Source organism: Rana temporaria, chromosome 3 (assembly GCF_905171775.1).
Source record: "Rana temporaria chromosome 3, aRanTem1.1, whole genome shotgun sequence".
NCBI classification, from domain to species: domain Eukaryota; kingdom Metazoa; phylum Chordata; class Amphibia; order Anura; family Ranidae; genus Rana; species Rana temporaria.
The window spans coordinates 323,588,671-323,660,759 of record NC_053491.1 but is presented as its reverse complement, the minus strand read 5'-3'; positions in this window follow the sequence as shown (position 1 = coordinate 323,660,759).

The window sequence follows — 72,089 nt, the reverse complement described above, 5'->3', positions numbered from 1 at the left end:
ACAAGTTTTAGTAGCTTTAATACCTTATTTGAAAGTTTCATTCATTATTAAAGTATCACATTTTACGCTTCGATTTTAACACCCGAGTTACACAGATTTTTCACAAGGTTAAGAAGCTAATTTTGGAAGTCAAGATTACTTTGGCTTTTCATCTGTCAGTAGCAGATGTAAAGCTAGTTATTGCATGGGCTATAATACTTTTGTTTGAATACACACACACATAAATGCAAGCACAGGGGCACGCGGAAGGACTCTGGCAGTGCAAGCAGTAACTGATGCATGAGACAGCAACACCCAGGAATAGTCTAAGTAGGTTTGTGCAGCATTTTTTGCATATTTAGCAAGGCAGAAAACAAGCACAAAGAGTCTTAGGCAGCAGGCCTATAGAATAAAACAAACAAAACATCTGCTCATTCAGGCAACCAACTAAATGTGGGTCAGTTCCGGACTAAAGCAAAATAAATACATAGCAAAGGTAGCACATATACTGTTTTAGTGCTCACACAGCAGCAGGCCCACACAGCAAACAGAGCATGGGTAAGGCTAATAATTAAATCTAGATTCCAGATAAGATATGGCCCTAGAAATGGAGGCTCATTCTCACCTAAAGCTCTATAGAGTCTCCAGGCTTCAGGACCTAGAACAGGACTCAGGATTCAGAGAAAACAACAAGTTTGTTGTGTTCATATCAATCATGAAACATAGCGCCATGGTGGGTGTGTGTAAGCATGTGTTCCTAACTTCTGTAGTATGTTTTATATTTTTGCAAATTTTCTGGAAGAATACTGGTTTCAGAGACTTTCTGTATTGATTGTTTTTACAGTTACACTGTTAAAAGAGTTCCAAGTGCTTTCAACTTGATGGAATTGGGTTCTGCCTGTCAGCTGGCAAACCCCTAGAGAGTGTGTCATCAGTGATTTGGGCCAGGCTCTGACAAAACCGCTAAGGCCTTTTTTTGGAAGGGTCCTTGCCACATGAAGAGAGAGGGACTTTCCATGTAAGAAGTGTGTGCGTCTGTAGATATGCCTCTTGGAAGCTATGGAAGCCCATAGGTCATGTTGGATATCCCACCTTATTCTATCTACCTTTTACAAAGGATGGGGAGATGGCGAAGGTTTTGAATTTATTCCTCTCCTCTAAATCACCGGGACCGGATGGCTTGCACCTGAGCGTACTTAGGGAACTCAGTCAAGTAATTGCCAGACCATTGGGCCAGATTCACAAAGCACTTACGCCGACTTATCTCGAGATGCGCGGCGTAATTGAAAAATGCATATCTTTGCGCCGTATCCTCAAAACGAGATACGCCTGAAATCCAGTTTTTTCCGTCCTACCTAAAAAAATTACACCGGCGCTTCTTCGAGCGCAAAATACGCTAGACACACCGCTGTTTTGATAGGCAAAGATGCAAATGAGGGAGATAAGGCGATCCACAAAATTAAGTGTGTGCGGCGTAGATTACGCCCTGTGCGCATCTGCTAGTTTCATGGTGTAAAATTACACTTTATAAAAGGTGCCCTAACTTTACACCAGCCGTGTAAATGTCAGCTAAAGCAACACCATTAAGGAAGAGCTGAGCACACACACTTGCAGGACAACAATCTGAATGCCACCATGCCAGGGGCATCCATGCTCATAGCTATACTAGTAAATTTAGTAACCCAGGGTAACCCCTCTTCTGAGGGCACAGCAGCCAGGAGACGCCTCGCAGAATGCATCTTTGCACAGTAAACACACATATTAATCATGTCACAATGAGAATGCATGCATGCACACCCACTGTGGTCCCTAGCACAGACACATCACATGCACATCTAATTGGATTAGATCCAAGTACCCCCAATGGTACTTGGGAGCAGTAACGCCACGCCATGGCTCCAATTATGTCACTGTGCATTCATACACCTTTCACACGGACCTTGGATCACTTCTCCCTGGTCCTGGGGATCCCTACTCCACCAAAACTGAGGGTGACACCCCTTATTTAATCAGGAATGTCACCCCCACATTCATACATCATTCACAACAAATAATAAGTACAGTATAATAAAAAAAAAAAAAAAAAAGTACCCCAAAACTTAACGGCGGCGGCGTGAGCTACGCCTGGGCCGGCCACGGCCAACCAGGCGAGACTCCTGGGGGGGGGGGGTGAAGCAGGGGAAGGAGGAGCCTCCCCTGGTGACTGTCCTCCTGCTGGCCTGCCCTCCAAGGCCACTGCTATCCTGTTCAGACTCAGTGTGAGGGCAGCCGTATTGGCCTGGACAGCCCGGGTGTTGTCCTGGACAGCCTGGGTCAGGGCACTCACCTCCTGGGCCACGCCTGTTGTGGCGGTCTGCAGGTCACAAATGCATGTGATGACCGCCAAGGAGTTTGTGGCCACATCAGTGAGTGACTCCTTAATTGAACCCAGGCTGTCCTCTATCTGGGTCAGAGTCTGGTTGATCTGACCCAGATGGTGGGTCTGCTGGGCCTGGTCCCTCTGCAGATTGGCCGGCAGACACTCGGCCACCCCCCTGGTCTTATGGGTAGCCTTCCTGCCTGCAGCTGAGTCTTGTGGCCTGGGAGGAGGGGAGAGAGAGACCCTTGTGGGGGGAGGCCTGTTGGGGGAGGAGTGGGAGGGGCTACCCCTGATGGTGGCCTGACTGCTGCCAGCCTCAGGGGGAACCACATCTGTAGCCAAAAGGATTTCCCTGGCAATGTCCATATCTTCATCCTCATCCTCCCCCCTCATCCTCCTCCTGAGGTGAGGTGTGGCCACTCCCCTCCCCTGGGGACTCCTGCCCTTCTTGGGGCTCTTCTGCAGGCTTTTGTCCTGGGGGTGGTGCAGCCTGGCCTGATGACCCAGCAATCTCCTGGCCTGATGGCCCAGCAATCTCCTGGCCATCTGTGGAGGACACAAAACATTCACAGGTTGGAGGATCCACACACATTGCCACATATTCCCTTCCCCCACCCACACATGCTACTCACCAGATAGGAAAACCAAAAAATGACCTGTCCTCACAGGATCATCAGATTCAAAGCCAGGCAGGCCCACCACCTGCTGGCTATGGAAGCACCGGGCCACTGCCCATTCCTCCTCAGTCAGCCTGACGGAGCAGGGTGGTCCTCCTCCAGTGCCCGTGGCATTGGCACTTATCTTGGCCATCTTGTCCCGGACCAGGCTCCTAAGATCGCTGATCTTCTTCTGAATCCCACTGGGGGTCCTCGTCTCCCCCCCCCTCCGCATTGATCTGATCAGTAATTCGCTGAATGATCTCCTTCTTCCTGGCCGGGGTGGTGTCCCGGCTCTCAGGGCCATGCAAATAACGCCCGAAACGGGTGATGGCCCTAGCAAGTATCTGCTTTTCTCTGATTGAAAAATTCAGCTTCCTGCTCTTCGGTGCCATAACACCCAACACTCAGCACCAACAAAAAACAAACACAACAAACAAACACAAATGCTCACAGAACAAACAAACAAACACAAATACTCACTGAACAAACACACACAAATACTCACAGAACAAACAGACACAGCTACTCACAGAACAAACACACACAAAAAGACACAGAAGAAACACACACAAAAAGTCACAGAAGAAACACACACAAAAATCAAACCACACAAGCAGACAGCTAATACAAATTCAAAAACAAACACCCAAAAAACAAACAGAAAAAACACTCAGAAAAAAAACACAGCTACTACACTCTACTACTCCTACAAATCTTTTATCTAACACTAAACTCACCAACACACACCAACAGACGACAGAGCAAAAGCAACTTGCTTGAGGAAGGGGAAAACAGGGATGTACTTTTGCAAAGGAAGTGTGTTTGTCTGGGGCTATATATACACAGGGCGATTCTCAAACTAAGTACGCTTGGCCTTTTACCTATCTCACTGATTGCGCCAAGCCAAGTTATGAGCATGCCTAGTGAGGTGCAGATTTGTGCGCGCATGCGCAGTACGGCCGGCCCTTCATTTGCATGGGGTCACGGCTGATTTCCATGGAGCACGCCCACTTCCTTCCCACTTGCAATAACCCCGCCTTACGCCTCGGGATTTAAGTTACGCTGGCACAAATTTGGGCGCAAATGTGCTGTGGATACGGCACTTACGACACAAAATTAAGGCGCCGTAACTTAAATGACATACGTTTGGAGTAACTTAATTTGCACCGCTCTACGTGAATCTGGCCCATTGTTCCTAATTTTTACTGACAATCTACTGAATGGTACCAGTGGATTGGAGAAAAGCCAATGAAGCACCAATATTTAAAAAGGGTCCAGAATACATCCCTGGGAATTACAGACCAGTTAGTCTAACATCAATAGTATGCAAGCTCTTGGAGGGGATGATGAGGGACTATATACAAGATTGTAGTAATGAAAACTGTATCATTAGCAGTAATCAGCATGGATTCATGAAGAATCGTTCTTGCGAAACCAATCTATTAACCTTCTATGAGGAGGTGAGTTGCCATCTAGATAAAGGAAGGCAGTGACTTGTGTTTGTTAGATAAAGGAAGGCCCGTGGACATGGTGTATCCTGATTTTGCAAAAGCATTTGATACAGTTCCCCATAAACATTTACAGTACAAAATAAGGTCTGTTAGCATGGACCATAGTGTGAGTACATGGATTTAAAACTGGCTACAATGGCGAGTTCAGAGGGTGGTGATGAATGGGGAATACTCGGAATGGTCAGGGGTGGGTAATGGGGTAATGTTGTAAGTAACAGCTGTTTATTTCATATACTTTCATTATAAAAGAGACCACACTCAACCTTTTTTTCAATTGTAAGTAACAGCGTTTAAATAAACGCCGTTACGTAACGATTGGCATCCAAGGGGTAACTAGTAATCTACCTGATTACTTTTACCCTATCGGCAACGCTGTTGTCATTACATTGGCAGCGTTACCGAGTTACATTGAGCGCGCGGGTGGGGGCAGTCCGGGGTCATGTCTGTTCTTGTTCTAACTTCAAGTTCTCAGGGCCGGCTGTGATTGCATTGTGATAGGGTGGGTCACATCACATGATCACTGCACATCATTGTTCCTCACTTGATTGGCCGGCGGCGGGTCATGTGAGTGTCGGACTGACTCGTGGGGGTGGCGCTGGCGCGGCGCATGCACGCGACCCTGGAGTGTCCCACCCACGGCCGCCAGTGCAGACGTGACTCCGACTCGTGTCGTGGTGTGACTGATGACGGACGGTGTCAGTCTGCAGTGTCACTGTGTCAGACTCGGAGCCACCGACATCTCCCCCGTCTCCCGCGGAGGCTTCGCTCCACCACCAGCGGTCCGGACCAAGGCCAGCAAGCCAGCAGCCAATGCCATCAGTCAGACAGTCACACTGACTCACCTCACCAACACCGACTGTGGCCCTGCCCCCTGCGCAAGCCAGCAGACAGCAGCACTGACTGACCGACTGTGGCCCCCTGCGCAGCCAGGTGAGGAGCCGATTGGAGCCGGGGGGGGGGGAGGGAGAGCGGCCTAGGCTAAGGCCTGCCTGGTCTGGTGGTGAATTAACTTTGTGCTACTGGGCTGGCTGAGCTGACCAACTGGCTGCTGTGCTGATCTTGTTGCTTGCTTGTAAAGCTTAAAAGACTCCAATTATCTGTCTATAAATATATAACAGGCTTATAGACAGATAATTGGAGTCCTTTAAGCTTTACAATTACAAGCAATATCAGCAGCGCAGCAGTCACTGTCAGCTCAGCCAGTAGCACAAAGTTCATATTTCGCCACACCAGGCCTAAGGCCTTAGGCCTGGTGTGGCAAAATATGAACTTTGTGCTACTGGCTGAGCTGACACTGTGACTGCTGCTGATATTGCTTGTAATTGTAAAGCATAAAGGACTCCAATTATCTGTCTATAAGCCTGTTATATATTTATAGACAGATAATTGGAGTCTTTTAAGCTTTACAATTAGGCAAAGTAATATTTTTGAGGGGATTCTCAGTTACTTTGCCGAGTAACTAGTTACTTTGCCAATAAAGTAACTGAGTCACTAACTCAATTACTTTTTTGGACAAGTAACTTGTAATTGTAACTAATTACTTTTTTAAAGGAAGATGAACAACACTGGGCTGGATTCAAGAAGCAATTGCGCCTGTGTAACCATAAGTTACACAGCGCAATTGCTTACTTGCCCCGGCATAACGAATGCTCCTGATTCAGGAACCTCGTTACGCCGACTGCAGCCTAAGATATGCGCGGCATAAGGCTCTTATGCCCGCATATCTTAGGCTGCATTCTTGCGATGGCCGCTAGGTGGCGTTCCCGTTGTGCTCAGCGTATAGTATGCAAATTGCATACTAACGCCGATTCACAACGTTGCGCGAGCCCTGCGTACGCAATTTACGTTGTTTCCGTACGGCGGTTTTCGCGTAAGGCTGCCCCTGCTAGTAGCAGGGACAGCCAATGTTACGTATACCCGTCGTTCCCGCGTCGCGAAATTTCAAATTTACGTAATTTGCGTAAGTGATTCGTGAATGGCGCTGGACGCCATTCACGTTCACTTTGAAGCAAATGACGTCCTTGCGGGAACGCGCCTAATTTAAATGATTCCCGCCCCCTACGGGATCATTTAAATTGCGCGCGCTTACGCCGGGCATTTTGCCGGCGCGCCCACGCAATTTACGGAGCTACTGCTCCGTGAATCAAGGGCAGCGCAGTAAATTTGCGGGGGCGCAGGGCAAAAACTTTGCCCTGCGCCTCCGTAAAAATAGCGCAATTCTACCTGAATCCAGCCCACTGGCTATAAGACAGAATAGATCAGTTTAAGAGGGGTAAAGCTGGCCATAGATGGATCAAAATTCAGCCTGTTCAGCAAGGAACAGCTGAATTCCGAGCAATGTGTGGCTGTGCCTGTTTGACAGAAGTCGAATGTTAAATCCACTTTTGTTGAAAAGACTTGATGGAAACATTTTCTCAGAGAGTCCCGCTGTCAGGCCCCGTACACACGGCCGAGGAACTCGACGTGCCAAGCACGTCGAGTTCCTCGTCGAGTTCTGGGATGAAGCCGCCGAGGAGCTCGGCGGGCCGCCTTCTCCCATAGAACAACGAGAAAATAGAGAACATGTTCTCTATTTTCTCGACGAGCTCCTCGGCGGCTCCATCGAGCCAAAAGTGTACAGACGACAGAGTTTCTCGGCAGAATCCGGGTTTTGACCGAGTTTCTCTGTGAATTCTGCCGAGAAACTCTGTCGTGTGTACGAGGCCTCAGAATAGAATGTCCCAGTGGGGGAAATTCCTCTATCTCCTCACTTGTGTCCATGGAGAAATCCATTCGTTTTTTTAGCCCCTGGCCGAACAAAAGAAAAAATCCTCGTCTTTGGCCAGCTTAATTATAAATTCTTTTCTTTGACCACTTAAGCCCCGGACCATTTTGTAGCTAAAGGACCAGGCCACTTTTTGCGATTTGGCACTGCGTCGCTTTAACTGACAATTGCACAGTCGTGCGACATGGCTCCCAAACAAAATTGGCGTCTTTTTTCCCCACAAATGGAGCTTTCTTTTGGTGGTATTTGATCACCTCTGCGGTTTTTATTTTTTGCGCTATAAACAAAAATAGAGCGTAAATTTGGAAAAACAAACAATATTGTTTACTTTTTGCTATAATAAATATCCACCAAAAATATATAAAAAAAAACTTTTTTTTTTTTCTCAGTTTAGGCCGATAGGTATTCTTATATATATTTTTGGTAAAAAAAGCGTTTATTGATTAGTTTGCGCAAAAGTTATAGCGTCTACAAACTAGGGGATAGTTTTATGGCATTTTTAATAATATATTTTTTTACTAGTAATGGCGGCGATTTTTATCATGACTGCGACATTATGGCGGACACATCGGACACTTTTGACACTATTTTGGGACCATTGTCATTTTTACAGCGATCAGTGCTATACAAATGCACTGATTACTGTGAAAATGACACTGGCAGTGAAGGGGTTAACCTGTAGGGGGCACTGCAGGGGTTAAGAGTTTCCTAGGAAGTGATTCTTACTGTAGGGGGGCGGGGCTTGGCGTGTGAAATCTCTGATCGTCGTTCCCTATGACAGGGAACAGACAATTACTGACACTGCAACTAGGAAGAATGGGGAAAGGTTTGTTTACACTTACCTCTCCCCGTTCTTCAGCTCTGTGACCTGATCACGGAACACTGGCAGTGATCGGGTCCATGGGTCCTACGGGCACGGTCACGGAGCTCAGGACTGGGTCGCGGGTGCGACCCACGGCTGGGATCTTAAAGGGGACGTACCTGTATGCCGACGTACATCGGCATGCTACAGTCCTTAAGTGGTTAAACAGGTGCTTTTGAATTTGTCATTTATAAAATGACATAGTCACTTTAAATAAACACCATACAAGTCAATGCTGTAGGCACTCATGGATAAATACAAATTCTTTTTAAAGTCAGAATCACAGAAATTCAGATTCAGCATTAAGTTAGTTATAAATTCTCACTCACTCACTTCTTTACATTTTTCCATCTGGCAACAGAACAGTTGCTCTCTTACTTCTTCACTTCTTCAATAATAAGATATTGAACAGATGATCCAGCCTTTTCTCTACTGCCAAATACTGCTCCTTGGTGAGTTGAATTTGAAATTTTCTATTCCAGTATCCTCAAAACAAAAAATTGTCTTGCAGGGTTGGCGAAACTTCACTCAAGCGTCTTGCAATATTGTCTTTTTTTTTTCCATTGTTGGTGCAAACATAAACAAAACAAAGGGAGCTCAAATGACTCGCAGCTAACTATGTTTTACAAATAACTTTCAAATAGAGTTATCACTGTTTCCCTGCACGAGACTAGATGCAGAGCCGGAGGAATGGAACTGGATGGTGTGGGCTAAAAACCCAAAGTTTACAATTTTAGCTGCTCAGTTTAGTTTGGTCATATTAAAAATATTTGTTTACTTGGTTTGGTGGAGGATTTTTAGGAAATAGCCACTGGGCCAGATCCACGTACATCGGCGCATATATAGGCCGGCGTAAGGCATCTCATTTCCGCTACGCCGGCTCAACGCAGAGAGGCAAGTACCGTATCCACAGAGCATTTCCGTCCAACGTTGCGCCGGCGCAATGTAAATTCATAGGCGTAAGCCGTCGTAATTCAAAGTAGGAAGGAAGTGGGCGTGTTCCATTTAAATGAACCGTGACCCCATGCAAATGAAGGGCCGAACGAACGGCGCATGCGCCGTGACGCTGACTATGTCCCGCGCCCCTCTGCGCATGCTCAGAACTAGGCCCGGCGTAATCCCTAAGATACGCCCAGGGCATAAATACGCCCAGACATGCGCCCGTCGAGCGCAAAAGTACATCCGCTTGTTTCCCCCCCTGAAGCAAGGTACTTGTTGCTGGTGTTTTGAGCCATGTCTGCTCCAGGTTCAGAGAAGAGGAGGAAGCTGAACTATTCTCGCCAGGAGAAGGAGGTGATCATCAGGGCCATGTCCCAGTTTGATGTGTACCTCCATGGTGCAGAGAGTGCCAACACCACAAAGGCCAGGAAGACAGAGATCCTGGTGCAGATTGCGGCAGATGTCAATGCCTTAGGATACGAGGTCAGGACCTCCAATGACATACAAAAAAAAAAATCAACGACCTGCGTCGCCTGGTCAAAGTTAAGATGGCGAAGATGAGGGCTCATGCCAGTGGCACTGGAGGGGGACCAGCAACTACTTTGACGCTCACTCCTGATGAGCAGGTGGTTTCCCAGTGTCTCCACAGGCATCAAGTGGAGGGAGTGGAGGGCTTTGACTCCATTGAGGATGCCGTGAGGACAGGTAAGTGTGTTTTATCTCCTATCTGGTGTGGGGGTGGAAGGGAACATGTGACAAGTGTGTGGGTCCTCCAACATGTGAATGTTTTGTGTCATCCACAGATGTGCAGGAGGGTGCTGGGCCATCTGATGCCGGTGGGCAGTACACACCATCCCCCGGACATCAGTCAGAGTCTGACCCCCTGGCAAGCCATGACTTTTCGGTGGAGGGGAGTGGCCACACCTCTCCTCAGGAGGTGGTTGAGGAGGAGGGGACCAGTGACAACGAGGTCTGCCTCTACTTGGAGGAGTCTCCCCCTTTGGCTGGGACCAGTCAGACCTCCATCAGGGGAAGCCCCTCAGGCTCCTCCCCCAACAGGTCTTCCCCCTTAAGGGTCTCCCCTTCGACGGCCCCAAGCCTCTTCTGGCCTCAGTATGGCGACCAGGAAGACTAGGGGGGTATCTGACGTCCTCCCGGAACACCTCAGGAGGGAACAGGCCAGCCAGACCTGCCATCTGGGTGAGGTTGCCGTGCAGATGGAGCGTATGGCAGACAGCATGGCCTCCTATGCCACCATGACTGAAGCTTTCCAGGATGTTGGCTCCAATTCTGCTGCTGTGGTCACCTGCCAGGGGGATCTGCAGGCCACCACAGCAGGCCTTGTGGAAGAGGTCCACACCCTGGCAGAGGCTATCAGGGAAAACACTGCAGCCATCCAGGCGGAGGGGAGGCAGTCAAGGCTGCTGCAGGCCGAAACCAATGCAGTCCTCACCCGCATCGCCCTGGCTTTGGAGGGCAGGCAGCCAGCCATGGAGAGACCAGGGGATGCTCCTCCTCCTCCTGATTCCCCCCCATGAGTCTACCATGAGGAGCCGTGGTAGGGGCCGTGGCCGTGGCACCAGGCGGGGGCCACGACAGCGCCATTGATTTTTTTATTTTATTTTTTTAATACTCAGGTTATGAGATATTTTTGTTTTTTGAAAACTCAGGTTATGAGTATTTTTTTTTGGGTAGACCCAGCACACGGTCAGTAGTGCAGGCTACAGTGTAACTGGTGTTTGAATGTGGGGGTGACATTCCTGCTGGCAAAGGGGTGTCACCCTCGGTCGTCAGGGAGAAGTGATCCCCAGGACCGTGTGAATGTGGTATGAATGGACAGCGACATAATTGGAGCCTTGACGTGGCGTTGCTGCTCCCAAGTCCTGCATGGTGGACTTGGGCTAATCCAATGTGAGGTGGATGTGGTGTGTGTGAGCTAGGGACCACAGTGGTGTGCATGCGTGCATTCTCCTTGTACCATGATGAATGTGTGTGTTTAACGTGCAAAGATGCCTACTGTGAGGCATCTCCTGACTGCTCTTCCCTCAGCAGACGGGGTAGCCTCGGTTAGGGGGGAATGTCTGGTTCGGGGGTCAGGTCATCACGTATGTCAATCTCCAGGCCCTTTCTCACAGCGAAGTTGTGCAGCATGCAACATGCACCGATGATCTTGCACACAAAGTTTGGGGAATACAACAGGGTCCCCCCGGACTTATCCAGGCATCGCTGCGTTCCACCACTGCACGGGTCGTGTGTGTGCATCATTGTATTTTTGCTCTCCTCTGGTTTCGGGATTCCGGAATGGAGTCATGAGATGGGGTCCAAGTGCATATGCAGAGTCACCTGGAAGGGAAAAGACAGGAGGATGTTAGTCATGCATGTGCCCCTCGTGATGTCTGCATCATGGGGTCGGACAGACATGCCTGACTCCCATGTCACTCACCAACCAGCCAGCTGTTTCCGTACACGTTCTGTTCGAATTCTGTTGGGATGGTGCTTTGATGGTGTATGTAGCTGTCGTGGCTGGACCCTGGTTGTTTGGCACGGACGTGCTATATGAGGCATTGGGCATCGGCTATCACCTGTACGTTGATGGAATGCCAATGCTTCCGATTGTGGTATATGTGCTCTGTGGCACGGGGGGGCCGTAGTGCCACATGTGTGCAATCAATGGCCCCGATGGTGCGTGGGAATCTTGCAATACTGTAGAAATCACGCATTGCCTTCTGCCGCAGATGCTCCTGGGTGGGTCTGATGATGTGGTGGAACATGCGTCTGAGGATTGCGGGGACAACCTGGTGCACGCATCTGCTCATGGAGGATTGTGCCATCCCAGCCACAACTCCACTTGTACGCTGGAACGAGCCACTGGCAAGGAAATGGAGTGTTGCCAGTACCTTGACCAGTGGCTCCACTGCTTGTGAGCGTTCTGTCTGGCTGGTGATGTCATCATGCAGGGTTGTGGCTAATTCCAGGATGGAATCAGGGCTGAATCTGAAGATGCTATACACCTCCGATTCCCCCATGCCAAAGATGTTTAGGAGCGGTCGGTATATCCTCTCCCGTGCCCTCCTCCTACGCGCCTGTGAAGCCAGTAGTATAGCTATGACCATGGATGCCCCTGGCATGTTGGCATACAGATTGTTGTCCTGCAAGTGTGGGTGCTCAGCTCGTCCGTAACGGTGCTGCTGCAGCTGCTCTCCGGCTGACCTGTGCATGTCTACTGCTGACTTACCCCTGCTTTATGAGGGGTAACTTTAGGCCGGACGTACAACTTACTATGCTGTCGTGCTGGAAACACATTCTCTGCAACAGGTACTGTACTGGCCAGTTGTTTTCTGGCAGATTGTCTGCAGACATACCAGACTGCAAAAATGTATAAGAAAGAACCGGGACGGCCGCACTCCAAAAATAAAAATGTGTTCCTTTTAATAAAAACTGGTCACAACATGGATGTCACAGCAAAAAATCAGGAAAAAAGGGCTAACGCGTTTCACACTCTCATACAGTGCACATTCTCTGCAACAGGTACTGTACTGGCCAGTTGTTTTTTGGCAGATTGTCTGCAGGCATACCAGACTGACTGTAGTATGGTGAAGTGCTGTTTTTTACCTTTCCCTGGAATAAATACAGTCTACACTTAGAACGTGTTTTTATTTTTTATTCCGCATTGGACCTACTATTCACTGCTGTATTGGACTCCACCGCACCATCTCCCTTATGGTGAGAACAAGCTGTCTTTGACCACTTGTGAAAACATATGGTCCAACTCATCTGATAAGGAGGCACTTCTTATACTGGTGGAGGATATCATCACATTTGCCGAAGATTTTTGCTATCTCACTGGGTGTCATCTTAATTCTTGATTCTTCAGTCAAGGACTTTATTTGCGCTGCACTTTTATTATTATTTATATTTATATACAGTATCTCACAAAAGTGAGTACACCCCTCACATTTTTGTAAATATTTTATTATATCTTTTTATTTGACAACACTGAAGAAATTACACTTTGCTACAATGAGTACAGCTTGTATAACAGTGTCAATTTGCTGTCCCCTCAACACACCATTAATGTCTAAACCGCTGACAAAAAAAGTGGGCCCAATTAGCCATTTTCTCTCCCCGGTGTCATGTGACTCATTAGTGTTACAAGGTCGCAGGTGTGAATGGGGAGCAGGTGTGTTACAGGTCACAGAATGTATAGGGGTCATCAGACCAAGAAATATAATCTGTCATATACTGAATATGAACTACCCTATTTATCGGCTTATAACACTTTTCCCCACTGAAAATATAAGATAAACAGTGCCTGTGTGTTATACGCCGATATATACGGGGGGGGGGGGGGGGGGCAGGGATCGGGCTGTGCCCAGGTGCCACACATTTGGGGGGTGTCGGGCCGGCTGCCCCGCCTCTCCTGGCTCTGAGACAGCACTGCCAGCATACTTTTAAGTTAAGAAAACATTACTGCAAGCCTTTTCTCATACACTGCTCCTCCTGTGTCACTCTCAATGTAAATCAAAGCCTCTAAATACCTCAATTTATGCGACTCTTTCTCACCACTCTCCTTCTGCCGCTCCGCCTCCTCCTCAAGTGTAGCTTTTGATTTTAGGAGGAGAGCGGTCACGTGACTGTCAATAAAACATCCGAGGAGAGCAGTAACATGACCAGGTCCACGAAAGAGCAGTGTTATTTGAGGTATTTAGAAGCTTTGATTTACAATGAGAATGACACAGGAGGAGCAGTGTATGAGAAGGGGCTGGCAGTGCTGTCCCAGGAGACTGGGTGACTCCTGGGAGTGCAGGAGGGCTTTATAATATAAGGGGGTTAGGTAAAGTGCAGGGAAAGGGGGTTGTGTACTGTGCATGGAAAGGGGTCTATGTAATGTGCAGGGGGTCTGTGTACTGTGCAGGGGGCTGTGGATTTTTAGTTATTTAAAAGTTAGGGTGCGCGTTATACGCCGATAAATACGGTATATCACATATGAACAATTATAGCAACCAATCCAATAAAAATGACAAACATGGAGATATAACCTAATTAACCAAAAGCAAACCAAAGGGTATATAGGGTAAAGCATAGTATAGTCTCTAGTGTAGTATAGTCTCTAGATACAGTGGAACTTCGGATTCCGAGTTACACGGTTAACAAGCGTTTGGCAATATGAGCATTTTTTTTTTAAATCCTGACTTGTTTTGCGAGTGTTGTCTCGAAAAACTAGCAGGATTCAAGCCTCTGTGGTGTGCAGTACCGCATTTGGCCAGAGGTGCTGGGGTGCTGGTGACACTCTGAGCTGTTCGGAGCCGTTCGGATAATACTCAGAAAAATTCGGAAACACTAGGAAATACTCAGTTCCCGAGCCTTTCCAAACGGTTTCCAAGTATTTCCGAGTCTCTCCGGCGCACCCCCCCACAGCAACAAAAGTTCTCAGTAGAAGACTTGCCGTCACCTGCTCTTTTGGGAACAACTCTAAAATGTTGAATTTCCCATCACTTCCAGTCCCAGTGACAGTGATCACCTAAATGGCCTACAGGTAAAACAATTAAAAAGGATAATTTTACAAATTTGCATTGAATTTAAATATTTACTGTGGCCTCTTGACTGTATACTTAACCTAAAGTTTGTAAAAATGTATGCAAAGTACTGTGAGTGGGACAGGCTTAATTGGTATGTGGTAAACCATGCACACAACAGGGACATCCAAGACCAGTCTACTCTAAGCTGGCTTGGCTTGAACTTATATTTAGCAAGGCATTAAACAAACAGAGTTTCAATGCAGGAAGGCTTTGTATAACAAGTCCATAGCATAATGGGCAGTGCAGTGGCTCAGTAATTAGTGTCTCTGCCTTGCATCCTCGAATTTTGGCAAGGACAATATCCGCATGGAATTTGTGTGTTCATCCTGTGCTTGCATGGCTTTCCTCTAAGTACTTCACACTCCAAAGACATCCTGGTAGGTTAATTGGTTCATGTGGCCCCTATATGTATGCCTATGAGATCTTTGATTGTAAGCTGCTTGAAGACAGGAACTGATGTGAATGAATAATATGTAAAGTGCTGAATAAATTGATAGTGCTTTTTGAATATCTGTATAAAATAAATAAATCTTTATTTAAACAAAACGCCTGCTTGCCTTACCCATTACATATACTCAAGGTGCCCCACATGATCAGGAGCTGTTACTGCTGGTTCCTGACCATTAGTACAGACCAAGAGCTGCCTTTCACAGCTTGGTCTCTCTCTTGGGAGTACATAGTGAGTATGCTCTCAGCACAGAAATCAATCCCACCCATGGATACATATCTGCAGAATGTGGGTGTTAAAGTGGATGTAAACCCTCCATACACCCAGTGAAGTGAACAGTCTCAGATGATACATAGGTTTTACATGTGTAGCACTACCCCCGAAGGAGCTGCTGCATATTTTCCGGCGGCACGTTACCTCTATTTCCTCGCCATCCAGGGTGATGGATGAGAGTAGAGCAAGTTCAATGTCCACACTTTATACTTCCTTTTTAAAGATTTATTTGCTGAACTTGGTAGAAGAATAAAAGAAGTGGTTGAAAAGGTGGAAGGGTAACAGGTAAATAGGTTCAGGTGCAGTATTTTAATCGGGAATCACTCCTGCTTCCTGCGACACAGCTTTTGTCGCCATTCTAGCCAGAGTGGGTATTGTGCACCCGGATAGGTTTCTCTCACTAACCTAGCAGCCAGAATGTGACACGGAACATGGTACAGTCTCTGCCACAGACCTTCCCATAGATGGAGATACTTTTTGGTCCGGAATCCCTGCAGCACAGGATTCAGCACCCGGATCTCTCCAGATTAACTTCTTGTAGAACTTGAAACTGACAGGCGATCACCATCAAGCCTTTCAGTAAACAGTGCATCCTTCGATGAAGTTCAAGGCCTCTCTTAAGACACCAGCCTCGTGCTCGGTCCTCTCCAAGATAGGTCCTTCATCAAGCGGCTTCCTCCCTCAAATCACCTTGACCTAGCTGCTGCCACCCTTGGCCTGGAGTAACAACTACACCCCAAGCAAACAATAGTGGTCACTCACAGCACAGCCATGGCTGGAACAGAAGCCACATTTTCTCAAAATCATACACGTCTGAGTCAACTAACTCTCAGACTTTCCCCTAAATTTAAAATAGTGCCAGCCCAACAGGAGCAGACCGCTACACATGTATATCTGCTGTCTTCACATTTATAACATTTTTAGAAAGTTCAGATCATGTTATGAGATTTTCTCTTCCTGGTTACCACAGAGTGTGATGTCTGGACATTCAGTCAAGATAGCTAACATTGCTGATTGGAGGAAAGGCACACACCCCCTCTCATCATAGGCAGAGACTCTCAGAGGTGTTTTGTAATAGGACCTGCTCCCTGCTAATCTATTTTAGCAACCTCCCCGGACTGAAGATTCAGGCTGCTTTTGTCTAAAGTGTCCAAAAAATTGTCAGGAGTTATCAGGCTGATAACAGAGGAACAGTTCAGGAGATAGCAAAATACTGCAGATATATGTGCCCAGCTCAAATTTCATGAATCCGGTTTACATCCACTTTAAATCCAGTTTTCTTTGCTGCTGCACGTATGCATTATGTTGGAGGCAAGAGGATAAAGGACAAGAACAACTTCCAAAAGCGGAGACAAGGATAAGCAGAGGCTCAAACAATACATTAGAATTATCAAAGCTAGGATTCAGGATGAGGAGTGGTTGTAATGATAACACAGAGCAAAAGGCAGGTATGGCAAACTTGGACAAAGGGACAATGTACTGTGGACATACATGACCAAGTTGTAAACAAGCGAGATAGGGATATTAATTCAGGGGTAGCTGGTAAGATACAAAAGGTGGGAACATATTATCAGGAAACAAAAAGCATAAAACAAGCAGTTTATAAGAGAGGACATTTACGCTATATCCAGTGTAAGATAGAGGCATGACAAAATCAGAGGTTCAAGACTGTATATATAGCCAAAACATTTTTATATTTTATATAGGGTGGGGAAGGGTTGCCAGTTGGTTTGAAAGCAGCAGTGCGTGTAATGGCGCGTACACACCACCATTTTTAATGGTCTAGAAAAAACAACGTTTTTTTCAACCCGATTCTTGTCAAGCCTGCCTTGCCTACACACGATCGTGAAAAAAAAAAATGCTCGAGCAAAGCGCGGTGGTGTACAACACGTACGATGGCACTATAAAGGGGAAGTACCATTCGGATGGCGCCACCCTTGGGGCTGCTTTTGCTGATTTTGTGTTAGTAAAAGTTTGGTGAGAGACGATTCATGCTTTTCAGTCTTCGTGCTTTTCAGTCTGTTACAGCGTGACGAATGTGCTATCTCCATTACGAACGCTAGTTTTACCAGAACGAGCACTCCCGTCTCACGTTTTTTTCACATCGATAAAGCCTACACACGACAGTTTTTCACGGCGTCAAAAACGACAATGTGAAAAACAACGTGAAAACTAGAGCATGTTCTAAATTTTTAATGCCCATTTTTCACGTAATGAAAAATGCTCTGGAGCCCACACGCGATCGTTTTTAATGACATTAAGAAAAATTTCATTTTTCACGTCATGAAAAACGGTCGTGTGTACAGGGTAGACAGTGGGCCGATGGCTCAGTGGGCCGGCTTCAGTGACAGCGGACCGCCGCCCCCCTCCGCTCCTCTGTCTCTCCCTTCCCGCTGCATTCACCTCCTCAGAGAAGCAGGGGGAGTACCAGAGGAGCAGGGGGGGTGACATAAGAGCATGGGGGAGGGGACAGACAGCTGACTCAACAGCTATGGCCTGGGAGTTTCTCGCTTCTGCCTAATCTTGTCCCATAAGGGGGGGGGCACCGAACTGAATCTTTGCCCTGGGTGAAATAATGTCTAGCTTCCCCACTGGTACTGCCTATAAGAGTACCAGTACCAGCCGTTCTACTCTAATAATGTAGAATGGCTATAGGCTAGTGAAGGGGGAGAGGGGGCTTGGGTGGCAGGGGGGGTGCGGGAGTTGTCCGGCCACCATGAGAGAGACCTGTCAAAGTGGGCCAGTCTGGATGAAGTCCAGGGTCAAATTTTTGTCCCAATCCAGCCCTGGTACGCGGCATTAGTTGCGGTCATGCACAATGTTCTATGCACACTACAAATCCCATAGTCCATCTATGAAGTGAGAAACAGAAAGTGACTACATTATTACATATAGTGGGACCTTGGAGAATGAAAGCAGCCTCCATCAAACAGGAATTTGGATCGATACAGAAAAAAAAAAGGAATTTTAGTTTTGGAGGAGGCTGAGCGCAAATAGAAAGGACCTTTTTGAGTTATGATTACATACTTGAGCAAGAGCAATCTCTCTCAGTGGGTTTCCAACTTGAGAAAACACATTCATCTTTCTGTTAAGAATGTTTTGTTCAGATGAAAACAGTTTCACCATACAGTGAAAATCTTAAACTGGAACACAGCCACAAATAAAAATGTCAGGGATTCTTATGCCGCGTACACACGACCCTTTTCGGGTTCTAAAAAATGTAAAAAAAAATTTAAGTCATTAAAAAAGATCGTGTGTGGGCTCCAGAGCATTTTCCACGACGTAAAAAATGGGCCATTAAAAATTTCGAACATGCTCTAATTTTTCACGTTGTTTTTAAGGTTGTCGTATTTTACGTTGTAAAAAATGATTGTGTGTGGGCTTTAACGACGTGAAAAAAACGCGCATGCTCAGAAGCAAGTTATGAGACGGGAGCGCTCGTTCTGGTAAAACTAGCGTTCGTAATGGAATAAGCACATTCATCACGCTGTAACAGACTGAAAAGCGTGAATCGTCTTTTACTAACACAAAATCAGCTAAAGCAGCCCAAAAGGTGGCGCCATCCACATGGAACTTCCCCTTTATAGTGCCGTTGTACGTCACCACGCTTTGCTAGAGAATTTTTTTTTTTCACGATCGTGTGTAGGCAAGGCCATTTTAATGATCGGGTTGAAAAAAAATTCATTTTTTCTAGACCCTTAAAAACTTAATTTTTTAGAACCCCGAAAAACGGTCGTGTGTAGGCGGCATTAGTCTTCCCCTATTTGGACTATTGGATAGCAGTAAAAGCCAAACGGGGTTTCTCAAACTTTCCCACCCTATTTAGAACTTAAAAAAACAGTTTTGGCTGGACATACAGTATATTTGTTTGCATCTATTTCACAATGACAAATCACCAATGTACAGTATATGAAATAAGCACTAGTGATTAACCCACAGAAAATGGACAGTAAAGCCTCGTACACACGTGCCAGAATCTCATCAGGAAAAAAACTTTGTTTTTCCTGACGAGATTCTCGGCAAGAATCTCTTGCCGTCTGAGTGTACACACACTCTTTTCAAAAGAACTGCTGTTCTTTTGAAAGGCAATAACGCAGTGACTTCATTGCGTACGATGAACATGCGCTCGTCACATTCGATGCCATCGCCGCCATCTTGCTTCACCCTACTTATGCCGTGGAAGCTACCGCACATACATCATTCAGTCATTTCGAGCATGCACAGGTTTCCAAGGCGACAGGCAAGTATACAGACGCTCTGGTTTTTCTCGTCGGGACACAGGCCGACAAGAATCTCGGCGAGAAAATAGAGAGCAGGATCTCTATTTTTCTCGTCGAGATTCTGGGAAGATTTCCAGACGAGAAACCTGAAAGCCTCATACACATGCTCGGTTTACTCTGCAAGAAAGCTCTGCCAGCAGTTTTCTTGCTGGTTCTTGCCGAGAATACCGAGCGTGTGTACGAGGCCTAACTCCTCAGTGGTCACCCCCAGTGTATGTTTTGTGACTCAACCTTTCAGTGTCCAGCCCCCAATCTCTGTGGCCAGTCTTTAGAGTGTGTACATTGTAAACCCCTTTAATGGGCAGCCCCCATTGCTTTCTCAGTTCCTCACCAGCACTGCACTAATTTCCAGATACTACCTTTGCACTATTTTATGAATGGTCAGCTGAATTATGAGTTACACTCCTCTAATACAGCTGCTTTAATGTTAAATTCTTCATGAATGGGCAAATATTTGCTGTTTAAATAAAGTATAATCTTGCATGCACTGTATTGTAGGATGGACTCTCAAGAGTGGCCTTTGCTAGTCTGTTGTGTATATATGCCACTTTTACTGGACTGGAGTCTATTTTTTAAGTAAATAAATCTTCTCTTTGTTCTGCAATATACTGTATCTGTATAGTTTCCTTTTTTCCTTTCTATTCTAAGTATAATATAACTTATTTGGAAACAAAATGTAAGATTCTAAAATCAATGCCTGAAGTCAGTCTTTCAAAAGGGCTGAAGATTAGTTAGCTTAGATTCGATGGTTTAAACAAGGCATGAATTGTAGAAAAGTGACATTAATCCATAAAATATCTTATACAATACTGATATAAATTAGTGTTCGTTCCAGAACCTAACATGAAAAAGAGCCAATTACTTAAAGTAAGCAAAGTGACATGTCAGCTGTACCCTTCCAAAGAAATAGAAAATAACCATGAGTAGGAGGCAGTGACAGGGGACAAAGAAAGCACCAGTGCTGACAGATTTTTTTTTTTCTGCTTATAAGTGGAATTTATCTTCAAACTATTAATGACACACATTTGACCTTGCCCTAATCCACCTTAGCCATGTTTTGATCTACTTGGTAATGTCTAAACATTAGTGTTGCTCACGAATATTCGCATTGCGAATATTCGACTCGAATATAGCATATTCGAGAAATCGCGCTATATTTCGAATTTCGCGGTGAATATTCGCAATTCCGAATATTCGCATTTTTTCAATTTGATTTTTAAAACAGATCACATCCTATCGACGTCTAAAAGCATTGCTGGTATGATTAGAGACCCTGGGCCGAGTAGCTAAGCTGAGGCGATCCTTTTATGTTGCCAAATTGAAAAAAAAAAAATTGCGATTTTTCGCTATTGCGAATGCGAAAATGATTGCGAATTTTCGATAACTGTGGTACTGTAGGAGAACTCTGATTGTCTCTGATGCAAAAGGGGGGGGGCTTTGTGTATGTGTATGTTATGAATATTTGTATGTTTGATATTATTATTTTTTGTAAGAAGGAAAAAATTGCGCATACCTTAAAAAAGGGGAGAATACAGCAGCAACTCAAAAATGTTATACAACATAAATTAATACAAGACAGAAAATGGAGTCGCTCTACAAGAATAAAAAATATGTCTAGTGACAAGACATGTGGGCAAATTATAAAATAAGCAAGCGCAAATAACTTGTGAAATACACAGTGAAACAAATATATAAAGAAATATAGTCCCAATAATAGAAAAATAATCTTTCATAAAAATGTCTTTGATATGTGAAGTGAAAAAAAGTCCAAAGCATGCAGCATGAACGTGTTCAATCTTCAAGGTGTTTGATTGACAAACGGCTGTGACAGATGGATAGAGTAAAGAATCACCACCAATGCAAAACACTTTTTATTTTGTATTGTAAAATATCACGAATATTCTGAGCCAATCAGAGTGCTCCTTCCGCATTTGCCGAATATTCACAATTATTTTGTATTGTAAAATATCAAGAATATTCTGAGCCAATCAGAGTGCTCCTTCTGCATTTGCCGAATATTCGCAATTATTTTGTATTGTAAAATATCAAGAATATTCTGAGCCAATCAGAGTGCTCCTTCCGCATTTGCCGAATATTCGCAATTATTTTGTATTGTAAAATATCACGAATATTCTGAGCCAATTAGAGTGCTCCTACAGCATTTGTCGAAATTGCGCAATAAATATCGCATTCGCATGTTGCGATATTTCGATAAAATATCACGAATATTCTGAGCCAATCAGAGCGCTCCTCCAGCATTTCTCGAAATTGCGCAATAAATATCGCATTCGCATGTTGCGATATTTCGATAAAATATCACGAATATTCTGAGCCAATCAGAGTGCTCCTACCGCAGTTATCAAAAAATCGCAATTATTTTCGCATTCGCAATAGCGAAAAATCGCAATCATTTACTTTCGATAAAATATCACGAATATTCGAATTTAGCGAATATATCTCGAATATTCTAATATATATTCGAGATATATCGCGAAATCGAATATGGCATATTCTGCTCAACACTACTAAACATGTGCCTACCTGGAAATGTGATGTTAAATCCCCACTTACTATAAAGAGAAGGTGTAACGGTCAGGGGTTAACGCTGTTTACGATGTTCCATTCCACCAACCCACGACAGCTTATCGACACTCCACAATCCAGCAGACGAACACGACCCATAGGATTCCCCAGAAACGAGACACATACAGCTCTGTTCTCTGGTTCAAAACAAATAGATACTTTAATAGTAAACTCAGGCTTTTATACAGTAGAAACCAAATATGAACAATGAATCAACTCCACCCACACCATGACACAAGGAGCCCAATACACATCTTTAGTCAGACTTTTTAGCACCGAGATAATCTACATGAGTTAATTACTAATCCTTTTACCCAGACAAGGTGACTCCGAGGTAAGCTCTTTTCACCTGCTATACAATACACATTTCATCAATAGAACTTTCACACAATACAGTGTTAATTAGCATCACACAATGAAAAGGTCTTTAGAAGCCAGACTAGGTTTGGTTTACATGACAGTAGCAGACTTAATTACCACCTTAACAGTCTATGTTCCACATTGAATGAGTCATTCTCCTATTGACCTGTTGGGTTCAGAATCAACAACCTGTAATTAGTTCTTTGCAGACATTCTTGAATATATTGTGGATTATCATTACTGTCCCATCTCATGTAATCCAAGATATCAGTTCTCAGTCCTCCTATGCCCCTAGTGGACATAGGATGACCCTAGACACAAGAGTCATTGGTGAAGCTGAAACAGGAGTACTCCACACCCTTCAAGAGCCTCTGGGTCCCACGGGCCATACCGTTACATCTCTCCCCTTTTTCGGCAGGAGACTAACACAGGAGGGGATCCCAGACGGATTGACTCCGAAGATAGTCCATAATTCCATTCCTCCAATGCTGGTATTCATACAGTACCCCAAATAAATGGCTCCAAACAGAGCATTACTCACCCAGCCAACCTCTGCCTCTCTTAGAGAACATGCCTGCCGCTGGGGAGAGGCCTGGACTGGCCCTTCTCCCTGGAGTCCTTTCAGCCGCTGGAGAGAAGACAGGGAGACTGGCTCAGTCAGTCAGTCCATCATGCTGTTGGTGATCTGGGCCAACTGCCCCCCATCCCTGGGGTATACAAGTGGAGACTGAAGTCCTATCCAATTGTGGTAGGTGAAAATCCCCCGGTGCTTGCCAAGCAAGGCTGACATCCTCCTGTCTCAGTGCCGCACCATTTTCTGGGGTTGTGTCAGTGAAGATCGAAGTCCCATCCACTACCACAGGAACTCCCTCTTCTGTTAGTTGAGAGCAGAGGGCCGTGGCACTCTGCTCTGTTGCCAGCTCTTCTGCTGGGTTGCTTTGAGTGGAGACCACAGTCCCATCCCCCGATATCAGCTCAAGCTGCAGTTGTGTGCAGCGGCCAGTAGCATCCTGCCTAGGGATGAGCCGAACACCCCCCTGTTCGGTTTGCACCAGAACTTGCGAACACACCAAATGTCCGTGTGAACTTTAGAACCCCGTTAAAGTCTATGGGACTCGAACATTTGAAATCTAAAGTGCTAATTTTAAAGGCTAATATACAAGTTATTGTCCTAAAAAGTGTTTGGGGACCTGGGTCCTGCTCCAGGGGACATGTATCAATGCAAAAAAAAGTTTTAAAAACTGCTATTTTTTCAGGAGCAGTGAATTTAATAATGCTAAAAGTTAAACAATAAAAGTGAAATATTACTTTAAATTTCGTACCTAGGGGGGGGTGTAAAGTCAGCATGTGAAATAGCGCATGTTTCAAGTAGCGTGTTCAGCGTGTTCAGTCTAAAACAAGCTCAAAGCAACAAGCACGTGCACTGTAACTCTCGTGTGCTCTCAGGCTCGCTACTCCAGTCTCCGGCTCTCTCATATATTACAACATATACTGGCCACCATAAAAGAAAAAAAAATATGGCAAAATCTTCTTGCTGGGACTCTTGCGAAAGAAAGTAAGTAAAAAGAGCATTAACGCATGTAAATGTATACCTTATGCACATTAAAGCTTAAAGGAACACTAAAGGCAAATTTTTTTTTTTAAATAACAAACATGTTATACTTACCTTCACTGTGCAGCTCGTTTTGCACAGAGTGTCCCCGAATCCTGTCTTCTGGGGTCCCTCGGCGGCTGTCTCGGCTCCTCCTCCTCCTCAAAAGCTTTCCACCTTCATGCGAGCGAGCGAGCATGGTGGAAAGCTTTTGCGGGCGCGCTCCCGTGATACAGCGGCGCCGCGTCATCTGATGTGATTTACAGCAGTGCCAGCCAATGGGTGCGCTACTATCAATCCGTCCAGCCTAGCCAATCAACGGCCAGGCTGGGAACCGAAGAGGATCATGAGTACGCGCTCAGGACTTTCGAGGGGTGAGGTAAGTAAAACGGGGGTTCGGGGGGGGGCCTTAATGCATAGGATGCATTAAGGTGAAAAAACATTTGCCTTTACAACCCCTTTAACTCTAGACTTACCTTCTGTCTTGAAGAGCTGTATAGGCCCCTTTCCTTTACTAACGCTGAATTTACTGCAGACAGTAAGCTTCTTAGAGTGTGCATTATAAGATACAACAAGTCAGATAGAGCCTGCCTCATTTCTTGGTTCGAGGTCATTCAGCATTATCAATCGCTTTCCTCCCTGACTTATACCTTTTATTTATTGGAGGCTCACAAGCACACATGGTCCTTACCACAGATTCTTGTTTTCATGTACAGAACCCTACAGACCAGTGGCGACTGGTGGTATATTTTGGGATGGGGCAATCTGTCCACCGGCACCCCCCACGGTCGGTCTGGTCTCCTGCCTGCATCCCCCCTGGTCAGTCGGGTCTCCTCCCTCAGTCGGTCAGCAGCCTAGCACTAACACCATCTATGGCGTGGCCTTCCTCCGGGTGGTGGCTTCGCACTGCGTCCTCCTTCCTCTGGTCTCAAGACCCGCTTCATGATTGGCCAGGAGGAGAATCAGTGTAACAAAGGCAAATATTATTTTGCTATTGTCACACAACTGGGATGGCTTGGGTCAGTATGGAAACAGTAATTCCAGGCCAAACGAAATAAATAAAAAATCTAACTAAATGGTGTACTTAGGTTATTGTTGAGCTGCTCCCCTGATTTGATGAAGTGATTGACTCCTATCTACATAAATTGTGGGTGATAGGGGGCGCTATTTAAGTGTAACAATATATGTATACAAATAGTGATAACAAAAAACAAATATTAGTGGTGTATCCTGTGAAAGATAAATCAATAGTAATATTTAATTAATGTCCAGTAAGGCAACCAATGCCAAACCATGTGATAAATATAGTCCCAACCTGTGTCAGATGAAACAAAATAAGTGCTTCAAATCCAATGAGAACAGCCACCAACAACAAATGCTTGCTGCAATAATGAATTCTCCAGACGCCCCCTGAAGACGTTAACCAAACGAAACGTACGTCGGCAGTGTAGCCTGGTCACATGCTCTATGCCCTACGTCCCATCCGGTCCTGCTGGTCAGAGCGAGCAGCCACAATCTACCTGCATTGCATAGAGGAGCAAAGAGACATTGAGGGAGATTTACAACAACTGGTGCACAGAGAATCTGGTGGAGCTGTGTATAGTAACCAATCAGCTTCTAACTTCAGCTTGTTCAATTAAGCATTGTCAATAAAACCTGGAAGTTGATTAGCTACTATGCACAGCAATGCCAGATTCTGTATGCATCAGTTTTAGTAAATCTCCCTCATTGTGTTGATGTCACTGGGTAAAAAAATAAAGTAGGTATGTAAAATAGGGAATGTAATGAAAACAGAAGGGTTTTTTTTAATTATTTCATTAGCATGCGGATGAAGAAGGAAAAGAATGACCAGGGAAGACAAAATATAAGCATGTTAAACTTCAGCTTACCACAACTTGGATGTAGAACAAACGGTAACGGTTTTCCAATAATCATTGACCTAGGGTAAATATCTCAATTATACCTCATACACCTGCTTCCTTGTCTCATATTTTCCTTATTTCCTTGCCTCTAATCATGTTAGCAACTGACAGCTTAATTTCTTTTGATAGATGACAACACTACAACAACAGTGACGGGCAAACAGAAGGTCTTCTCTTAACTCCATTTTGGTTAAAAAAGTAATAATGCAATTTCAAAAGGCAATACAAAAAAGGAGCAATAACACAACCACATAGATCTAAATATATTTACCTGGGCTTATTCCTAGGTGCTATTGTTCTAAGAAGTAAAGCTATAATTCAAAATACAATTTTATAGAGAGAGAAAAAAATCGTTACTGATACTTTGATGGGGCATATGTTTGCTGTAGAGGGAACAATTAAGGTAACAATTGTTGAACAATCCCATTCCTCTGAATATTAGTCAAAGGTAATGTCACATAAGTGCTGCAACAACATTAGATTAAAGGAAGCAAAATGGCTGCAGTCTTTTATTTATGATTGCACAGGGAACATTTCATGTTATAGAATGAAGCAATGGCCTATGCGATGTCTACAAATATAAAAAATGTTTGTTGATAGCGTTATTCTTACAAATAGTATTTTTCACAGCTCTGTATGTTTTCATTTGGCGGTGAATACATAGTGTATTGTTATTACAATTGAGAAAAACAGGTATAATCAAAACAAGAAAGCAAGCTTTTTTAAAAAGTCATGTAAAATAATTTTGTGTGAGTAATGCAATATATACAGTATACTCACTGAACATGTACTATACTTTCCATTTAAGATTCCTAGGATTAAACTGTTGATATTTAATCACTGATGTTCTGAGATCTCGTAATGAGCAAATCTGTATCATGTGAAAAGAATGAAAAAATAAAAATAAAAAATGTTGTTAACTAATGAGCAGTAAAAAAAAAAACATCACTGTATTGCACAGAAAATACCCATACAGATTTAAAGGGTATTGATTAAAATTGCAAATGCTTTGCACATAATTAAGCCTTATGAAAACAATGCTTTAAGGCTTGTTTACACAAGTGTTTGCCCTCTGAATAGCAATGAGTGGTGGATCACTCTTCGGATGGTGCTTGATAAATGATAAGGAGGCATTCTGTCTTCACCTCACCGCCTTTTTTAACCATGGAAAACTTGCCTCACTGCGCCACAACTGCGTGCATTTCAGACGGTTGTGGGGTGATAGCAATGCAGCCCATGACAGTGGGCATAATTTCTGCCATGCAAAGCATTAGAGCTGTTGCATGTGTGCATGCCCATCCATTGCCTTTGCAGCTTAAAGTGGTTGTAAACCCTTACATGCCACTTTTACCTAAGGTAAGCCTATAATAAGGCTTACCTGTAGGTACTGGACGGTTTAGGAGATATTTACCATATATGCTTGCGCCAACGTCATTGGGCATGATTCTACAGGGCCCATACCATGACCGTCGTCTCCAGCGTGCATGTGCGGGAGTGACATCACATGACTCCGACCAGTCACATAGCCGGAGTCCACAGCCCCGGAAGGAAGAGGGGTGAAGATGGACACGGCCACCAGCGGGGACATCGTGTGCTTTGTTTGCAGGTAAGTGGCCCATTATTATGCTTTTACTTTGCAGGGAACAAAAGAGGAGGTAAAACCCATCAGGGTTTACTTCCTCTTTAAGAAGGAGCGACTGGAGAGGCTTAGTAAATCTAATTTTTTAAAAATATTTCTTACCTTTTAGATGTTTCTCGGGAAGAGGTGTCATGACTGAATACAATGTTTTTTAAACAATGTTAGAGTGAGTCTTTCCCAAGTCTGTCCTCATTAACATACAATGCAAGAAACCAGGAAGGGAGGGAAGCCAGCAGCACTGCATTGGGGGGGGGGGGGGGGCAACATGTCCCTGAACATGTAAACAGAGAATATACTGTATTCCCCAGAAATAGCAGGATTAAGCAACACCAAACCCAATCACATGACTGATGAGCATGCCCCATTTCTGGCTCATTCCCCAACATGCACTTAGGACGTGCTCATAATTTCTCCACATTTTCAGTCTGGTGTTCTGTTCTCAAGACCTATCTCTGACCTCCAAGTGTGTGCTACCAACCCACCAGGAGCAGCAGACTTGTGCTGCCTATTTCTTATAACAGTCTATATTCCGCTGTACAGCTGCATCACTGCTATTGGCCTGTGAAGAACAAAATACGCTCCCACAAAATGGAAGGAAACAGTGCTGGTGCCCAACAGTCTGGAGAGCATTTACAGTGCCTTGAAAAAGTATTCATACCCCTTGATATTTTCCACATGTTGTCATGTTCCTCCTGCCAATAGGAACACAGGGGAGGAACAGAATAGCCTATGTGTGTGAGAGAGATGATGGAGGGGGGTGAAAAGCCCATTCAGGAACTGACAGGCAGCTTTCTCCCTCTTTCAGGCCGGAATGTACATGCAGTCAGCGAAGAGAAAAGGGAGGAGGGGGAAGAAACTCCCCACAGCTACAGACACTCCAAACTTTTCCCTGTCAGCCCATCTATGTTAATGTAAGTCTTTGGCTGCAATACCCACTACAGAAAAAACATTAACCCGTCTGTAAGCACCTGCCTACACGTTCCTTCTGTAAATGCAAAATGTCTGACAAATTTGCTAACCTCTTGTTTCAATACTTTCAGCTAATGACCAAAAGCACGACACACATACAAATACAGAATTCTGACTTTGCAGATCTGCATACATATTGCAGATAGAAGTCTCAGCATGTGCAGGTGGCTTAGCAGAACAGCCAGACAAGTATTTTCAAATGTAAGTAGACAATGGCACTTGCCATGACATGTTTAATTTATGCCTTTTGGCTAAGATCAAGTATAGTATCTGTTCTTATCAGTGTCCAATAGGGATGCTCTGTCATCATTCTGGCCTTATGACTGGGATGGCTGGCTCAATAGTATCCATTTTGGTATGATGGGGAACCCACTGGGTAGAGTGAGGGTTGGTAGTACTTCTGCAGTGGGGAGGGACCTGAGGGGCCAAGTGCCTCCTGATTTGAGCTGTGCTCCTTTTTCTGGCCAGGGGCTGGGAAGGCTCCTGTGGCATTACGTTCCCCATGGGAGTGGCGACCTGGGAATGTTCCCCCCTGGGGGTTCAGGACCAAACTGTGAGAATGAGCACTAGACCACTTGTTTTTGTGCACATCCCACAATTTTTGTTGCCAGGCCACAAGGCCTAGCCATTGTATATACCCTAGCACTTTTTTTATTTTATTAATTGCTCTCCACTTTGGGTCTACCCTGACACCCTGAGGGTAGGATTTAAGGCCCTTAGAACCCCTACCCTAGTACTCAGTGGGCACCTTTAGCTGATCAAGAGAAGAGGTGTTTTGACTGAGTGCCTCCAAAAATTTATTGAAAAGGTAAAAGAAAATACTTAGTGATCATACTTGTCATTACCCATTTGCAATCCATGATAATGATGCATTGTTTAAAAAGCATGAAATTATGGTTTTCTCCTAACAATTTTATAGTTGCATTTTGTGCATTCTACTGTTATGTAATGTTTCACAAATACATCTGCCTAACAAAATCAAAGCTATACTTTTTCTTTAAATACTGCTTTAAGCTGATATTATTCGTAAACTTAAGCAAAGAAAAGAAAGTCTCACTGTGAATTCTAATTTGCATATCATTACTGGGAGTTTTGGAATTCAGTTGAAACGCTGAACGCTCTGTGATTTATCAGGAATGCAGCTGAGACTTATGAATGCGCATATAAGTGTTTTCAGCATTATTATAAACTACATGAAAACATTGCAGTTAAAAGTAGTTTATTTTTAATGACGACAGTATAAAGCAGAGGACCCCACCCCCATTTACAATCCCACAAGCATGCATTTTACTTGCAGAAACAGTTTTAGCTTCTATGTACATACCATTTTGTGAACTAGTGAAGTAGAAAATCATATGTTGAAAACCCCTTGGAAGCTTTTACTCAAGTGTTATTTAGAAGCTGGTATGAGGTTCCAGTTCACAGTGATACAGGGTACACTGCAAATTATGCCTGGTTGGTACAGTTCACTGAACAAGGAAACTAAACAGCCCCTCAACCCATCTGGGTCACAACCTCTTTCTAGACCATGGCAGTTCACCGTTCTGCCACAATATAGATGTAAAATCTCTTCCTATACATAGGCTATATCTATGATTACTCAAAACTCATACAGGCTTCATGCAAGCTTTGGGCTCTCTCTGGTAAAAGATATCCCTCCCTACATGCATCCACAGGATAGATTCACCTTTTGTAACATGTTACCACTATATATGGGTGTAACATGTAACATGTTATTGTGCTTCAGTGTCCACAACCCCCGATCCTCGACTGTGAAAGCGGGGGATCCTCCCCTACATCCGCTGGGACAATTTGCATGGCTGTGCGGGGTTCCGCCCACATTGTACATTCACACAGATCTGTGTCGTTTTTAATGAACTGCAAGAGCACTTTTAAGTACTCTTTTAGTTCATGGATTCATCCTGCAATTAAGTAGCTGTCTCTCTGTGGGACCTAATCTTGGAAAACAAGGAGATGCTGTTTATCGACTCTCCTTGTCTCACACTGACAGAGTGTGAGGAAAGGAGAGCCGATCAGTGGCATCTCCTTTACACGGGAGACGTGTATAGGTAATCAGGGCACTGATCATCCGAGCCCTAATTACAATTCAGCACCAAAAGTGCCCATCAGTGACACCAGTCTGTGCCCAGCAGTGACACCAGTCTGTGCCAATCAGTGCTGCCTTTCAGTGCCAATCAGTGCCACATATCAGTGCCGCCCATTCGTGCCACCTATAATTGCCATGTGTGCCGTCTATCAGTGCTCATCAGTGTCACCTATCAGTGCCACTGTGATAGATTATTCTAAAATTCCTATTTTTAAGTTAGGCTAATTCTTTTATTAACCTCCCTGGCGGTATGATTCTTTCAGAAAAAAGGTGCTGAAAGCGGTACCATTATTTGCAAGGAAATTTGGCGTTTTATACTGTAGGCCTGTAATTTTTAGAAATAACTCACTTAAATCTGACCAAACAAGATTCTAATAGGCATCCCGGGTATGAATTTTTTTTAAAAACAAAATTATAAATTATAATATAATAAATAATTATAAATAATTATAACAAGTAATAATATAATTATAATAAAAATGATTCAATAATGTAATCAAATCAAAATCACTGAAATTTGCTCAGTTGCAGTTTTGTCATTATTTTTTTTTTTTATGACGAATTTCCCCACAAATCGCTATCGCACAATTCTGCAAGTGATTATAATTTATTATCGCTGTTTTTTAGCTGCTCTAAAACTATTTTTGACATAAAGGGACACTTTTGGTTGCTATGGACAATCTACAGTTTACAGGCAGAAAAAAAAGTTTTTATTATATAAAAGTACATGTAGGACACTGGGCAGACCACTAGGGACAAGGTGTGTGTGTATTTTTTACATACAGTACTGTAATCTATAAGATTACAGTATACTGTATGTATTGTGTTTGTTTACATTTTTGAATTTGGCGCCGTTCTCCGCTCCCGTGCATCGTAACGTCGCAGGGAACAGAGATCGGCGTCACACAGAGGCACTGTGTGAATCGAGCGAGGTCCCGCTCGCTTACACAGCGCGGTGGCATCGCTGGATCCAGGGACAAGGTAAGTAAACACTCCCTGTGGATCCAGCGAGGCGAGCCCGAGTCTGACTCGGGGTTACCGCTCGCAGCAGGAAAATCTAACCCCGAGTCAGATTCGGGAATACCGCCAGGCAGGTTAAGAACCACTAAAATGTTTTCTCTTTCCTTTATTCCTTATACTGTTTATTTGTTTTTATATTCATTATCTAAATAAGATATATATGTATGGGTATGTGTTGCAATGCAGATATTATCCTTACATGAAGTTTTGTCAGATATGTTTTTAAAATCTATTTCAACTTGGATGGAAATACAAAAGGACTATTATTAAGAACAGATGTGGCATTCCCTCACTCCATTTCCCTTCCCCCTACTGCATTCTAAAGTGGACTTCCACCCTCTGCCACCTCCCCCTCCTTCTCCTTCTTGTATGCACTCAGGGAGCAAACATGGCGATTGTGAAAATAAACTTTACACGTGGACTGTTTGTACTATAAAGAGCCCTATACCTTATATGGCAGATGCTTGCAGAGCTGACCGAGGACCCCTGTGTATGAACATTGAACAAAGGATTTTACACGTGCATTACACGTGCTTTGGAAATATGAGCCTGTGCAAAGGATGGACGTCACAAGGGGGTGGGTAAAATGGGAGTGAATGTATAAGCTAACCAATCAAATGCATGTATTTGTGATTTTATGCTGATAATAAAAGAGCTGTGCAGGCCTAGCTAGCTCCTCTGTGCTGGCTGAGACGCTAAAAGGTGAGATGTAGATCTTTTGTCTGGTCCACATATTTCACCTTATAATTTGAATCAAACGGCAGAAATGGGTTAGCCCTGAGATTGTATCAGGAAATCAATCGATATCACCACCTATCAGTGCCCACCAGTGCTGCATATCAGTGTCTCCTCATCAGTGCCCTTCAGTACCGCCTCATCAGTGCCCATCAGTGCAGCCTCATCAGTGCACATCAGTGAAGGAGAAAAATTACTTGGTATCTGTCAGACAATTTTTTACATAAGAAAACATTTATTTTTTTGCTTTGTTTTTTAGCAAAAAAATAAAAAACCCAGTGGTGATTAAATACCACCAACAGAAACTCTATTTGTGTGAAGAAAATGCAAAAAAATGTATTTGTATGACCGCGCAATTGTCATTCAAAGTGTGATTGCCGCCATGACCATGCTTGTGTCAGTGCACTGTTGACCCAGAGCCAAGTAGGCACAGGTGTTTAATAAACCATAACCCTTTAAGCCCCACCCACTGTTAACACAATTTGGCCACACTCACCATTTGGTATGGTGCACTTTGCATACCGCTATTATTCCCCTGTTCTGCCCCAATAAAAGTGGGCATGGTCAGTAGGGTGTCCCTAGATTTCATTTTGAAAATCTGGTCACCTTATTGTATTGCCACAGACACATTCACTCCCTCATGTATAGTGCCAGGCAGTGCCAGCCACTGAATTTCACTTAAAACTGAAATATCACTTTTTGGTTAAATTATCATTTATTAAAACTATAACAAACTATTTAGCCTTTGTCAGGATAAATACACTATTGGCCTACAAAGCATTTGGGAGCAACTTCCTCTAGTCAAAGAGAGACGATGGGATGGATATATGGAGTCTGAGCAGGGCCGGCATTAGCATAAGGCAGGTTAGACAGCCACCTTAGCGTGCCAGAATGGGGGGGGGGGGGCGCTAAAGCCAAGGGTCCCTCAGGATGTGCTTATGCTGGCGCCAACCCTGGTCATGCAGACTTTTACCTAGATGAGCAAAGGTCAGGCATGGCACAGTTAGCTGCCTCTGCTCTATGCTGTGAACTTAGGCTGCTGCTCTCCCAACTCCTCCTCCTCCCTCCTTCGGTTTCCTAACACCTGTCCGACCTCCAGCGCCTACTTCTCTTCCTCCAGCCCCAAAAATGAAAATCTATTTCACCCCATCTGGGTGGTAGCAGTAGCACCTCCAATTCAGCAGGGAGACAATCGCTACTGAACTGAAGGCTTGTGAGAGTAGAGGGAAGAGTCAAGTGAGACCAGGTCAAGGTGCCAGCAGGCTGCAACAGCACTGGTGAACGGAGTGAACCACAACTGCGGTTAGCAAGGATATCAATTCGCTTCTTTATGTGAGAACTCAGTATTGGCCCCAGGCGTCACTCCACACAAACAGGAGTTTGGGGGATCTCTACATCATCTCTCTCTCACATAAAGAAAGACGTTAAGCTACTAAGGATGGACGCATTACAACATGCGACCAGAGCTTAGCATTTAAAATGATATTATTTACTTTAAAGATCAAGATTCCAATACACCTCTATATGCAAGTGATTATCAGTACGGGACCGCAGGCTTCACTCCACACAAACAGGAGTTTGGGGGTTCTCTACATCATATCACTTTGAACATATATGGATGTATTAGGCTACTAAGGGAGTTGGTATAAAATACCATCAACCCTTAGCATAGAAAAGTTAGATCAAACATGTTCAAGAATTTAGGACAAGGCCTATAAGTGATTTGTACTTATGTCAAGCTCATAGTAAAATAGGAGTTGTAGTGACAACTAGTAGTTGCGCATGAGAGGCAGTATAGCTCAGGTAATAATAGTTGCATATAAGTAGCAATATAGTTTACATAGTTATAGTTGCATATAAGAAGCAATATAGCTTGAGTATTGTAGTTGCATATGAGAAGCAATATAGCTTGAGTATTATAGTTGCATATGAGAAGCAATTATAGCTCAGGTAATTTGAAGGTAAATGGCCCTTTAAGGTATTCCTTAGCAAACAGTCCTTAGCACAACAATATATCCCAAATAGTATGTTGGTATTCACAAGGCATGATAAGTAATAGCAACTATATTAGATGGAACAAAAGCAGCAGATCTTCCTATGGCACTACAAGTGACACAACAGCTACTTATCCATTTGCAGGCGTATGTGTAGTAGCAGGGATTCTGTGGTGTAAGGTGTTCAGCAAGGAAGGCCTCAAGGTTGTCCCCAACAATGTCTCTCTGTTGAGGTAGATGTAACAGCACTAAAGAAGCAGTAGTAGCGTGGAGCGGTGTTCCAGCATGGGGGAGCGATGGCACCAATATTAGTAGCGTGGTCGAGCTACGGCTGACAATAATAGAACGTTGTCTGTGTATCAGGTGAATGCCTTTATAGGCAGGAGACAAGTACCAGACAGCTGTAAAGTATTGGCAGTGATTTGAAAGAAGCGCCGTATAGTGCAGCGCACGTCCGCGTTCCACGGTGGAACGCACAGGGCGCCGCACAATGACGTCATTGCGCAGTCGTCGTAATGCGTTCCAGCGCGAAACGCATTTCAGATAGAACGAGCGTGAGGAGCGCCTGTTACACAGGCACAGGATCAGGAATGGAACTGAGGGATCCTGCAGTCTCAGTGAAAGGTAATGCAAAGTACTTTATTACCCACCTGTCTGACTGTCTTATTGTACAGCCTGTGGCGCTGACATGTACATCATGGGGACAGAGTAGGAGAGATGAACACATGAAGACATAATGGGGACAGAGGAGGGCACATAAAGACAGAGCAAGGGACATGGAAAGATGGGGACAGAAAAGAACACGGGGCAGTCTGAGAAGAGTAGATGGGGACAGAGCAAGGGACATGGAGAGATAGGGACAGAAAAGAACATGGGGGCAGTCAGAGAAGAGTACATTTGGGACAGAGCAAGGGACATGGAGAGATGGGTACAGAAGGGAACATGGGGGCAGTCAGAAAAGTGTACACAGGGACAGAGCAACGGACATAGAGAGATGTGGACAGAAGGGGACATGGGTGCAGTCAGAGAAGAGTACACAGGGACAGAGCAATGGACACAGAGAGATGGGGACAGAAGGGGACATGGGGGCAGTAAGAGAAGAGTACATGGGGACAGCGCAAGGGACATAGAGAGATGGGGACAGAAAGGGACATAGGGGCAGTCAGAGAAGAGTACACAGTGATAGAGCAACGGACATAGAGAGATGGGGACAGTAGGGGACATGGGGGCAGTCAGAGAAGAGTACACAGGGACAGAGCAATGGACATAGAGAGATGGGGACAGAAGGGGACATGGGGGCAGTCAGAGAAGAGTACACAGGGACAGAGCAATGGACATAGAGAGATGGGGACATGGGGGCAGTCAGAGAAGAGTACATGGGAACAGAGCAAGGGACATAGAGAGATGGGGACAGAAGGGGGCATGGGGGCAGTCAGAGAAGAGTACATGGGGACAGAGCAGAGGAGATGGGGACAAAACAAAACAGTTGGCGAGGTGTGGACAGAGCATTGGAGATGGAAACAGAGCTGGGGACATGTAGGAATGGAGAAATGCAGAGCAGGGGGGATGGAGGGATGGAGACAGGCAGAGCAGGGGGATGGGGTAGTTAGAGCAGGAAACATGCAAACAGTCTCAATCTGGGTTGCCAAAATCCAGACGGATAGTTACAGTTTGTAAAATAAGGGCACCTTTCTCCTGCCCTAAATCTCAATAGGCAGGAGGAAATCATATGAACATTTTGCAGCTTTTCCCTGACTCTGTTCTGCACATATACAGTTCCTGGGCCCTTTGATTATTAGACAGCTGAGCTCAACCTGATCCAGACAGTAGGGTGGGGGTGGATAAGGGAGGGTGCACATAGGACGGGTGCCAGAATCAGGTGGCTAGGTAGCCACCTTAGGGCACCAAAATGGATAGACCCCAGGTTTCAACGTGTAACTACAGTAAATTCATTGTTTTCTTTTCCTTCCAGTGCTTCCCCCCTACACTCACATCCACCATGTAATAATAAAAACAGTAGAAACAAAAACAAATGTAAAAAATACTTAACGTACACGCCGGCATCCAATACACTTGCCCAGGCATGGGTGACATTGCTGGGCCTTCATGGGAGATCCTGGGAAAGCTGAAGAGCTCAAATCTCATGAAACAGTGCTAAAAGTTATTTCTCCTGATATTCGGGATCCTCAGCTTTCCGTGAATTTTGTGGTGAGCTCAAGTAATGTCAGCATGCCTAAAAAAAGCGGTCAGAAAGCAAGGTGAATATTTTTTAAAATTTTCTTAAAATTTTTTTTTCTCTTATGGTTGTCACTACTTCATTGAGCAATTACCCCTAGCGAGCATTGACACAAGAAATTCAAAAGGTTGACAATCCATTTTTTCCTTCATCCACTCATATGCCCTTCAGCATATACAGGACAATCTGAAACACCCGTGCTATCACATGAGCGGACACATGAGAGGAAGGTCAACCTATATCTCCCTAATCTCTGGCCCTAACATTCACCCCCCCAAATTAACCTATACTGATAGCTTGGCACCAAACCCCCACTGATCCACCTACTTAAATGCTTTTTTTTATGGAAATGTGTCTTAAATAAATGTATATTATTATAATCATCCTTGTCCTAATCCTTGGGTATCAAAATAGTCCTCAACACTATTGGTATCTTGGGGCAGCAATTTGGAGTAACCTATGACTACCCCTTTCTTTCCATAATTTTTATTTGGGTACAGTGTGGCATGACCGCTCAATTGTCATTTAAAGTAACACAGTACTGTATCACAAAGAATGGCCTGGTCATGAAGGGGGGTAAATCTTCTAGAGGTCAGGTGAATAAACAGCAAACTTTACAGGTGAAGCTACATTGTCTTGCTCGCTTCTAGTCAATCATGGACTTGATATATTGAACAATGGTGTTGCTTTAGGCTTGTCCACACTTGCCTGCTGAAGAGAGAAGATTTGGCGCCTGTTCTGTTAGTCACTGACAGTTCATATACACATAATAAATGGATGATGGCACAATTGAAAATGCTTTCAGCTTTTTTTTTTAATTAATAAAAAAATGACAAAACAGAAAATCACAGGAATGAAACCACTTACATATTTCACAGAGGCACCTAATCACATAGTCATTTTCCAGTGTGCCATCATTCATTTATTGTGTGTACATGAACTGTCAGTGATCATATGCTTACCAAATTCCCCAGGCTGAATGGAATCTAGCTTTAGGACCTCAAATTCATATAGTACTGTACACATTTCACTGCATACAGCGGCAATGCTTATATGTGATCGGTGTGCACACATTAAAAATACATTTGTTTATTTTTTCTAATTGGCCATCGGCCATGTGTCCCCTTTCACAGTTCCCCTATTCAAAATGCTTGGAGAGGTAGATGGTGTTGTGGACAACAGTGAGCACAACACTTTTACTCCTTTTAGTAAAGTAGACTTGCACGAACCCATGTGCCTGGCAGGCCTGTAATGTCACCACTACATGAAAAGTGTAAAACGTTAAAGGATAAGTTCACTTTTAAAAAATAAAATAAATACACAACAGATTGCTGGTGCCATGCTGTCAGTGTATCGGCTTACCCGTACATCCCGCATGGACAAGGCAAAACTCGTTGACAGGAAGACTCAATGAACTACCACCACAGCGCTACACAGCTCCGTGGTAGTTCATTGAAAACTACAAGCTGACAACTGCTAAGGATGTAAGGGCTTTAAGTTTATTCAGACACATAGAGCTGTGTGCCTGAATGATGTTGTTTTTCAAACAGTGGCAGCTAGTATGGGGAACTTGTAGTCATACTGCTCCCACAAGGAGGGGGGCAGCAGGTAGCGGCTGCAGCACTGGGAACATGTTACATGTTTCACCCTAAAATCTGGTGGAACATACAACATGTTTACCAAAGGGGAACTTGTCTTTTAAAGCGGCAATAAACCTTCATTTTTTTATTAAAATAACAAATATGATATACTTACCTGCTCTGTGCAATGGTTTTATACAGAGCAGCCCTGATCTTCTTCTTTTGGGGTCCCCTGCCGGCGCTCCAGGCTCCTCCTCTTCGGCATGTGCACCCATGGAAAGCAGCTTTCTAGGGGGGCACCCATGCCTACTCACTCCAGAGCCACATTGTCTGTGTCTATTGACACAGAGCAGGTGGCTCTGCCCCACCCCCAACCCCCACTTGCTCGCCACCCACAGCCAATGGCTCCCGCTGCTATTAATCTACCCATGGAGGAGGGAGACAGTGGTAAGAGCCGCTGCTCTTGTCCTCATCGATGGATTGGATCAAGCTAAGGTAAGTATAAAGAGGGCGATGGGGTGGATTCTGCAGCAAAGAAGGCTTTTAACCCTAATGCATAAAGGTCAAGGGCTTTAAAACCACATTACAATGCGCAGGGAAAACATAAAATATACATCAATATATATGCATCAACATATGAAAACATTTTTTTTTGAGGTTTATTCTTTAATTACCCAGACAGTACTCCATGTGTGACCCTCACTTGGGAGGCCCATACAATGTTGGTTTTTCCATCAAGCATGGAAATTCTTACTACAGCCAATGCATCATTGCTGCCCAGTGTCCATTTTTATAAGTAACCTGTGCTCCAAAGCTTATACAAGTAGAGTTAAACCCAGATGTTCTTTAAACTATTAGTTATCCAGGTTGGACCGAAAGTCATCCAGGATGGAAAGTCAGATAAGTATAATGCCGTGTACACATGGGTTGTAAAAAATTTAATTTTTAATGGTCTAGAAAAAAGGACGTTTTTTTCAACCCGATCGTTAAAACGGCCTTGCCTACACACGATCGTGAAAAAAATTAAATGCTCTAGCAAAGCGCGTGATGTACAACGGCACTATAAAGGGGAAGTTCCATTCGGATGGCGCCACCCTTTGGGCTGCTTTTGCTGATTTCGTGTTAGTAAAAGACGATTCGCGCTTTTCAGTCTGTTACAGCATGATGAATGTGCTTACTCCATTACGAACGGTAGTTTTACCAGAACAAGCGCTCCCGTCCCATAACTTGCTTCTGAGCATGAACGTTTTTTTCACGTCGTTAAAGCCCACACACGACCATTTTTTACGACGTTAAAAACAACAACGTTAAAAACGTTGTGAAAAATTAGAGCATGTTCTAAATTTTTAACCTCCCTGGCGGTATGATTCTGTCTGGAATTACGTACCAAAAGCGGTACAATTATTTGCAAGGAAATTTGGTGTTTTATACTGTAGGCCTGTAATTCTTAGGAATAACTCACTTAAATCTGACCAAACAAGAATCGAAAGCCCCATACACACGATAGAATTTATCCGCGAATACGGTCCAGCGGACCGTTTCCGCGGATAAATCCTCTCGTGGATTTCGGCGGATTTTCATGCGATGGTGTGTACACACCATCGCATTGAAATCCGCGCCGAAATCCTCTGGCGATGACGTGTCGCGCCATCGCCGCGATTATGACGCGGCGACGTGCGCGACGCTGTCATATAAGGAATTCCACGCATGCGTTGAATCATTGCGACGCATGCGGGGGATCCCTTCGGACGGATGGATTCGGTGAGTCTGTACAGACCAGCGGATCCATCCGTGGGATCCGATTCCAGCGGATAGATATTCTGTGCATGTCGACAAATATTTATCTGCTGGAATTCGGAAATATCCGCGGATAAATATCCGCCGGAGTGTACACACCATAGAATCTATCCGCTGAAACCCATTCGATGGGATTTATCTGCGGATAGATTCTATGGTGTGTACGGGGCCTAATAGGCATCCCGGGTATGACATTTTTTAAAAAACAAAATTATAAATTATAATATAATAAATAATTATAAATAATTATAACAAATAATAATATAATTCTAATAAAAATTATTCAATAATGCAATCAAATCAAAATCACTGACATTTTCTCAGTTGCAGAATTGTTGCTGTCATTATTATTATTTTTTTATGACGAATTTCCCCACAAATCGCTATCGCACAATTCTGCAAGTGATTATAATTTATTATCGCTGTTTTTTAGCTGATCTAGAACCATTTTTGACATAAAGGGACACTTTTGGTTGCTATGGACAATCTACAGTTTGCAGGGAGAAAGAAAGGTTTTTATTATATAAAATGACATGCAGGACACTGGGCAGACCACTAGGGACAAGGGTGTGTGTGTTTTTTTTACATACAGTACTGTAATCTATAAGATTACAGTATACTGTATGTATAGTGTTTGTTTACGTTTTTGAATTTGGCGCCGTTCTCCGCTCACGTGTGTCGTAACGTTGCAGGGAACAGAGATCGGCGGCACAGGAGGACGCTGTGTGAATCGAGCGAGGTCCCGCTCGCTCACACAGCGCAGTGACATCGCTGGATCCAGGACAAGGTAAGCCAGCGCACGCTGCAGGCTCTGCATAGCTTACCCCGAGCGTGACTCAGGGATACTGATCGCAACATAAAAAACCCACCCGAGTCACGCTCGGGGATACCGCCAGGCAGGTTAATGCCCATTTTTTACATTAAAAAAAAATTCATTTTTTACAACCCGAAAAATGGTCGTGTGTATGCAGGATAACTGTAAATAGGACCTGTTATCCCTTTGTGGGGCTTGAACTCTACTTTATGAATTTGTTTCTTTGCTAAATGGCATTCTGTGGGTGAAGGTAGGAGTCGTTAGACCTTTGTCTGAGGACTTCTATGCTTTTGCAGAAGCTGCTGATGTCCAGGGAACAAATGGCAAAGGTTCAGAAGGCCATATCATGTATATACAAACTTTAATTCTTTTTCAGTTGATCTGTATGAACTTTCATACATTTTTTATGTCCTAAAACAGCAATATTCTTCGAAAGTTGTTTATTTGAAAAATTTCCTGTAGATCACTCCTGTGAGTTATTTTCGTGATACTAGGAGTGAAGTTCACAGCAGAGCCGTTAATCAATTAATTCCATGCTAATTAATGAGATCTTGACACCTGAAGAGGCCACCGACCCTCCAGGACGAGGCTGGGTCCCCTGTCTTGGGGAGTATGATAATAAGCTCTCATTACTAGTTTCCGCTTTAGTCACATGGCAGAGAAAACTTGCGCATAATTACTATGACATTATCGTGGCCCAAGGGAGGAGGAAGTGTTGATTGAAAATCAAGACAGCAGTTCAGGGTCTCCAGTGGAAAGAAAAATATACTTGATTTTCAAAGAACCAAAAAAAGTGATATGTTTGCTTTGAAGATGATTACATTTATTGAAGAGACTTAATTAAACTGCTGGATTATTTAGAAAACGTATGTCACTTTTTTAGGTGGATTGAATGAAATTGCTTCATTAACATCTTTCTTTTATGTTGAAATGTACATAAACTTTATCTATGAAAAGTGCATTTCTAAGAAAACAGGCATTTTTCTCTTCCGCCCTGTATTGGTGCTTATGTTCAGCTCAGCTAAAATCCGGTCTTGTCCTAATTTAGCCGTCTTTAATCAAAGCTCATCTTAGCATCTCCCCCTCTGAGATAACCCCTCTGATGATTGAATGATGTTTCCGTATGTTCTAGTAATCCAATCTACTGTCAGACATGCATGGTAAGTCCCATACTGCTTTTTTTTTTTCAAAAAAGACGGCTAGCATATTGATATGTCTATCAATACATACAGTACTGTACACATGGTTTTGATTTTTTATTTCTATTTTTTACGTTAAAGTAGAAGTCAAGGCAAACTTCTGACATGATTCTAGAAAATAATTTATTCTTCTTTTGCAATTTATCCTTATAAATGTAGATATTTTTAATGCTGATTAGGACGAGTCCTCTGTTCTGTGCCTTTACCTTTTCAAGAACTTCAGCCCAGTCACAGAAAATCACTGAAAGTCATGCCGCGTACACATGACTGTTTTTTGGGTTCTAAAAAATGATGGGCCAGATTCATAAAGAACTGCGGCGGCGTAACGTATCGTCTTTACGTTACACCGCCGCAAGTTTTCAGCGCAAGTGCCTGATTCACCAAGCACTTGCGTGTAAACTTATGGCGGCGTAACGTAAAGCCGTCCGGCGCAAGCACGCCTAATTCAAAGGGGGCGTGTACCATTTAAATTAGGCGCGTTCCCGCGCTGAACGTTCTGCGCATGCTCCGTGTGAAAATTTCCCGACGTGCATTGCGCGAAATGACGTCGCCCGACGTAATGTTTTGAATGGCGACGTGCGTAACGTACTTTCGTATTCCCGGAGGTCTTACACAAAAAATAAAATTGAAATTCGACGCGGGAACGACGGCCATACTTTAACATGGCTCGTCTAAAGTTAAGCCATGAAAAAGCAGGCCTAACTTTGCGACGGGAAAAACCGACTAGCGACGATGTAACGAACGCGCGTACCTTCGTGGATCGCCGTAAAAGCTAATATGCATACCCGATGCTGGAAAACGACGCAAACTCCACCCAGCAGCGGCCGAAGTATTGCATCCTAAGATCCGAGGGCGTACAAAGCCGTAAGCCTGTCGGATCTTAGCCAAAAGCCCTTCGTATCTTTTTTGTGAATTACAAATTAAGATACGACGCGGCAAATTTGAAAATACGCCAGAGTATCAGTAGATACTCCAGCGTATTTACTCTGTGAATCTGGCCCGATGTTTTTATGGGTCTAGAAAAAATGAAGTTTTTTTCAACATGATCATCAAAACGGCCTTGCCTACACACGATTGTAAAAAAAAAATGCTCTAGCAAAGCGCGGTGACGTACAAAACGTACGACGGCACTATAAAGGGGAAGTTCCATTCGGATGACGCCACCCTTTGGGCTGCTTTAGCTGATTTTGTGTTAGTAAAAGACGATTCACGCTTTTCTGTCTGTTACAGCGTGATGAATGTGCTTACTCCATTACGAACGGTAGTTTTACAAGAACAAGCGCTCCCGACTCATAACTTGCTTCTGAGCATGCGCTGTTTTTTCACGTCGTTAAAGCCCACACACGACCATTTTTTACAACCTTAAAAACGCCAACGTTAAAAACGTTGTGAAAAAATAGAGCATGTTTGGAAAAAAAATTGGCCATTTTTTAGAACCAGAAAAATGCTCTGAAGCCCACACACGATCGTTTTTAATAACATTAAAAAAAACATAATTTTTTAGAACCCGAAAAAAACACTCGCGTGTACGTGACATAATACTTAGTGCTCCATTTATCATATATAATAAAACAGGCACCAACTAGGTAAGAAAGTCAAGCTTACTGTATTGTCATCTAATATGGTTGGTAACTAGGTAAGCATAAAATTGATTAACAATGGTAATACAATTTAGCATACAAAGTGATTAATAGTAAAGAATAAGCATCTTATGACATTTGGCATTCAAATCAGCATAAACAGTAGCAAGGCCACCTCAAGTGTAGCAGTGAATATCAGTAAATGTTCATCTACTAAGTGCTGGAACTACCAGAGCTCATTTATGGTTGCAAAGCTAGTCCTAGCCGACTGTTAATGGACTGTCCAAAAGGAAAAGAGAATGTTAGAGGGGACTTGCAGAATTATTATGGGAGGGGCAATCCTTTGAGATGTTCTTCTGCCAGCTAACATTGGGGCCCTTTATGAGCATTGGTGTATTTAAAGACAGTCCCAGTTAACCTGAATGCATTATAGGTACAGTATAGGTATGGTATCATTTCAACACAGATGCAAAGTAGATGTGGTTCATATGCAGTAAAGGTTAGGTATAATGAGGTATAGGGTTGATATAGCTGCAGTCTAGGTTTGGAATAATTGCGGTATAGAGAGCAGTATCGCTGCAGTATGGATTGGATACACTTGGTGTCCTGCTGTCAGTGGCTCAGTCCCTTCCATCAGAATCAGGAATTGTCAAAAAGCCCTCTTACTAGTCCCCAGAATTCTGTGGTTACCTCTCGCTGTACAAGGGGGTCCCCTTTGTCTCCTTCTAAAAGCCCCTGGTAATCAGCACAATACTGACAACAATTGAAACATAAGGTGTTACCTTTTAGGGATAACAATGTTTATTAACATATATATATAAATCTCTATACCATAAAATTAAGTTATGTAACTGAAGTGTGGTGTGTTGCTCCTAAGAGGTGCATCATTTATAAGGCTTGTTCACAAGTGAGGCAGACTCTTTCACCCCTCTTGTAACCTTCTTATTGCCTGATTTAACCCTATAAATGCACATGGTTGCAGTGCGGTGTCTGAAAGGCTCCATAAAGCTGCATTAGTCATGTTTGGCAGGCCACACCACCCGTCAAAAGCAACATGCAGTTTAAGCTTTTCTGTGGCCGCAAAGCACAGCATCATAGCTGTGGCATTTGCAAAGCCAGGGGAAGATGTATATTTAGTGTTCAGTACAAAGGTAGGTGGGGGGGAACCATGGCTCAACTGCCTAGTTTTACCAAACATGACCTCATATGTAAATGAGCCCTTAGTGCTGGGCGAGCAAGTATTTTATTTTATTGCACAGTGATTTTATATATCCACTATATTACCAAAAGTAGTGGGAGGCCTGCCTCTACACACACGTGTACGTTTAATGGCATTCCAATCTTAGTCTGTAGGGTTAAATATTGAGTTGGCCCACCCTTTGCAGCTATAACAGCTTCAACTCTTCTAGGAAGGCTGTCCACGAGGTGTAGGAGGGTATCTATGGGAATGTTTGACCATTCTTCCAGAAGAGCATTTGTGAGGTCAGGCACTGATGTGGAAGAGAAGGCCTGGGTTGCAGTCTCCACTCAAATTCAACCCAAAGGTGTTCTATCGGGTTGAGGTCAGGATTCTGTATAGGTCAGTCAAATTCCTCCACCCCACACTCACTCATCTTTGTCTTTTTTGGACCTTGCTTTGTGCACAGGTCCAAATCATTAGGTGGAGAAGGCATTATGTCATCTTTGCCCTGGCCACTGGATGACCTTGTTCTGGCACTGGTTGGATGTGCAAGCATGATCTAATTATCTTCCAATATTAACTCTGTCCCTCAACAGATTTGCATAGGCATTGCTGCTTAAGCCAAGTACACACAAGTAGTTTTTTCCATACAGTGCTGAATGAAAAAAAAAAGGTAGCTCTGGAGGAGCCGCTGTACTAACAATGCAATATTAGTACAGTAATCTCCCCTGCTGTGCTATCGTGTTCTGACAGGTGGACTCTCTCCCCGCCAGAAAACTCCAGTTAGTGCTCTCAGCAGACCTTTTTCGGTCACGCCCCATTAACAGAAACCGACCAAAAGTCTGGCTTCTGTCCGACCAACTGCATTACACGGGACAAATGCCTGCCAGTTTCTATTGAACTGGCCCGATGCCGAACGACATTCCGCTTGTGTGTACTCGGCTTTGTGCCATAGGGACAAAGGGAGGAGACTGGGCATCTATTCAGACAGACAATCTCCTCTGTGACTTGTCTAAAGCTCACCATGCACATAACAATCTGACTGTACAATAGTCTATAGATCTTCCAAACACTAGGCAGTGCAAGGGCATGCTTGGATTGAACATGTATTAATTGTATTGGTAGCTTGTAGTGTGTATGAACAGCTTTAGCCCCTGGTCACACCGGTGCCAATTATGCGATTAGACAGGTCCAAATTACATGACAAGTAGCAGCCTATTGTCAGCAACGGAGCTGTTCAAATCGGTGTGATGCTGACATTGCGCTGCCGCACCACTTTAAAAAAATAAGTTACTGACCTTTTTTGCTAATTTTCAGTATGCCTAAAAAGAATTTGCACAGATGTCAGCCAAGTCATACCTAAAATCGCACTGACATGCAGCGTTGAAATCGTGTGATTTAAAGTGAAGTCGTACGATTCCAAAGTCGGATTTGGTGTGACCGAAGACCAGGGGCGGACTGACAACTCATGGGGCCCCCCCCCGGGCAATAGAAGATTATGGGGCCCCTGGGCTTACAGATGACCACCACGCCAAGAGGCAGTGCAGAGGCGGGGCAGCTAAAATCTCTGGATTTTCACATCAAAAGCATGTCGGTTTCGGACATATCGGGGACAGATGTAAAAAAACATAGATTTTGACATACTGTCCCCGGTTTTACTGAGCCTGGCAACCCCGATGGGGCCCCCTAGTGGCATGGGGCCCTCGGACAGTGCCCAAGTGACTCAATGGTCAGTCCGCCCCTGCCGAAGACTCAGGGACTGATGACTATACTGTTGAAACGAGTAAGGAATAAAATGGGATGACAATATCAAGGCAGAAATGTGCTAAGTAATCAAGAAGCAAGGAAAAACACATCTATAAAGATCTGAGAACAACTGCTAAAAATGGCTCTCCTAAATGTTAATAACAACTTTGAACACTACAGATGAGCAAAACATAAAAAATATCTATATTCTGGCAAAGGACCAAATTCACACTTACGATCCTGTCAGCTACATTTTGATTTGTTTTTTGTTTTTTTAACAAAATAAAGTGCTCTTAGAATATTTTTTAATATGGAGTTCTCTAGATGGGATGAACAAATTGGTTCTCCTGAACTGACATTTCTGTGGATTTGTTAGATATTCACAAGCTGTATGTTCTGGTTGTTGGTTTATGTTTTAATAATGTCATATTTCATTCATTAAAAGGGGTTGTAAACCCTTGTGTTTTTTCACCTTAATGCATGCTAAGCATTAAGGTGAAAAAACACCTTGCAGTCACCGTCCCCCCAGCCCCCCGTTTTACTTACCTGAGCCCTAAATATCTTTTGGCGCATCCCCGCCGTCCCTCTCTCCACAGGTTCCCGGCTCTTGATTGGATCGGTTTATAGCAGCGCAGCCATTGGCTCTCACTGCTTTCAAATTAAATCCAATGACGTGGGCACCGGGGGGGGGGGTCGAGTCTGGCATTCTTGTCTGTGGTCGCAAATGCTGGACCCGGGAATGCGCCCGCAAGGGGGTTATCTAATGCGGGGAGGAGCCGAGAGAGCTGCCGTGGGACCCCAGAAATGGACGATCGGGGAAACTCTGTGCAAAATTAGCTGCACAGTGGAGGTAAGTATGATATGTTTGTTATTTAAAAAAAAACGATCCTTTACAACCCAACCACTTTAAGATGTCATTTATAGATATATTTTTTTAGAAGGAAAATAACTAATAAATATTTTTTCTAAAGATTTTCTACATTGTTGTTATGAAAAAAAAAACGATTTTCACAAATTTTCAACTGATCTAATATCGAAAAAAATAAATAAAACGAAAAAAGTCAAATTGCAAAGGCCTGCATTAAAGTGGAAGTAAACCCTCCTATCGTTTTCAGCCAAGGAAACTGCCATCTTTGCCTCTGTTTAATCTTCAACTGCCACAGTGCTGAACATGTGATCAGTTATGAAACCAGCAATTGGATGGTTTGATAATTTGGTTGAGAGCACAACCAATGTGCAGTTAGCATTCCCGGCATGCCGGGAATGTAACTGTTTTTTAAAACTGTTAAATTGATGGGTTTACTTCCGCTTTAAGCGTGTGCTCCCATGTCCAGCCATCCTCAATCTATGCCCTCTTCTAAGAGACCGAGGCCCAGATTCACAAAAGAGATACGACTGCGTATCTCCTGATACGCCGTCGTATCTCTGTTTTAGGGTCTTCCTAACTATGCAACTGATTCATAGAATCAGTTACGCATAGTTAGCCCTACGATCCGACAGGTGTAATTGAATTACACTGTCGGATCTTAGCATGCAATACCTCGGCCGCCGCTGGGGGGAGTTTGCGTCGTAAACCAGCGTCGGGTATGCAAATTAGTAGTTACGGCGATCCACGACGGTTTTTCGCGTTCGCTATGTCGCTGCTAGTCTAGTTTCCCGTCGCAAAGTTAGTCGTCGTTTTAGCTGCCCTAACTTTACACAGCCCACGTATGGCAGTCGTTCCCGCGTCGAAATTGACATTTTTTTTGTTCTTGCGTAAGACGTCCGGGAATACGAAAGTACGCTACGCACGTCGCCGTTCGAAAAAATTACGTCAATTCGCGCAAAGCACGGCGGGAATTTCAAAACGGAGCATGTGCAGTAGGTCCGGCGCGGCAGAGCGCCTAATTTAAATGGCACACGCCCCTTTGAATTACGCAGGCTTACGCCGGAGGCCGCCGGCGTAAGTTTTCATGCAAGTGCTTTGTGAATCAGGCACTTGCGATGAAAACTTGCGGCGGTGTAACGTATCTACGATATGTTACGCCGCCGCGATTCTACGTGAATCTGGGCCCAAGTTTACAAGTGGGAATATATTATGTAAATGAGTAACACCTCAGGAAATTGTTAGAATATTGAAATATCCACACTGTCATTTACTATTATGGTCTTAACCATAAGGAATCGTTGAAGTTAATTGACATAATGAAGCACGACAGTGCAGGAATTACATTATATCTTTATGATGTTATTCATTTAAGTAGTACATTCCTATTGGATTACCGGTAGTACGTAAGAAAGGCTGGGAGTCCAGATATTACATGATGTTTTCCAGGCAGTGCCAAAGTGAGCGACAGTCTAAAGAACGACTTAATCATATTGCTTAGCAGGAGGGTGATAGCTACTTTAAAAATAAGCCATTAATATTTAATAAAAGGTGGAATGCTAAACATCCACTTTTCTATTATGTAAAAATAGCTAGCAAATGCATCAGGTAATTAGCACTGTGAATTTCAAACTTTCCACCCATCTCTATTCACTAAACATTGAGCGTTCAAGTATTAAAATATATTGTTTACATAATATTGGTTTAACAAGATTGCATTTTTATCGCCATATTAGTATTCATTTTGCATATAGACAGAATAAAATAAAAAATTAGTGAATAAATTCACAATTTTTTTTTTCCTTGAACTCTATCACAAGCTCTTTTTTCTACTGAATAAATGAAAAAAGATGCGGCATCTGTTAATTAATATAAAATGTCTTGCGTCTAATAGCAATTAAAAAGGAGTAATGAGCTGGATGTTGTAAATTTCAGAGTGCTCCAGCCCCCCTCCTCGCTCCCGAGAAGAACAATCATCTTTGAAGAGGCTATGTCTTTATCAGCGGTGAAAGGAAGAAATCGGAAAAAAAATAATAAAAAATAATATGTAAAAAATTGAGAAAACATGAAAGGGACTTTGAATGCACCGAGGGGGAATTGTTCTGGTGGTCTGCAAGTGTGATGGCAACAAACGAGGAATAGAAAAATAAGGCAAAACAGTGAACGAGACCTAGAAATTCCACATCAAAGGTACATCTTATTTTGATATTGTCAGTAAAGCATTTGAAATCACAGATTTAGCATCAGAAGATGCTTTATCCCCACCAGTCTAGCCAATAGCTACATCCACACTTCACACTGGGAATTAGAATGAGATCTGTATTCTTGCTACTGTCCAGGGTCATATCTAGGACTCATGGCATGAACGCGCACCATATACCACTTCCATTTCAGAGGAAGGCCACTAATGCTTATTTTTTTTTCTAACAAAAGATGGTTTAAATAAATTGTCAAATCAAGTATTTGTCCCAAGCCCAGTGGACCACTAAGTTATGACAAAAACAAAGAAAGAAAGACGCACCAGCCTAGTGTGTTACCGTTGACAGATTTATTAAATAAGATGATAGTAGAAAACTACTCACAAGAGAGCTGACATGGAAGGCTTATCAACAACGTTGTAGTAGATTCCCCTTCGAACCGCACTCCAGAGTAGGGGGGATAGACTGACTGCTGTGCTCTGATGAAGAGGTCCTTGTTGCCTCGAAACGCGTCAGCCGGCAGTGACACACCTCTATCCCCCCTACTCTGGAGTGCGGTTCGAGGGGTATCTACTACAACGTTGTTGATAAGCCTACTATGTCAGCTCTCTTGTGAGTAGTTTTCTACTATCATCTTATTTAATAAATCTGTCAACGGTAACACACCAGGCTGGTGCGCCTTTCTTTCTTTGTTTTTGTCGTTTTCTATTAGGACATTCCCCATCCACGAAAGGCAGCAAGGCCTCTGTTACCGGTTTTTGACACTGTTGGTGTGTTCCATGTGGAACATTGAATAACTGTTGGACAATCCACCCGTGCGCAGGAGCTTGTTTTTCGTTTTGTCGACCACTAAGGCCTCGTACACACGGCCGAGGAACTCGACGTGCCAAACACATCGAGTTCCTCGGCCAGTTCAGCCCTGAAGCCGCCGAGGAGCTCGGCGGGCCGAGAGCTCCCATAGAACAATGAGGACATAGAGAACATGTTCTCTATTTCCTCGCCGAGGTCCTCGTCGGCTTCCTCGGCCGAAAGTGTACACACGGCCGGGTTTCTCGGCAGAATTCAGCCAGAAACTTGGTCGGAAGCTGAATTCTGCCGAGGAAACTGGTCGTGTGTACGGGGCCTAAGTTATCAACAACCCAAAACCAAAAGTGTAATATATTGCCGTCAGGGCAGGACTTATGCCCTGTACACACGATCGGATATCTGATGGAATCTAATCCGATGGATTTTTTTGTCGGATATCCAATGAAGCTAACTTTCATCAGTCTTGCCTACACACCATCAGTCAAAAATCTGACCGTGTCCAACGCGGTGACGTAAAACAATACGACGTGCTGAGAAAAATGAAGTTCAATGCTTCCGAGCATGCGTCGATATGATTCTGAGCATGCGTGGATTTTTATCCGATGGAGTTCCACACAGACGATCGTTTTTTTCTATCAGTTTTTTATCCATAGGAAAATTTTAAAACATGTTCTATTTTTTTTCACGGATGGAAAACAAACCGATGGGGCCCACACATGATCGGTTTGTCCAATGAAAACGATCTGTTTTCATCAGACAAACCAATCGTGTGTACAGGGCTTGAGGGTGGTGGGGGCCCCAGGGCTTGAGTCACTTTCGGGCCCTACCTTCTATACATTACTTTAAATAGAACAAAATGATACATATACTAGCTATGTATTAGAGCTACACAATTATGGATAAACTGAGAATAAAAATAGAGATCACAATTCTGAAGTCAACCCCAGCTGATTTTTGCAGTTTTTCAATTAAGTTATAACAGCTCATCGCAATGCAATATATATATATATATATATATATCCCCCAAAAACGAGGCCTGCAAATACCTTTTTTAGGATGGTTTCATACTCTGTATTTCCGGGTATCTCAAGCACCATTCGTACTGCTGTTATGTGATTCAAATTATGACGTCGCCTCTGCCCTTACTGTGTCCCTGTTGGTAATCTTGCGCATGCGCTGTTGGGCCGTAACCATTCGTTGCTGTGTCTGCAGCTGCCGTTTTCTTTCACTCCCTTTTTGTGACATCTTCTTTATGGGGGAGTATCAGGAAGAGTGGAAGGAGCTAAACACTGTGAGACTTCTCCTCTGTGCCAGACAGAGGGGAAGTTCTCACAGATTGCATTCCGGAAAGCTTAAATGCCGGTTTAGAGGGGCTAATGTGCGCAAGCGCAGTGACGTCATGCAAATGATCAACTGCCTGTGTTATGGGCTATTTTTTAAGACAATGTTGTGTCCGAGGGTTTACATTACAACCACTTTAAATGACTGGCATATTATTAAAAAAACTTAAACGTAAGGGGCCCCCTATTGGGCGGGGCCAATGGGCTTGAGCCCAGTCAAGCCCAATGGTAAGTCCGACCCTGATTGCAGCTTACCAATCTTAAAATGTGGTGGCTGCATCAGTTTTCTTTTCTTTAGCTTTTCCCCACAGTTTTCACCTGGTGTTCTGTCAGTAACACACCGATTAGCGAGACACAACTCTGGAGGAATGAGTACAGGAGGCACAGCGAACAGCAGCATTGTCACTCTGTGGGGGAGGGTACTGTTCAATAAATTAGCAGATATAATTCCACTAACGAATAAAAGCCAAACTCCAGCTGACTTTATAAGCAGTTAAAGCAAACTATTTTTATTCCTTTTGGGATAAAGGTTTTACATGAAGAAATGAAAGCTGCTTGAGAGCTTGGGCTTTTGAAAAACAACAGATTTGCTGGCTGGATCACCATATAAAAATAGGAGAAAGAAGGCCTAAAAAAGGAAATGAATATGGTCATCACGTTTAAGAATTGGTAAGCTGAAATACAATAAACGTTTGCTTTTGGGTTTAATACTGCTTAAAGTGTGGATTGTAATGATAAAGAAGATCATATGTTAGGCCTGATTCACACCTATGCATTTTTATTGCTTTTTGCATTTTGCAGATTTGCACTACAGAACGTGTTCCATAGGAAACCATGGTAAATGGATTGTAGTGCAAATCTGCAAAATGCAAAAAGCAATAAAAATGCATAGGTGTGAATCCAGCCTGAGTATTCGGATGACGTATGAAACTTGAAGTCTTGTGTTTTGAGAACAGGATTATATTTTATTGTTTTAAAGCAGTAATAAACCAAAAAAACAAAAATGTATTATATTACAGCTTTTCCTCAGTTTAGGACCATATGTATTCTTCTACATATGTTTGGTAAAACAAAATTGCAATAAGCATATTGTAATTGGTTTGCGCAAAAGTTATAGCGCCTACAAACTATGGGAAAGATTTATGGCATTTAAATGGCGTTTTTATTATTATTATTATTATTTTACTGTAATTATTGGTGGTGATCTGCAATTTTTGCGGTATTGCGAAGTTGCGGCTGACAGGTCTGACACTTTTGACACATTTTTGGGACCATTTACATTTACAGAGCGATCAGAGCTATAAATATGCAATGATTTCTATGTAAATGTCACTGGCAGGGAAGGGGTTAACACAAGTAGGTGTTCTAACTGTGGGGGGAAAAGGACTCACTATAGGAGATGACAGATCGTGTTTTCTACTGTAGAAAACACGATTTGTCTTCTCTCCTCAGACAGCACAGGGATTTGTGTGTGGCCGGCAGTGATCGCGCCCGCTTTGCAGCGGCTGCGCATGATCTCTGGTGGCTCTCCTGAGCAAAGCACGGGATTTCATCCAGGAGAGCCATTCTGCCACAGTATATCTGCATGAGCCGGTCGGGAACCAGTTAACAGACCAAGTTCTCCAGCAAAATTGGCAGTTAGAAGGTTGAGACAAACCATTTATCACTGTCAGGGATGCTTACATTGATAAGCTTTTATTTATTTATCCCAACCTTTATCCCTTTTTATAACCGTTATCCCGTTATCCCTTTTTATAACCGTTATTTATTGCTATAAATGCTTCAAAAGTGTTAGCTAAAGTTTGATTTTAATTTGTTAGTCAAATGCATCTAAATCTACTAATGCATCTAACACTAACCTGTCCTCAGATTGACAATGCTGGGTTCACACTATTGAGAAACGGATGCAGGTTTTCCTGCATCCAATTTGCATAGCTGGAGATTGTGATTGGCTCTCAATAGAGCCAGTACACATATTTTCTGAGCGGCTCCTGTGCGTCTTTTGGTCATTGTGAGGTCCAAATTCAGCCCAAAAAATTGGGCTGAAAGCGGACCTGAACCAGACGCACCGGTCTCCCTGCTGTGAGCCGCTCCCTGTTCTAGTGTGAACCCAGCCTCAAGATGTTTTCATTGCTCCTCCATCAAGAAGGGAAACATATTAAAACAGTAATGCCCCATACACACGATTAGAAATTCCGTCATGATAAACTCAGATTTTTTTGACGGAATTCCGTTCAAGCTGTCTTGCATACACACTGTCACACCAAATTCCGACCGTCCAAAACTCGGTGACGTACAACACTACGACGAGCCGAGAAAAAATAAGTTCAATGCTTTCCGGGCATGTGTCGACTTGATTCTGAGCATGCGTGTTTTTTTCTCTGTTGGAGTATCATACAGACAAACGGAATTTCCGATAGAAATTTTTTTCATTGGAAAAAAGAGAACTTTCTAAGTCCGTCGGAATTTCCAATGGAAAAACTCTGATGGGGCACACACACAGTCTGAATATCCGATGAAAAAATTCCGGCTGACTTTTTCCATCGGAAATTCCAATCGTGTGTGCAAGGCATAAGTGTGTTACTGGCTGGATCACAGAGTAATAATAAAGGATATTTAAGCAATGATAAGCTGCAAAACTATTTATTTTTTTATTTTTTATGTTTAATACAACTTTTAATGCATTATTTAAAGTATCAGTCTACCAAAAGGTGATTATTATTATAGCAACAATATGTGGGAGTATTGCCAATTAGTTGTGCATCAGAGTGTACCAGCATCCCATATACCAGCCCTGAAATTCTCCACTTGCCTAGTTGCATTTTGCAAGTGGAAATTTTTTTCCCTGCGAGCGTGGGCTACATTTTTGGGCGAGCACCGATTGGAGCTGTTCTGCCGATCACAGGCACCAGATCATGAGGCGGGGCTGTGTGTGATCACAAGCGGATGGAAATTCTAATGTAAGCTGTTACAGTGGGAAATCCCTGCTCTGTGATGATCCGGCCACCCTCTTTCTACCTCTGCACAGGTCACGCTCCAATGATGGGCACAGGCAAGGCTGCAGTGATTGGCACAGGCAAGGCTGCAATGATAGGCACAGGTCATGCTGCAATGATGGGCACAGGTCACACTGCAATGATGGGCACAGATGAAGTTGTACTGATGGGTACTGGTCACACTGGAATGATGGGAACAGGTGAGGCTGAATTGGTGGGCACAGGTCACGCTGCAATGATGGGCACAGGCAAGACTGCAATGATGGACACAGGTCACGCTGCAATGATGTGCACAGGTGAAGCTGCACTGATGGGTACTGATCACACTGGAATGATGGGCACAGGTGAGGCTGCATTGATGGGCACAGATCACGCTCCAATGATGGGCATAGGTGAAGCTGCACTGATGGGTATTGGTCACACTGGAATGATGGGCACAGGTGAGGCTGCAACGGTGGGCATAGGTCACGCTGCAGTGATGGGCATAGGTGAAGCTGCACTGATGGGTATTGGACACAGTGCAATGATGGGCACAGGTGAGGCTGCAATGGTGGGCACAGGTCACTCTGCAATGATGGGCACAGGCAAGGCTGCAATGATGAACACAGGTCACACTGCAATGATAGGCATAGGTCATGCTGCAATGATGGGCACAGGTCACGCTGCAATGATCAACACAGGTGAAGCTGAATTTGGTGGGCACTGGTTATGCTGTAATGATAAGCACATGTGAGGCTGCATTGGTGGGCACTGGTCACGCTGCAATGATGGGCACAGTGCAACTGGTGGCGAGTAACCCTTAAGGCATGACTAGTAGCTCAGGACTTGAAATTTTGAGCCCTGCCATATACAGTAAGTTTAAGAGAGCATATACAAAAATCATTAGGCATCACATTTACGGTGCACATATGCTTCATTCATATGCATAAATAAAACAAAGTTTTAATAATCTATATGTATACAGATGTTTATTTAAAACCACAGTAGAATACGGCTGATTGTTCAAAAGCTGGGTAAAATATATATATATATACACACTTTTAAGCAAAAATCAAGGAACACTATGCTATACAGTATAGCATCAAGTCAATTAAACTCCTGGGATATTGATCTGATCAAGTAGCAGAGGGGTTTGTTAATCAGCTTCAGCTGCTTCGGTGTTAATGAAATTAACAATAGGTGCCCTAGATCAGTGTTCCCCTTTTTGGCACCAGGGACCAGCTGCATAGACGAAAATTGTGCCAAGGCCCAGGGTTGGGGTTGGCACGTGGGGGGTAAGTGATTTTTCGCAGGCAATTTGTCAGCGCATTATTTATATTATTACATTGTAGTAATAAATGAAATGGTTCAACTTACCATAATGCAGAATCTGTGGGAGCCCTGAGCATGTCACTTGCCACGTCGCATGCCACCAGATGTGGAATGTCACTTGCCACATCACCTGCCACGTTGACTGTCACCAGATGCGGAATGTCACTTGCCACATCACCTGCCACCAGATGCGAATTGTCACTGCATTGGTGGCAGCACTAGTCCATGTGGTGGGTGCCAAATTAAGGCAGAAGAGCGGTGATGCGGGGGGCGGTGAGAGATGTAATCTCTCTGATCCCAGTGCACTTCCGACATTGATGCTGAAAGAGCGGAAGAGCAGCAATGCGTGGGGCGGAGAGAGATGTCATCTCTGCTTGCCCGCCCGCTCGCTTATCTCTTCCACCCGGCACTTATAATCCAGCCGCCCGGCTATCTCATACCGCCCGCACCCGCAGCCCGTCTGTAGTAAGGCCACAGCCCGGTAGTGGGCTGCGGCCTGGGGGTTGATGACCCCTGCCCTAGATGGACAACAATGAGACAACTCGCAAAACAGGAATGGTTTTACAGGTGGAAGACACTGAATTTTTTTTCCCTATTCATCTTTTCTGACTGTTTTTCACTAGTTTTACATTTGTCTAGGATCAGTGTCATTACTGGAAGCATGAGGCGATACCTAGACCTTATAGAGGTTGCACAGGCAGTCCTGTCAATATGTGCCATCACCAGAAAATTTGCTATATCTCCCAGCACATATCTCAAGAGTATGAAGGAGATACAGGAGACAGATAGTTACTGTAGGAGAGCTGGACAGGGCCCTTCTCTCTCTTAACCCATTAGCAGGAACAGTATCTGCCTATTTTGTGCAAGGGGAACTGTCATGAGCACTGCCAGAGACCTCCAGCAGGTCACTGGGTTGAATATCTCAGACCAAACAATCAAAAATAGATTTCATGAGGGTGGTCTCATTAGGAGCATGCCCCGATGTTGTCAGGCATGCATACAAGCACGTGGGGGCCATACAAATTATTGCATACCATTTTGAGTGAAATTTCACTAAATTTCAGCAAAATGGACTAGCTTGCTGCATCATTTTTTCACTTTGATTTTCGGGGTGTCTTTGAATTCAGCCCTCTGTAGGTTGATATTTTTTATTTCCATCAAACAATGTGGCATCTTTTCATTCCTAACACATTACCCAGTCCCTATCAGTATACGGTAGATATCCAGCATGAGATTTTTCCCCATTGAGATATGATGTGTTTTTAAAGTGTTCCTTTAATTTTTTTAAGCATTATATACAACATCCACATGTGGTGAAGCATGGTTTGTTAATCAATTTCCGTTCATAATAATGATATTATATGAGAAAGACATATTTTTATGTCTTGTTAGGTATCATGTGGGGGCTCACAATTTTCACCTCTTCTCATCCAGGACTATATATTTATTTATTGTATATACTGTAAGGTTGGAGTGATCAGACTCACGCGGTAGGTGCATTTAAAATGAGTGTGGCAGTCCAAAACAATTTTTTAAGGGCATGGTAGCCCACTTTTATTTAAAAGAATGGAAAAGTACTTTAGCCTCATGGCTTACTCTCTTGCCACACGGCTGCTTGAGGCCTCCAGCATTTCTCCAGTTGCTAATGTGAGTCCACCTGACTCCCATGCAAAGACTTCCTGTCTGTTGGGTGGGGCCTTAAACCATAGCTCAGCACACAGCTGTGCAATAAAAGTGCTCCTCTCTCCAAAATCTCCCATAAACCAGCAATCTTCCAGGTAGCACGGGGTCCCACTGCAACAATACACTAATGCCTTGTACACACAATTGGAATTTCCAATGAAAAAAGTCAGACAGAGTTTTTTCATCAGATGTTCCGACTGTGTGGAAAAAAATCCTATCGGAAATTCCGATCGTCTGTGTAGAACTCCGACGGAGAAAAAACCACGCATGCTCAGAATCAAGTCGACACATGCTCAGAAGCATTGAACTTCATTTTTCTCAGCTCGTTGTAATGTTTTACGTCACCGCGTTTTGGACGGTCGGAATTTGGTCTGACAGCTTTAACGGAATTCTGACAGAAAATTTAATCGGATTTTATCACATCGTAAATTTCGATCGTGTGTACAGGGCATTACTCTAGAAGTATTTTTCCCCATCTTGGCTTAGCTCTCATTTAACTGCTTGGCTATTTAATCCTTTTGAAATTCTAAAAAAAAAATTCAGCTAAAGAGAAGATGAACAGAAGCAATAAGACAGCAGAGAGCAATGATGACATGCAAGGTGACTGTAACCCATAGAAATAAGGGTGAGTGAAAATGGGTGGTAAAGTTCATGACAATGTTTAGAAAACAATGTTTGCCTAAATGCAGGTACCAAGTACCTCTTTTAGACGTCAAACCAATCACTGTGTCCCTGTGGAGACACTTTAATTATTGGCATGGGCTGTATGTGGGGCCTCAGTTTCTGCCCAAGTTGTGATTAAGCCCAACACTTTTTTCTTTCGGATGCCAGTGGGCAGTAGATGCATTGGTGGGGTTTATTTTCAGGATGGCCTGGGCTTAATGTTCACTTGGGCAAACGTCCTAGGCTTAGCAACCAACTTCACAGGGACTGATTTGCGGAGTAGTACAGCTAATTTCAGGTGCCATAAAGTTTCTGCACTACTGCACTTTACCATAGAGTATACTGGAGGAATTATCACCACTCCTTACTCCCTTGGTGTATAATTATTATAATACCACAGGGGTGGCCTACTTCAATCTTTATGTCCTCTATTCCACTGGCCATGAGTTTTTAGGGCTTAAGGCGTCAACATGCACAATAGGTAGTTTGCACCTGCTACTCTGTTGCTGAATGCACCGTATGAAATATACTATATACTGTGTCCTTTGCAACATGGCAGTTGATGCTGATTGCTACTGACAGAAAACTAGCAACTGTGCATGTCTTCAGCATATTGCTGAAAGATAATGTATGTCACTGGAATAGAGTTTGCTACTCTAGATCAGTGACACCCAGCGTGTAAATTGATTTATCCACTGCCCAAAGGTACCTGAATTGTTAATAGTTAAGCTGCCTGCTCAGATGTCACTTTAAGGGGACAGTGTTGGGAAAAAAGTTGAAAGCCCCTTGTCACCTCTAGTTGGCTTCCAACAACACTAGTGAGGTCTTTAGCTGTCTATAAGATGGCATTTTTTTTCCAACAGTTGACTGACTACCAATGCATAGAGGCATTCTTCCTCCCACTAACACCATGTAAAGCCTCGTACACACGGCCGAGGAACTCGACGTGCCAAACACATCGAGTTCCTCGGCCAGTTCAGCACTGAAGCCGCCGAGGAGCTCGGCGGGACGAGAGCTCCCATAGAACAACGAGGAAATAGAGAACATGTTCTCTATTTCCTCGCCGAGCTCCTCGTCGGCTTCCTCGGCCGAAAGTGTACACACGACCAGTTTCCTCGGCAGAATTCAGCCAGAAACTCGGTCGGAAGCTGAATTCTGCCGAGGAAACTGGTCGTGTGTACGAGGCCTAAGGGAAAATTCTTCCCTCCAACGTGGAACACTGTATTGGGGAGTTTATTCACTGATCCCCAATGTATTGTGGTGCTTCTCCACTGACTACCAATTAAAGGGGGCACTTATTCACTGACCACAAATGTAAGGAGGCACATCTCCATTAACCCCCTTTGTAAGGGTTATTTAAGTGCCAATACGCTGTGTACATTGCACTCTATGTGACATGCTCCAAATCACTGAACTCCATATGCCATGATTTATGTTACATACTCTGAACTTAACGTGTTACTTTATGTTGCATTTTTTTTTCTTTTTGTAAATGGATTTTTATTGAATTTTGCAAGATTACAAATGCAAAGTCATAGTACAAGCAGCGTTACATGAACATTAAATTTATGGTAGTATATAAAACATGCAACAGTAGCTTATAGGCAGAGTTAATACTGTAATATATAAATTAATATAGTAGAAGCAGGTGGGAAGGAGGAAAAGGGGGGAGTAGAAGAAGGGATAGGAGAGCACAGGGTTGACAATATTTCATAAATCAGGATTAGACCAGGGTTAGTTATAGATATTCCTATAAATGAATATAGTGGAAGCAGGTGGGAAGGAGGAAAAAGAGGGGAACTTTACATATTTTGAACTGCTGAACAATGTAAAATGTTTTATATTTGGCATACAGAGGACAACTACCCTCTTTTTGTTTTGCTTTACAGTTTACAAAATGCACTTTGGGGAATGTATTGTATAAAACAAGGTACAGGCCATTGTGGTCCAGAGAATGTAATATACATCACAGCATTCAGAACACAGCATTCAAGACTATGTAGTCTTGAATGCTGTGTTCTGTATGCTGTGATGTATATTACATTCTCTGGATCTCAATGGCCTGTACCTTGTTTTATACAATACATTCCCCAAAGTGCATCTTGTAAACTGTGCTATACTTTACATTCCTCAGACTGCTGAACTCTCTATGCTTTGTATACATTCATAACAGTACACGTTTCTTTACCAATTTTGAATTTAAGGCAAGCAGATAATAGCATAATACCTAGCAGAAAATTTAAACATTCTGATTAAATGAAAAAGAAAAAATTGTTTTTTGTTCTAAATACTTTTTGACCATATGTTTTACAGAATGTTGAAAGATAAAAATAAATGCAAGTAGTCTGTGTATTTTTTAAACCAGGCCGAAGACTCACAAAAGAGCTGTAGAGTTCTGTTTACTGACCTTGAGTATATTGACCTAAGTATGCAAATATAATTCAGGATTTGTTGAGTGCCTGGAATATTGTGTTCCTGCAAATACCAAGACTTAACATTTGCAGCTTCTATTTTAAAGGGACTCTATGGGAAAACCTGTGTATTGTGTATGTTTGATATTCTTAAAGAGCAACAGCTTCCAACAGGTACAGTTAGTCAGTGAACTTTAACTAAACTAAGAAAGTATCTGTAAAGGAACAAGTTTGAATAGGAATGTGTAAATTGGTAAAAGTGCTGCCATTATTGCTTTACTGCCTAATAATTCTCTGACCTTGACCCTATGTACAACGCAGTGGAGTTGGGAAATCGCAATTTTGGCATCAGTTATTCTTGTAAACATCGGTTTCAATATATGAAAATCATTACCTTCCTTCATCGCTTTTACAATATTTTCTTCAGACTTTTTTGTGAAGCGAAGGCAAAACTATCTTTGTTGGGTCAACAAGTGATTCGGGTACCATGCTTTTCTGTCCTTGTACCACATTCTTTTAAAGTAGATATACATTTTTAATGTAATGAGAGTCTCTTATTTGGCTGTTACATTCAAATTTTAAACAACAGTATACAACAGTAACAGTATATCCAAGCTGCATTTCAAGCCGCCAAGCCGTTATTAGTTCTCCACAGATATTTTAGTTGTACTTGATTTACTGGATGTGCTGCAACAACAGTTCCATGTTTTTGTATGTTTCTTTCATGTGTGCAGGATAGCCAACAGATATTGCAAAAACAGAAGATTCTAAACTATAACGTTTTTTTACCTTAATCCATTAAGGTAAACAATATTCCACTGCCTGTTACTCCCCCTTCCTAACACTTACCTGAAACTTCTTTTGATCCAGTGCTGTGCCCAGCTTCAGGTCTTCTTCACCCTCTTCCTGGTCTCACAGGCTTTGCCATTGGCTCCTTCTGCTGTCAATAAAACTCAGCAAGATTGTTTGGGCTTTTTTAACAGCTCCTTGTAGAACATCAACTTTTTGTCACCTGATAAAGTGCTCCTTTGTAAGAGACTGCAAAATGGGCGCAGAAAAAGCAAAACAATGCATTGTTTCACAATTAGCACATAGGGATATACGTGACCAAAATATTTATATACAGTAATGATAAAGACAACATCAATGTCAGTTATAAATTGAGGGGTTTCAGGGATTCCCCACAAACCCTGAAGCTCCGACAGAAAAAGATGGGCGGGGAGGACTATACCGGTACTATATATATTGGTTGAAAACAACCAGAATAATTCACACCGGAGCTGGGTCCCAGGACATGTGTATTATCATACACAAACAAGTACCAGCGCTGCTACCAGCAGGAGATTGGTAACTGACTCATTACCTGTGTTGCACATACCTGAATGTACCTGTCCTTCAGGTTCAATCGCCCATACCACTTGAGCAATCCCACTCAACGGGACCTTTGTGTCCTGGGACCCCCACTCTCCTTATCTTGTTATGCCCGTTAGGGCACATAGGTCCGTTCCAAGAATCTATCTTGGCCTACGTGTGAGTTATTCACCCACTGTCTGCTTTGGACCTTCTTGGGGTCAGAGGACGCTGTGATTTAGACTGTCTTCTGATGAAGCGAAAACAAAATTTGCGAAACTAGTTGAGACTAGAGACTGCCTGTCTCATGACTTCAATTCCTTCACCGATACTCCCCCCCTTTTCAATGGAAGGGATTGCACGACCGGTGACCTGATTGTGGTCAAGTGTGTTTTTGTATTGTATTTTAATGTTATGTATTTTTTACCTTGTTTTTGATATTTCTATGTGAATACATTTTTCTAAATTTACCCAATGTGAATTATTCTGGTTGTTTTCAACCAATATATATAGTACCGGTATAGTCCTCCCCGCCCATCTTTTTCTGTCGGAGCTTCAGGGTTTGTGGGGAATCCCTAAAACCCCTCAATTTATATTAGAATACTAGGACGATGGTACACCCCCTATTCTGTTGTATTTTTTTCAATTATAAAAGGTTCAATCATATTAACATCAATGTCAGGCTAAAAATGTAGTAGATTGGAGTCATTTAAAATGATAAATAATTGTATTTAAAAATATTGTTTAAGTATTTTAATGAAATGTCAAGAAAAAAAATACATATATCCCTCAGTTTTTCTAGCCAGAAAAAATAATAATTTTGAAACTTGTATTTAATTCACAATTAAAACCAAAATTTGCAATTGCAAATGTTTGTAATTGTAGAGTATGTTTGTAATTATAGTCCATATTAAAGGGGCTAATACTAATAAAAAATAATAAAAAACCCAAAAGGAAAATATCTCCCACAATGTGGTGCTCATGTCTAAACTGTCTAAATGCCTAGCTGTTTGCAAATACAGTTTTCATATTGACAATATTTTATTACATTAGGCTATTTGGGGGGCTCTCGGGACAGATCAAAGCAAAACAGTCCATAAGAAAGATACAAGTGCACATCTCATTGTGTCTGCTACTTAACGTGTTCATTATGTTGTTCTTACTTTCATCATTAGTATACTAACTTTAAAGGGAACTCATCAGCAATGGCTTTATACTAAAACCGAACCTCGACTCTTGCGGCTTGAGTCCATGGGCAAATGCAGCTTGCTTTCAGGTATATTAGCTTGCATTTACGGTAAGTTTGAGAAGCTTCTGAAATCACTCATTCACAGGTGGATATGGCCTTCACTTGAGTTGGTCTATAAAGGGCATACCTATGTAACTGTAAAATTAAAGCAGCTGTTACTTAATTATATCCACTTGACTTAACATGCAGTTAAAGAAATGACATGACCAGAATTCATGAAAAATAAGCCACTTTTAATTTGGTCTCCAATGTCCTTGTCAGACTTCAAATGTGAGCTGTGCATAAAATGTGTCATCTATTTTTTTCCTTGATAATCCCTCTGTGCATTATTTAGGCAATACACAAAATGTTTGATCTAGTTCAAACCAAAAAAAATGTTCCTGACAATTAACAAGATTCTGACTTATAGTACACTATATGACCAAAAGGTTGTGGACAGTTGACAACTAGTGTGGATGTTCTGCTACCATGAGTTCGGGAGGAAGGGGGTCCCTAATGAACAAAGCAGTACGGATGAGTGAATCTGCTCGGGTTCAATTTCGTGGCTGAGCATATTGCATATGTAAAGTGGAGCTCCAAGAAAAAAATATTTTCTGAAGTTTGCTTAAATCCTAAGTCTTCACCCACAGCATGGAACACCATCTGTGTCGGCAGGACCCCGCGACTGGCTCACCACTCTCCACCTCTCCACGTTCTCCAAACACTTACACTCCTTCTCCCAGGTACACTGTCCCTATACTGAATTTGAAAGACTGTGCTCACTCCCCCAGACACCTTCTCTAAACCATATATAGTCTCCTACAAGCTCTTACACACAATGACTTGCCACCTTATACCAGGATGTGGTCTGCAGACTTGGGAGAGGACATATCCAGAACGGAATGGCAGACATCCTTTCACTTTACTCACAAGTCAACGATATCATGCTACTCCCAAGAAAATAATTACAAGATCCTGTCCAGGTGGTACAGAGATCCCGCCACATTACACAACATTTTTCCATCCACTCCAGCCTACTGTTGGCGATGCAACTCCTCTACAGGAACCTATCTCCATGTCTGGTGGGAATGTGAGAGGATACACCCCTTTTGGACCCAGGTATTTGAATGCTACAGTACAATTTATGATAAACCACTATTGCCTTCTCCTAAAATTGCCCTCCTTTCCATACTCCCTAGGTCGGTGTTGCCCCAGAAGCGGAATCTTCTCCGTTTTTTTATGTCCTCAGCGAGGCAGCTCATCCCATCCTTTTGGAAGATGACCACCACTCCCCCTCTATCCCGCTGGGTTTAGATTATGAACGATACCATGAGAATGGAGGAGATGCTGGCTCTCGACAACAATACCCTTGACAAATATAAAATACTGTGATCCGTCTGGCTCCACTTCTTGGCCTCTGATACCCTTCTGAACATGTTGTAAGACTCATAACTAGAATGCCCTGCAGCATTGCCTGCATTGGAGTGAGTTGGGATATATACTCCCTGGTTCTCTCATTCCCTGTCTACTATGCTTTTCTTTCAATGAAAGTCTCCTCAGCAGTTCTTGTGCTTTCCTGCAATTGTCTCTCTTTTTCTCTTTCCTCATTTCCTTTTCACATCTGGCTCTTTCTTACACTGGTCCCGCCCATCCTTGGGCAGCTCCTCCCCCCTCCTGGTTTCTTTCTGACCTAGATTCTTTTTTTTTTTTAATTATATACATATGGATTTTTTTATTTGACGAACAACATGGCTCCCGGCCAAAATTGTTTTAGAGACTGAGCGACAGTCGTTCATTTTGGTACTATATTGTGTAATAGGGGGAGTCTAGCTATGGGCGATAGCCACCGGGCTGATTTACCATATATGGTTATGTGTGACTGTCTATGGAATGTAACTCCTTATGTTGTTCAATGTGATATCTGTTAAAATGACAACAACTTTTTTAACATTAAATCCTTAAGTCTTTAGTGCTGCTATTTAAAAGAAGAGTCTGGGATTGCAAAAAAACAAACACACATACTTGCCTATGTGGATGCAGCATCGATCCAACACTGCAGCTGTCCCCTGCAGGCTCTAATTCTGAGAACTTAACAATCACATCACCACTTAATGATGATCATTGTCAGTCACCAAATCCTGCTCTGCCCCCCCCCCCCCCAGCGCTCACTGTAGCACCGGATCTGTGGAGGGGGTGAGAGCAGATGGTTTAGGCTCTCAGGAGTGCACTGAGAGGGTGAGCTGGCTGCTGGTCAGGCAGATGGGTGGATGCCGAAATTATTGTCATGATCCCTGCACAGCCTATACTGGATTTGCAATGTCAGCTAACAGGAGACTTTGGTCGCCTTCAAATCTGGGTCACAGGAGTGCAAAAAAAAACGAAAAAAGAGACAGTTTAACTCTAGTTTAATACTGCAGACAGCACTCTTCTTTGGGTGTTGTGAAAATTAACAGAATTGTATTATCAAAATATTAAAAAATACAATCCAATATCAATAAATAAATAACAATACAATAATGAATAGGTGAATTTCATATAAAAAAACAGTGCAAGAACTATGAAAAATTCATACACACAATAAGTTTGATTCAATTAGTATGAAAAAAAACAACCAAAAGGTTCAAGTGCATTAAGATGACTGCGCAAAAAATTATAATAAAGCAACACCCACCATATAAGCATTCTAATTATTTACCAGAGTTGAAGGCCTCACTACAATAGGCCAAAATCCTCAAAGATATCCCAACGGCAATCACTGCTCAGACCTTCAAATCCTTGTTGCGGTAGTAGAACTGGTCTATATAGCCACTCTGCATATTAGAATCACCAAGAACATCATTCGGCTATATGCAAAAGTTAAATGCTCTATGGTACCCCATAGAATCACACATCACGTTCTTAGGTGCGAGACTTGCATGCCACTCCAGATTGTGGCCGTGCACCAGGACGTCACTGCCAAAGGTGAAACAATTAGAGTGCTCACGTGAAGGATGAAGGTGCACTGAAGTGGCTGCTAAGAGTCAGCGGTAGATTCACTTTGTTGGATTATTATCATTTATTGCATATTATCATCCTTTTGCACTTTCATAAAACCTTTGGTTGTTTTTTCGCACTAATTGCATCTTTGTTGTAGTAATTGTATGATTTTTTTTCGCACTAACTATATGAATTGTACTAATTGTATGAATTTTTCATATTTTTTGAATTCACAAATTGACTATTTATTAAATTTGTTTTTGTTTCATAATATGATTATTGTATTCATTTATCGACATTGGATTGACATTTGAATACTTTGTTAATACAAAGTTAAAGTTAGTTAAAGGAAACAGCACCCCTAATTAGGTTTGCAAGTTATTTTACGTGTTGGTGTATTCATACACTGTTTAGAGTGCTGCTTTCTCTCAATTTTATATTGTGTGTTTTTCATGAAGCACAGAGGTTTATATATATATATATATATATATATATATATATATATATATATATATATATATATATATATATATATATATAGATAATTTATTTTACAGATATGCTTGGGTAACTTTTGTAAAGAAACAGAGGGCCAGATTCACGTAGGCCGGGCGCAGCGTAACGTAACTGGTTTACGTTACACCGCCGCAATTTTTCCAAGTTAGTGCCCGATCCACAAAGCACTTACCTGGAAATTTGCGGCGGTGTATCGTAAAAACGTCCGGCGCAAAGCGGGCCCAATCGAATGGGGCGAGTCCCATTTAAATTAGGCGCGCTCCAGCGCCGGACATACTGCGCATGCTCCCGTCGCAAATTTCCCGACGTGCTTTGTGCAAAATTACGACGCGCTGACGTTTTGTGAATCGCGACGGGTAAAAAAGACTTGCGCCGGGAAAAATAATTTTTTTAAAAGAAATTCAAAAGCGACGCGGGAAAGACGGGTATACTTTTACATGGTGTAGTAAGTTTACACTTTGTAAAAGGTGCCCTATCTTTGCGACGGCAAACACTTTCGGCGACGTAACGACGGGAAAAAGTTTCGTGGATTGCCGTAACTGCTAATTTGCATACCCGACGCTGGTTTACGACGTGAACTCCCCCCAGCGGCGGCCGCGGTACTGCATCCTAAGATCCGACAGTGTAAAACTATTAGGCCCCATACACACGATAGAATCCATCCGCTGAAAAATTCCAGCGAATGGGTTTCAGCGGATAGATTCTATGGTGTGTACAATCCAGCGGATCTGTTTCCGCGGATTTTTCTCCCATGCGATGGATTTCCAGCAGATAAATATTTGAAGACATGTCTTCAAATCTATCCGCTGGAATCCATCCCAACGGATTGATCCGCTGGTCTGTACAGACTCACCGGATCAATCCGTCCAAAGGGATCCCCCGCATGCGTCGTAATGATTTGACGCATGCGTGGAATTCCTTATATGACTGCGTCGCGCACGTCGCCGCGTCATCATCGCGGCGACGGCGTGACACGTCATCGCCAGAGGATTTCGGCGCGGATTTCGATTCGATGGTGAGTACACTCCATCGCATCAAAATCCGCGCAAATCCTCGAGAGGATTTATCCGTGGAAGCGGTCCGCTGGACCGTATCCGCGGATAAATCCTCCTGTGTATACGGGGCCTAACACCTGTCGGATCTTAGGGATATCTATGCGTAACTGATTCTATGAATCAGTCGCATAGATAGAAACAGGGATACGACGGCGTATCAGCAGATACGCCGTCGTATCCCTTTTGTGAATCTGGCCCAGAGCTGCTAAAGCATACCGTATGTTTAAACACACAAAAAATGGTGAAAAAAAAGACACGCAAACAAAGGTTAAATTGCTTTCTTTTATATATGTTAATGGAGTGTATGAATAAAAGCTGCCTAAAGTGGTCCTGTTATGCTTCAGTTTTTCATTACCCTTCTATTTGCCCTTTTTGCTACATAGGTATTTCATGTTATCTAAAATATAAATCAGAATGAGTTTGGTTAAGTAACTTGAAGCGTTTGACAAATGCTTTGGGACATATACATAATTGTAGACTTGCAAAGGACACAATACATTTTCACAGTATACAGGTTAGTTGTGAAAACACAAAATTATTTTATTCCCTTTAATTTTAAAGCCTTAATCAAAAGAGAAGTTATGGCTATCACGTTGGAATGTGTTAGAATAACTTTATCTCTAAGGCCCCATACACACGAGAGGATTTATCCGCAGATACGGTCCAGCGGACCGTATCCGCGGATAAATCCTCTCAAAGATTTCCGCAGATTTCTATGCGATGGAGTGTACACACCATCGCATTGAAATCCGCGCGGAAATCCTCTGCCGATGACGTGTCGCGCCGTCGCCGCGATTATGACGCGGCGACGGGCGCGACGCTGTCATATAAGGAATTCCACGCATGCGTCAAATCATTACGACGCGTGCGGGGAATCCCTTTGGACGGATGGATCCGGTAAGTCTGTACAGACGAGCGGATCCATCCGTTGGAATGGATTCCAGCAGATGGATTTGTTGTGCAGCACAGCAAATATTCGATCTGCTGAAATCCATCCCAGAGGAGATTTCTCCGCGGAAACAGATCCGCTGGCGTGTACACACCATAGGATCTATCCGCAGAAACCCATTTGCTGGGATTTATCTGCGGATGGATTCTATCGTGTGTATGGGGCCTAAGAAAATAGGGCCAGATTCACGAACAATTACGGCGGCGTAACGTATCCCCTTTACGTTACTCTGCCGCAAGTTTTCATCGTAAGTGCTTGATTCACAAAGCACTTGCGTGTAAACTTGCGGCGGCGTAGCGTAAAGCCGTCCGGCGCAAGCCCGCCTTATTCAAATGGGGCGTGTACCATTTAAATTAAGTTTGTTCCCGCGCCCAACGTTCTGCGCATGCTCCGTTAGGAAATTTCCCGCCGTGCTTTGCGCGAAATTACGGCGCCCCGACGTGTTTTTTGAACGGCGACGTGCGTTACGTCCTTTCATATTCCTGGACGTCTTACGCAAAAAATAAATAAATTGAAATTCGACGCGGGAACGACGGCCATACTTTAACATGGCTGGTCTAAATCTAAGCCATGAAATAGCAGGCTTAAGTTTGCGACGGGAAAAACCGACTAGCGACGTCGTAAGAGAATGCGACGAACGCGCGTACCTTCGTGGATCGCCGTAAACAGCTAATTTGCATACCCGACGCGGAAAACAAACTCCCCCCAACGGTCTCCAAAGTATTGCATCCTAAGATCCGAAGGCGTATGAAGCCGTACGCCTGTCGGATCTTAGCCAAAAGCCGTCGTATCTTTGTGAATTACAAATAAAGATACGACGCGGCAAATTTGAAAGTACGCCGGAGTATCAGCAGATACTCCGGCGTACTTTTTCTGTGAATCTGGCCCATAGTGTCTGGACATCCTGTATTTCACTATTTAGTGAACAAATAGGTTTTCATTCTGCAAATCAGGGGTGTCCAAACTTTTTTCAAAGAGGGCCAGATTTGACAAAGTGAACATGCGTTAGGGCCGACCATTTTGCCTGACATTCGTTGAACCATTAAACCATTAAAATTTGGTCTAAGTGTGTTCCTCCGAGCTCTAATACACTGCCCAACAAGAATTCTCTTGCCTTTGTGGCTGTGTGTGGTGAAGAGATGCGCTTGGGTGTATTATTTGGATATACCGTATTTATTGGCATATAACACACGCCTTCACTTTAAGAGCGAAGTTTCAGGAAAAAATATAAAAAATTTAATAAAGAACTGTGAAGCAAAATAAGTGCCCATCTGCAGCCTCACAAGTGCCCATCTGCAGACCCACAATTGCCATGAATGTAGCCTCACCATTGCCAGGAATGCACTTACCATTGCCAGGGATGCACTCCCATTTGCCAGGAATGCAGCACCATATTTGCCAGGAATGCAGCATCATATTTGCCAGGAATGCACTCACGAGCGCCAAAAATGAATTGCAGGAGAATCTGTTTACACAGCAGCCTCTTCAATGGAAAGTTCCGTCTCCTTTGATGGACAGAACAGTCGTCCAATGGCAGCGCGGGACTTCCTATTACAGAGGCTGCCCATAAACAGGAAATTCTCCTTTGTGTGTCTACGGCGGCGGCGCTCGTCCTGCCTCCTCCCTGTCCCGTTCCAAGGCATATACATCTTTTGTGGCAACAAATTGATGTTTGTTGCAACAATGTAATACTACAATAAATTTACAGTTTACAGAGTGAGTTTGACGTATCATGTGCAATCTCCAGTTTTTGTTTAACATACTATTACACAGTTAACAACTGAACTAGAATGCACCAAATCCACTGACTAACCATCTCTTCAGCACTGTGGACAGTTCCATGCTCTTTATAATGAGACCAATCTGCGAGCCATAAGTGGGAGTAAACTCCCATGCATAATTTTTACCTATAGGTAAGCCTATAATATATCTTTACCCATAGGTACTGTAAATATCTCCTAAAAGTGCACTGTTTAGGAGATATTTACTCTAGATGCAGCCAGTGACATCATTGGTGCATGCACTCTGAAGGAACGGCCGTACCTTCAGAGTCCTGTGCCATGAACGGTGGCTCCCATGCACATTTGCGGGAGTAACATCATTGCGACTCCGGCCACTCACACAGCTGGAGTCCACATACCTGTAAGGAAGACCGGGTGAAGATGGAAGCATCTTCAACGGTGACAGAGCATCGCTGGAGGGGCTTGGTTCTAAGGTAGGTTTCACATAATGTCGTAATGCGCTTCACATTACGACATTGCCTTGTAGGTTGCAAAAAAATAAATAAAATAAAAATTCCCACAGCGGTTTACTACCTACTACATCAGAAAGACAATAAGCGCCTCTAATATAGGTTCTACAGAATCCACTGCAACAAGAATCCAGAGAAACCCTCACAGGTTCACTGGGAATGTTCTTCCTGAAGTGTGTGCGTTTTGTCTAAACCCAACACAAACTGAATATATGACTGCTAAAACATTCTAGATGTAATGGCTGCATTAGTTTCCTTTGTTCCATTTTTTTTTCTTTATTTTCACCTGGTACTTCTGTGCCTGTGCCCCTACTCACTCACTCTACTTCATCCAAGGAGGGAGCCATTGTTGTCACTAGGCTGCTTTCCTGATATGAACTACTAATCTCTCCTCCTCTTCTAATCAAACCAATTTGGGCTCAAACCACATGAAATTTAGCATGAATGGATAGATGGACAGACACTCACAACATATCCTCCTTCTGCTTTTATTATAAACCAGATATGGATGTCCCAAAAAAAAAACATAATAGTATAATACTGAAAATAAACTATATAGACATCAATAGGCTTCAAAATAGGGTGGGCTTAGGGCACAAAGAATGCGAACGGAGCCCATCCAGGTGAATGAGAATACCTATTATTAAGGGAAAATCTTTGCTAGTTCAGTTCGGCTGAAAGGAAGTTGCAAGGACACTGAAATTCTAAAACGATAAGAAGTTATTTTGTGTACTTATAGAAAATGTATTTAGCCTGAAAAAAAAAAAAAGGAAAGCAGTCACTAC